Raw genomic sequence first — 72,089 nt, forward strand, 5'->3', positions numbered from 1 at the left:
ATTATTTTGCATTAATTTTAATAAATAAGAATTAAATTCAGATGTTAAAGCTTTTAGTTATCGTAAGCTTAAAATCTGCTGTGAATTCCTTCTTTCTTTTCCAAGTGCTCTGCCACCCAATGCCTAGTTTGGTGATAACTATACTGTACATATACTACAAACATGGGATGTTTCAAACAATCTGAGATAAGTCGTAACACTCCCACTCTTCTGAATTGTTGACTTAGCTTTTGTACCTCTGCCTTGCAGAGCAATGAGCTAGTGCTGTATATGCACTGATCTTGCTGACATCTCCATTTTCTTACAGGCCTTTCCTAGTGTCAGTAAAGCCTGAGCTTTAGCGAGAACAGTGGTGTTGACAATATGACAAGCATACAGTGATTAGTAAGTTAATTATTAAGTTGAAATGTAGCCGTGACTTTAGGATTTCATGTGATGATTTGTTATATTCCAACAATCACTAGCAAAATAGTTATTTAAAATCTGTGTCTTTGCTTTAGCCTTCTTTAGCAAAAATGAATCAAAAAACATGGGGCAAAGTAAACTATGGTACTGCGTGCTTTTAACTTATAAACTTGATCTACTTGGTGGTTATTAAATACACACTTGTTCTTATGCCAGTGCTGTTCTTCAGCTTAAATCAAAAATGCTGAGCCTGTTGGCAACATGTGATTACAATCAACCAGAAAAACCTTCCACCCCAAGATTTGTTTTTCATGATGGGGAATTGGCAGCGAGCCTGGTGGCCTGAGTCCCTGCTGATCTGTTCCACATGGGCTGCCTTCTCACGCCATCCTTGTCGTATTCCTAGTGACGTGTCTGTCGCTTAACAGAAATGACTCATATTGTCTTTTGCTTGAAATTGGATTCTGTCACATGGTAAAAGTACAGATGCATTCCAGATTACATGGCACTTGTGCCATGTGGCTGCAAATGCATCAGTCACGTGTTACCTCAATTTTGATCATAAAGGTTCTGGGAGTAGAGAACGGCATTCTGGGTTTGCCTCATTAAAATAGTTTCATGACCTGCACTTCTTAACTTTCTCTTTGTTGGAATAGAGGAAGGATATTTTTCAGATATATAATATATTTATGTATTTATTTTTACTTTATTAATAGACTAAAACAAGAAGAGACAATAAATAAGTGTAGGTACTATTTCAGGATTTTTAATAAAGTTTGGATTTCAGTAGTTCTTGTCTTCCTTCTTTTCACCCAGTATATCTATAGAGACTAATCCAACCTCTTAGCCTTTGGTTTATTGGCTTCATAAGCCAAACTTAGCTTTCTCTAAGGAAAAATAATTAACTGACCAGAACAAATCAGTGACCTTCTAGACACCTCTTCCTGTTCTGGTGCACTTTCCCTGAATCTGGCTCAACATTGTGTGAGGTCTCACCCATGCTGTGCACACTGGCATTAATGCTTCCGTATGTGTAATGGAAGTATTTTTATTTTTGCATTTTGGATTTTACCTACCCCCATGTTTTTTGTAGCTTGCTATCACTGCGACTGACATATGTCTCTAGATTCTTCTCCTTTCTTCCATCCAGCTTTCAGATGAGAATCATTGTTTTTATTGAAAATGCATGACTTTCATTTTTATATAGTATCCCATTTTTGTTGTCCATGATCATTATTCTCTTCTAGTATAATAACTTGATTTTTCTGAATTGACAATGCCTCTCATCACTGTCAGCAAAATAATCCACTGGAATTTTTGCATTGTGTGTTGTAAACACTCTCTTAGGCCAAGAATGATTTGTATTTCCTGCATTTGGCCAAGACTGAAGATCTGCATTCAGTTAAAACAGTGATTTTTTACATATTTTAGAGTTCAGATAAACCTATCGGATTCTCTTCTGCTTGTCACTTGTTGAAATAAACATGAGGCAGTTTGAGGAATACATTCCAAAACCTGCAACCTTTTGTACATATTATTTCAAGTTTTTGTCACCTGGGGAGCAAGGAAAGGAAAACACTTTGTTCTCACTTCATAAACACTGTAAAGAAAATAAGTGATTCCCTGTTTTCATTTTGTAAAGCATACCTTTAACTATTTTAAGTATTTCTTCCCAGATCTGTGTGTTGATGTTAGTTGAAGTTTATCGTGATTTGTTTAAATCTGTTGCATGCTTTCCCTTAAATTATTTAAATAAAAATATACTGAGTTTGTAAGTTCAGCATTTATTTAAATAAACAAAATGTTAACTGATTTTTTAATACCTTAGAGATTTTTAAGAAATACTATTGAAATACTATTGAAAGTAAAGTTAGATTTTTAAATTATTTTTTTACTCCACTGTTTGTTACTGATCTTATTAAACTTCCCATCTTAACTTTATCAGGTATGTCCATGTTCTTCTCATATTTAGCTTTTAAGAAGTACATGTCTGTGATGTAACTGGATGTGATGATTGTAAATTCCTTTCTGCCGTGGAATCATGTATTCTAAATCTGAACATCAGTAGGACTTAACCATAACATATCAAATGCTGTACCGAGCAACCTAGATAGCTTTCTGCCAGTACATGCAGTATGGTCATAATTAGAAACCAATTAAAAGGCGTTTTGTTCTAAGGTAAACTTTATTTGGCTTCATCTATTAATATTCAGAATCATTTTTATTCTCATTTGCAGTAATGGAACAACTGCAAGATCCAGTTATGCAAGAAGATGCAAATATTAAAGCTATTAATGAAGAGTACAGGAAAGCCTTTATTTTTATCAATAAAGGACTGAATACAGATGAACTGGGACAGAAGGAAGAGGCAAGAAGTTACTACAAGCAGGGGCTTGAGCACTTGCTCCGAGGTGTTAGCATTCCATCGCAGGGTCCTGCATGTGTAGGATCCCAGTGGGAGTCTGCCAGGCAAATGCAACAGAAGATGAGGGAGACCCTCCAAAATGTTCAGGCTCGACTTGGCATTCTAGATCAAAACACCCCACCTGTACAAGCAAGCCCTGCTGCCATGGATGCCCCTGCTGGGGTACCCAAGTTGTACCCATCCATTCCTCCCAAAGAAAAACCGGAAAGACCACCAGCCCCTAATTCTCTGTTGGTACCAAGTCAGCCGCCCGCAGCAGATGGAAGCATTGCAGCTGTGAGCCAGGGACAAATTCCAGCTATGAGTCCATCACCTGCAAAACCTCTTTGTCTGCCAAATGAAGCACCTCCTGCCTATACCCCTCGAGCTACCAATGGCCATTTTACTGTGTCTTATGGCACGGACTCTGGGGAGTTTTCTTCTGTAGGTGAGGACTACTACAGTAAGTGTACTCAGCCACCTCCCCTTGAAAACCTGGGAGTGGATGCAGATGAGCTGATCTTGATTCCTCGAGGAGTACAGCTGTTCTTTGTGACTCCTGATGGGCAGGTTAGTGCTCCTTCGTACCCTGGATATCTACGCATTGTGAAGTTCTTGGATGCAGATAGTGAGACAGCCCAGAATCGTCCACCTGCATTTCTTCAGGTAACAGCAAAATAATTTTCTTCTCTATTTAAATTTTAAGAACTGTCATAAAACTTTAAAAGACAATCTTCTTAAGTTCTGACTCTTCTGAGCCTAAATCTCTGTGGTCATACCAAGGATGTTATAGCTATTGGAAAAATGGTTTTCTGCACATACACCCTTTTATGACTTTTTCTGCAAAAATCACCTCTGTGTCTTCACAAGGTTGTTGAGTGCCGACTGTTCTGGTGAATTGCATTTTCTAAAGGAGTTGATTTAACGTATCTTTTCGTTTCTTAGAATTAACTTTCCTTTCCTTACATAGAGAAGACACGTTGATTCACATATTGTAACATGTCAGCATAAAATGGGCTTGTGCGCTACCCACTTCATTCTCAACTAGTGATAAAGTATTGCAGTTAGGACAACTGATAATTGGGAATGTGGAGGCCCATGTTAATCCAGACTCTGAACTACAAATGATGGGGTACTATTTGGATTTTTTCAGTCGGTGCTTGCTTCGTGTGGGCATGTTCTGTAATGTACATTGTGTTTCTGGACTGGTTTCTGACTTACGGTCTCCTCGTTGCTGCTAAGACTGGCTGTTGGAAGTCTCATCAGCAAAAGTGAAACTTAGAGGAACAAACAAAAAATGCTTCCTGGTTTTGGGTCAGCTGATTCGCCTCCACCTGTGTTAGCAGCCTTCAATAGTTTGCCAGCAACAGCTATATGTTCTCTTTATCCTACTATACAAATCTGTCCCGAGATCTACAGGAAGTTACAGGTGCTGTGAATGCTGAGTTGTTTGGTAGTGTGTTTCATCTGTTTCTACACCTGGGCCCAAGACTAGACCTCAGTTAAGAGTCTATCAGCTTGAATTTAAGTCCTGTGAAAATTAGTATTTTCTCTATATTAGACTGTCAGAACTAATCAAGAATATTTCCACAGTCAAGTGGATTTCTTTGTTTGAAGATGGCTTAAGGCATTTTAACTTTCTTACTATATGGAAAATCAAGTTTGTGGTGCTTATCATTACATTCTGCATGCCTTTCTTTTTAAAAAGATCCTTTAATTCCTTTATGTATTTCTCTTTTCTAGGTTTGTGACTGGTTGTATCCTCTAATGTGTAACCAGTCTCCTGTTCTGTGTTGCAATACTGGAGTCTACATGTTCCCTGACACGATGTCTCAGTTACCAGGATCCTACGTGGGAGTAGTGTTGTCTTCAGAACTCCCAGAAGCTGACAGAGAGCTGTTTGAGGATCTCTTAAAACAGATGTCCGACCTTCGCATCCAGGTAAATTCCTGGGCTGCGTTTTTGAAGCTAAAACGGAAAGGTGGAAATGGTAGTTATATTCTCCCGTTTATGTTTAATTGTGCAAAAATGCAAAGTTCTGTGTATTGCTTGGTAAGCTCACCAGTGAGAAATAGATAAAGTAGCCAAGATGAAGCAACCTATTAATGAAACTGTAGGCTCTGTGAGGTGGGAGCACAGAAATTTTAAAATACTAAATTGTAAGCACAGAGAGGAATTGGAGACCATTTTGTATATTTTCCCTATTTTTCCAGAAGAGAACATAGGACCCAGAATGAAATTTTATGTTCAGGAGAAAGCATGTTTTTTCCTGTGTGTGCACACACATGCACACCATCTCTGTGTAGTTTTGATGATGCCATTCTTGGAATATTTGGCCCAAATGTGTGAAAGACCTGTGAAAATAGCGTGTACCTCAAAAATCTACCTTCAAATGGAATTTCAAAATAATCTAGTTCCTTACTGCGGGAAGATATTAACAGATAGAGAAAAAAGAAAAAACCCATAGTCTGACAAAGGTGCAGTAAGACAATGGTGACTGAAACTGAAGTGAAAAATGTTACTGGAGCACCATTTCTGGAAGAATGGTAATCAGTAACTACTTAAAAACTTATAGGAAGATGATATCTTCATGAAAGATAAAGCTTGATGATTCAACAAGATTCTGAAGAGAGTCATGATGAAGGACGAATTTGGAGCATAGATGTGGGTGTTCTGCTACATTATAAATCCTCTTGAGTTCAGCAGGGAATTTCACTAGCACAGGAGACCAATAATTTTTACTTAAAAGTACTACAGAATTGTGATCTGTCAATGCAGGGCTTACTGGATAAAATTCTGTTATTTTTCCTGCATAGAAGTAGTTCAGATTGGATATCTCATTAGTTTCTTGTTGTCCTAAAATTCCATGTTTTTGTTAATGTTCCCTGCTGCAATGTCACAGGTGCCAGGATCCCATGAGAGAGTAGGGTTATCTTCAGAGCTCCCAGCAACTGAGAGAGCACATTTTGAAGATAAATTTAAACAGATGTCTGTCCACAAAGTCCAGGTAAATTCCAGGACAATGATTCCAAAATTTTATAGTAAAAACAAAAAAAAAAAGGAAAGAAGTCACTGAAGTACTTGTTAGAGCTGCTGAGATTCCAGACTTGGTTGAAAGCAGCAATGTATGCTGTGCCTTGTGGTTTTTAATTTTTTGTTTCTTTGTTGAGAGCTGGTTCAGTTAGTGCAGGCTACCACATTTTGCAAATTGGTAGCATATTTCTGGAGTTTTAAAAACTTTGTGATAAAGCACAAATATTTCAAAGCCTAGTCTGATGGCCTTTTACTGTGTCTGTTTTATATAGTACTCACGAGGATCAAATTAACAAGTATATTTAATGTAATTTTAGTACAGAGTCACGTGTCTTATTAGAGAACCCATTTCTGGTCCTTAGAAAAGGCTTTAGAAGTCTTGTTGAATGTTTTTCTGCATAATGATCCAAACTGTGGAGTAACTAAGTTATACCTGGAAGATACTTTAGTGGTTTGGTGTTTGTGGTGTTCTTTTGTTGGTTTTGTTTTGGTTTTAGTTTGTTTTTTGTTTACTTATAGCTGTGGTCATTTTTCCTGCCCAGCCCTCAAAGTGTTTTGGTCACATGCTAAAGATGTTTTTTAAACATGAAATTTCACAGTGCTGTCAAGCGGTAATTGATATAGTACAAGTCAGGCATACATTCTTAATCTGGCAACTTTCCAAGACTTAATCTACTCTTTTCTATTAATGTTGTTTGTGTTTTTGTTTTGTTTTGTTGTTCTCTTTTGTCTGCAACAGCCATCTTTGTGCAATACCCTACTTTTATTTCCAGTAAATATTTCAGAGGAATCTAATAATCCCATGCAATATCAAATATTATTCTATGTAGTGCATTTTATTCTGTTCATAGTTTTTGTTTATGAATGCTTTCATATAGACTTCTAGACTAAGCTAAAAGGTTTTTTGTACTGTCTCTCATTAGCTAGCAGTGTTTTCAATCATATGAAATGTTTATTTTTTTACTTAAAGTCTTAAAAATAGAATTCTAAAAAAACCCCTAAGTATGTTTTTTGCTTTCTCTAATTAAAATTTAATTACACATTGTCTGTGAACAGTGTAAAGTGATGTTACACTTTTCAGAAGCACTAACCAGACTCTGTTGGTGGTTGCTATGTTTGAATAATGTCTACTTCAGCAACTCTCATGTTTGACAAGAAATCACACGGAACCTGTCCACCCAACTTTAAATGGGGAGTGGCATCATGCACAGCTTGCTGTGTTCCTTGGCTGTGCCAGCCTGCAAAAGCATCGACAGCATACAGAATGAATACTCTGCTTTATTTTTGAATTTGGGAGGAAAGGATGGGGAGCAAAACAACCAGAACAGCTGCATTCTTTTAGTGCAGCTGGACTGCAGTTCCCATACTGAATAACAACAGAGTTGACTTCCCTCTGAGAAGATAAAAGTGATAGATGGACAAGTCTCTTACCTTTTTTTGCTAGTTAATTTGTACTGTTAAGTTTTCCCTACTTAGTTACTTGACTATATGGCCATGTTGGCATTCAAGTCTTTTCATTATATCTGGATGAAGAAAGCATACAGAAAATGCTGAGCAGTCTGATAAGCTTTTTTTGAATGCATAGCAGTTCTATACGAAAGTAACTGAATCACTAATTTCCACTGCATTTCTGTACACTTACCCAAGGTCTACATAGCATTACCATTTTCTGATAATAGATCTGTATGATCTAAAACATTTACAACAGAAATCCTGATGATATGTTGCAAAGTAGATTCTCAGATGTTTACTTTCACTCGTTAGCCTTCCGAAGCCTCCAGTGATGCCATTAACTTGCCTCAGACTGTACATATCCAACCAGAACCTGAAGGAGCAGAAAATCAGAAAGAGTTGCCAGAATGGAGTGAGAGAGTTGCCCATGGAATTTTGTCAGGTACTGTTGTAATAAGAGGAGTGTGTTGAATATAAACATCTGTGAGTACCATTTAAAACAGCATTTTCACCTAAATTCATGTGTGCTGGTAGAAGCTGAGTGGTTGGAAGTAGTTGTTCACTGGTTCGTTCCAGTCATAATCGTCTAAGGGATGCTTTGTTGGGCTCTATGAAAACAGTGCAGAATTTAAATCCATTGCCAACAGTCCTGTTCATTGCAAATGAGTTAGGCTCCTCACTTGACTGTATGGTAGGATATCAGCCCCTATGATCCAAACCACTGTGACAGAACAATTTACTCCTGTATGAGCAGTTACACTGAAGCAAGCATCTATTGTGATTTCTGCAGATGAACTTTTTTTTTTTCCCTCTGAGAACCTTTGGAACATACTAATGACCACCTGCTGATTGTAGTAAATATGAATCTGCCAGGAGGGCTAGAGGGTTGGGATGTACATTTTCAGAATATTAATAGCATTGAGATGTGCAGTTTTATCGCTTCTGGCCCAGCTGGGGCTTGGATATCTATTAAAAAACCAAGTGGCTGTATTAAGCTGACATTTGGATGAGGGCTGGCGGTATTAAACTTAAAGTGAATTGAAAAAATGTGGGTGGCGTAGGAGCAGAAATCACTGCAGGAATTCATGCTGGCCCATTCAGGGAAGAGAATAATTGCAGACAGTGTAGTCAGGGATGTTTCTAAAGTCAGTGTTGGAGAGACAGAGGAGGGAGGGCTATAGGAATCATTGTCTATAAAATTGTACATTCAAAGAAACAGAATTCTTGTCTTGAAGGTGCATCTTGGGTAAGCTGGGGCCTAATGAAAGGAGCAGAATATACTGGTAAAGCTATCCACAAAGGAGCTTCAAAACTGCGAGAACACATTCAACCAGAAGAAAAACCTCTGGAAGTCAACCCAACTGTAGCAAAGGGGCTTCATGTAGCAAAACAGGCTACTGGAGGAGCTGTGAAAGTCAGCCAGTTCTTAGGTAAAAATTTCCATCTCATAGTATATTTTATTTTGCCTTAAATAATATATTTGTAAAATGAGAGCTGGTTTCTCTTGCCAGTGAGCTAGGGAAGGGATTGACCTGATGAAATCCAGTGATCAGTAGTTTGTGCCTAGTTATCTCTTGTGAGAGAGATGCTTTAGGACTAACAGTTACTATATGGCCTTGAGGCATCTTTTTCTTTCCTAAAATCATAGTCTGTACAGTCTTAAGTTTGTCATGCTTTTCTAAGTTTCAGACAGAATGGTCTTTCTCTCTCTTTTTAAGTTGATAACCATGTATTTTCAAAGCTGTACTGTCACTGGTTGCTAACGTACAGATTGTACCACTAGAGAATGTGTATGTGCGCATGCCTATAAATACGCACACCTGCAACAAGTCTATTAGACTGTGTATGAACTTCCAGATAGAAATGGCTTGGTGCTTACAGGTGCATGGTAACCCTAGCAGCTCTCGGTAACTTCATTCTGTTATTTATTTGCATTAATGTTTATATTTAGTATCCAGTGACTCATACAAACTTAAAAGCAAATTGTGCTGAATATTATAAAAAAAAGCTTTGAAGAGCTGGAATGGTTGTGAGAAAGACTTCTCCAAAAGACAGGTCAGGAAAGAAACACATCCTGTTCCCTATCTGCGAGTTTGGGATAACAAAGCAATGAAAACAGTTTCTTGAAATTGGGAATGTATGCATTTATTTTAAAGTGCTTTTTAGCCATAAGGCCAACTTTATTTATTTCTTAGGGATTAGAGCTGTGCAGAATCTGAAAAATAAGATTGCTTTGCTATCACTTGGGTACTCGGGCATGGATTAAAATCTGTCTTTCAAATAAGCATATTTAAATAGACGCAACACTTAAGACTTCAGTGAAACTTACTTTTAATTAGGAGTAAGGACTTTTAAAGAAAGATGTTCTATTCTTACTAAATAATCTGTATACTGTTGTTTTATGGTAGTTGAGGGAGTGTGTTCTATAGCAAGCTGTGTTGGAAGGGAGCTGGCTCCACATGTGAAGAAGCACGGCAGCAAATTAGTTCCAGAATCCCTTAAGAAAGATAAAGATGGCAAATCCACTTTTGATGGTGCTCTGGTGGTAGCAGCAAGTGGAGTTCAAGGTAATGAAAATTCCTTATATGTGTTTAGTACTTTTCAATGCTATGAACTCAAATAAGCTATTTATTTTTACAGGATTTTCAACAGTGTGGCAAGGTTTAGAAAGTGCAGCTAAGTGCATTGCTAAAAGTGTTTCAACTGAGACTGTGAAAACTGTCAAATACAAGTAAGTTATGTTTTTGTTGGTTTCTTCTACAACACACTGTCATTGTGTTTGAATCCTAGAAAAAAAAAAGCTTATGACAATGCAGGGAAGCTAACATATACTGGAAGATGCTGTGGAGAGTAAGGGAATATTATTGAGATAACCTCAAAACATATGAAATGCGCCCCTCAAAAAAGGTGCAGTAGATATAATAAAGTGAAGGTTAAGCAAAAGCATGTAGGTTAAATGGAATTGGTGAGAAGTGCAGCAAAAAAAATGTTTGAAAAGGATTGCGGAAAGTGCTCTACAGGCTATTAGAAGAAGGAGACGAGGTAAATGTCAGCATACAGCACTAAGGGGATTGGCATTTGGGCTTGTGATGCATTTCAAATAGGCAGCTGATAGTGAAGTTCTAGTCAGTGGTGCTTTATTGTAATGTTTGTTTTCAGTGGGAATGTCAGGAGGTGTTATATGGGAACTCTTCTCGTAAATTCACATTAATGTTTTTCTTTTAGATATAAAAATAGGAGAGATGGAGATCAGCAGTCAACAGCCACTAAGACTGAAAAACAATAAGTAATTACGTGTTGCAGTTAATGACAATACCATGGAAAAAAATTTGATACTTGATCTTTAGAATCAATCTATATAAATATATGAAAATTTTACATAATCTCTCTCTCTTTTGGGAGCTGGTTTCTGTGTCAGTAACATAGATTTCTGCCACTCAAAATACTTCCATGAATGAGCTAAAGGAGTATCATCACAGTGTGTCTACATCAACAAAAAAAGTCTAAAACTTAGCTGCAGTGTCTTTGTGGATGGAAACAGAGAGAGATGTTCATCATATGTGTCTCTTGGTCAGAACTGGGGGAAAACAGAGCTTCAGAAGTGAAAGGTCTGCCAGAGTATGATACTATTACCTTAGTGGGTTTTTACGGTAATATAAATAACTGCACTATCTACACCTGCCAAACTTTTTTTTTTTTTTTTTAAAAAAAGGATGTTACAAATTATGTAATTGAGACAGGCGAACTGAAAAATCAATTATCAAATATTATTAACTTGTTAGTTTAACTCTATTGGATAAGATAGTCTCACTTTAAGTGAGGTTTCTTATTTTACTGATGTTATATAAAACTGGCTTATGATGTTCCTGGGGTGAAATAACTAATCAAATTGACAAATACTGAACTTTTGCTGTGAGATTAATTCTGTGATCTGCAAATTAGCTGTTGCTGATTCAAGGCTGTTACTCTATCAGAGAATTACAAGCAAACCAAAAAAGCACTAATTCTTTTTATTCAGTTTTGTTGTTGGTTCCAGCCATTATGCTATGGCTATTGCACCAATAATGTGGTAGATTTTTGGAATCTTTGATATTCTATGCTTCTCTCTGGCCTTATTTTGAGGCCAGATTCCTCAAAGAATCTCTGGTGATAAGCACAAGGAAAAAGTAACTCTTGTAACTTCTGAGATTGTGATGCTGCCAGAAATACTTCCCTTTGGCCTGGTTTGTCTGATGACAATGCTCTCTGGAGAAATGTCTGGATGCCCAGAACAGCTAGAGTTACTGCTCTCACTGTACTCTTGTCCTCCTTCAGTGTGTTCTCTCTCCTGGGGTAGAAGTGACCTTTCTTCACACTTGAGTAATTAATATAAAATTGCTGACTTGCCCCCTAAAGCATAAAGATTGTGGACCCACAGCCCAGTGGAGAGACCTGAGGTTTAATTTCATCATAACTTCAAGATAGCTTTGTTAAGGCTTTTGGGGTTGTATATGACTTCTTTCCCCCGCCCCCGCTACTTCCCCTTTGCCATTGTATTAATTCCACGTTACTTCAGAGAAGTTTTCACTGCACAATGACATGTTTTTTTGTAGGGACCTTGCTACCTCCAACTTATGAGCATAGCTGTGTCAATAATGCTCTGTACCCCAGAAACCTGTTAGATGGTCTGGATTGGTTTGCTTTAGCACCTCGGTGTGCCTGCTTTTGGAACTGGGAATTAACGTGCCAGTGTGTTACTGTTAGACCAGACATAGTATTATATTATGCCATGTAGACACAGGCAAAGGCGATATAGGACAAGTACTAACCAAGCACCATTCTGGCAGTGGTGGTACTAATTGAGAAAAAATATGCCTGAGGTGATTCCGGTTCCCTTTTCTGTTACAGCTGAGAAGACAAGACAGTGTTAGTCCTCCCTCCTCAGTGCTGTTGCTTATGGTACACACTAAGAAGGTTTAGCAGCTGCAAGGGTCTAGCTGTGAGGTCTTACATGGGGGAATAGAGGGTATTAGGAATTTTACCAAAGAATTTAGGTGAAAAAGGGTTATTGCACACAACTCCCTCTCCCACCTGCCACCATTCTTACGGTTCTATAGCTAAGTCTTCTACTCTTCTCTTGAAAACTAGAGGGGAAGAAGGGAGAAAGACTGGAAGGTTTTTTTGAGGAAAAAGGGCAGAAACATATTGGTATCTTTAAAGAGTAATTCATCTGATAGAGGAGCAGCCTTTACTCAAGTGGCTTGGTAATTTCTAATTTTATTTTTTACACGTTCATGCTGTGAGCTTACTATCTGTTCTTGCTAATGCCTAAAATTTTGCTTTCAAGAGAATTCTAGTGAAGATAAAAATGCTATGTATACTTATCTACAAAACTGTTATCTTTCTTAAGGTATGGAGAAGATGCTGGCCATGCTACAGACAATGCCATGAATTCTGCAATCAACGTTGGTGTGACAGCACTTAACATTGACAATCTTGGTATCAAAGCTGTTGTAAAGAGAACTGCAAAGGAAACCGGTCATGCTGTGTTAGATGAGTATAAAGTATTAGACAGTGAGAAGAAAGATAAAAAATGAAAGCAATGGAGTATTTCTCAAAGCCTTACATCAGAGATGAAACTTCCTATTTAGAAATAACTACATTGCTAATCTGCAATTTAACACAAATCACAGTGTACTTCTCAAGCAACCTTTATTTAGTTTGACAGGAAAATGTAAAAGCAGGGAAGGCGCTCATGGAAAGGAAAATGAAAAGTTGTCTTAATTCTTTGTTCCATGTTGAACAAGGCTATTAAACAACTGGATTAGAGCTTTAGATAACTGGAAAGATATGAGTTTGCAGTTAATAAACTTGCCTCTGTAAGTACTTTTTCAAAATATAAAATGGAATAATATATTAATAGAGAAATACTATAGTGGATATTTTTGTAATGCTTTGTATTTGTAAAGAAGGTGATGATATAGAACTACTTGGATTATTAATTCTGAAGCAAATTTGTTTTTTAACCATCTTTAATAATTTTACAATAAGTTTTGTGTTTCAGTGTTTTGTAGGAAATTTCTCTTTACAGCTACCAAACAGCTAATCTTATCCAAAGTTTATGTCAGAAGAAATGAAATATGAAACCTCAGGTAACTAGGTAGTTAGTCCCTTTAAAACTATTTTTTTTTTCCATCCAGCATATAAGCAAACCAAAGATAATGAAGCATTTTTTCTAAAAGAGCATATTTACAACTCTAGAAAAATGTATTCTCCAGCTGACTCCTAAGGAATACACAAAGATTTTTTTGAAATTGAGATTTTTGTGTAGAGAGGATAAGTATGTTTTTGCATAAATTATTTTTCTGTGAAAACATTCTGTAGAGGACACTAGGAACTTCTATGCATTCTGTACTTTTCAGCCAATCTAGAAGGATTCGGAGTATATATCATGGCCTCCAAATGGGAGACAATTATGTATTTGCTTCAACAAGTAGTTCTAACAGTCAGCATCTTTATTCCATTAAATTCATAGTTGCACAAGGTAAGTCTTTAAAGAGTATGAAGACAAGGCCTTTTAATGAAGAGATGGGTGTGAAATAGGCTAGATGTGACCATGTAGGTTTTTCATCCTGTTCCTAGTGAAGTGTGAAATAACTCCACATGTAGAACCCTTGAGATTATTAATTAATTAACTGCTACTTAATTAATAATTCATTATTGAGGTTTAAAGCTGATGCATGTTCTAATATTGGCTGTACCTGCAACAAAGGGAACACCATCAATTTACAGCTTCTCTCCATTTCATGTAAATGGAGAAAATAAATAAAAATGGTTGTTAAGAAAGGCTATTTGCATCAGATTGAAAAAATACAATAACAACTAATAGGTGCACATTTTGTGGTAGCCACTGTAGGTGTTTACTTTGGATGAACAATGTGAAACAAAGGATCTAACCACTTGAAGTGTAACTTTGATTTATGGAAATAAAGATAAAATTGGTTAATCTGTGCTTCACCTTTTTATGATTTGAAGCTACTGTATCGATCAGCAAGTGGAAAGGCTAGGACTTCTGAAGTAGAAAAAGAACAGTATTGGAGTCTTTCTATGATAGAAACAAGGTAATAAATTAGAGTTTGAAGTGTTTCAAACTAAAAGGTCCATTAAAATACACTACAACAATTTCTGTTACTTCAGTCAGTCACCAGTTTAAGACTGCAAAAGACTTCACGCTAGAAAAAGCATTTGTGGTGTTACGAACTGCATTTACAATAGGGATGTACGTATTTTTATCTTCTTTCTCCCATTTTTATTTTGCATATAGCTCATGCTCTTTAGTTCTATCTATCAGAACAGCAAGTTGTATTAAAACAACAGTTAAGATCAAAGTGTTCCAGGTTTCAAGAGAGCCAGTTGTAGCATACTGAGGAAAAAAAGATTTAAATGCCATTGGTATCAGGCAAGTTTTGTCCTGTTCAACTCACTGTTGTTCTCTTCACACATACTCATTTTTTCAAATTTGTTTCAAAGTAGATTAAAGCTATTTTTTTTTTTAATAATGCCTACCCCATTTTACAGTTTTTAGTGTGATACATCCATGATCTTATTTTCCAAAGCTTAGTTCTCACTGCTGAAAGTGCCATGCTGTTGAACTTGCCCTGGTTCAACTGTCACTACCTGGCCCTGGGCAGCAAATCCACATGCTTGTCCCCAGTTCCTCTAACATATACAACAGCCTCTACACGTTTACTGCCTTATCTCTGCTCTCCTTTTTATACACTATATACACTAAGCTCCCTATGCCTCATACCTTAGGTTCGTTTTCTATTCCCAGCTTGATTTTGTTTCTCCTCTAAATACTGAACATCTTTTGATGTGTGGCAGTCCTAGAAGTAGTCTTACTAATGCTGTTTATGGAGTGAACTGCTACTTGATTTCCTAACACATCGAGTATTTAATTTGGAAATGGCAAAGTCTTTTCTACTACAATATTGGTCTGAAAGCTCAAGATTATTTTTTAATGACCTCCAAGTCATTGTAAGCTACTGCTGTCTCTGACATCTTTGTCATTCTGTAGGTATAAACCAGTGTTCTTACCTCAAGTCTAAACCCCTGCATTTGAATGGATTTCTCTAGATTCCAAGTGTGGGTTGTTTACTTGGTTTGTTTAATGCTGATTTAAAAACACTTTCGGATAGCCTATTTCTTAATACTCCTTGACAAACTAAATCTGTAATCCTTTGAAAAGAATCGGTAAAACTACCTTCCACCAAAGCATGCAGACCACCTGTTATTCACTATAGAGTAGTGTAGGTTGGAAGGGACCTCAGGGTGTCCCAGACTAGAGAGATCTGTAGCCCACCATTTTTCTCAAAACAGGTCCAGATGAAGCAGAGTACTCAGTGCTAGTTCTGATAATGTTTTTATGATCTCCAATGATGAAGACTTTACAAACTCTCTGGACAACCTTTGCCAGGTTTGGCTCTGGTAAAGGTAAATATTTCTCCCTTACACTGGGACAAAATTTTTCATAAGCACTTGGGTGTATTGCTGCTTATCCTTCCATAGAGCACACTGGAGAAGAATCTCCCTTCTTCACCTTCACTACACCCTCCTCTTAAATGGCTGTTGACAGCACTAAGACCTTATGCCTTTTCCAGGCTGAACATAGGCCAGCCCCTGACCAGCCTGGCAGCCCTTAGGACTTCTTTAGGATCCTGAAGCCCTTGGGACTTGTTTGGGAGTCCAAAGCTAAGCCCTCCAGCATGTGGTTCCACAAGTGCTGACCAGAGGGGAAGAAACACCTTCCTCCCTGTCCTGCCTATGTTCTTGCTGATGCAGCCCCACAGGCCACTGGCCGCCCATTGCTGGATGCTCTGCTGGCTCCTGGGTGGCTTCTTCCCTGGGCCTTTCCATGTGAAGTTGTGTTCACATTACCACCCCCAGCCTGCACTGCTTTTCCCATCCCAAGTGTTGGACTATGCATTAGCTTTTTGTCGCATTTCATTAGGTTCCTTTTAGCAGCCTGTTTCTCCCTCAGAGGGGCAGCCCTGCCCTCCTGCATAGTGTCTGCTCCCCTCAATTCATCATCGTCTGCAAACTCTCTGAGAGTGTGCTCAGCCTTTTGGGTTGTTAATAAAGAATTAAGGGTATTGGCTCAGGTATTTATCCAAGAGTTGAGCAGTCATACTGCTGACCACCACACTTCAAGCCTGATGGCCCAGCTAATTTTCCAGCAACCTTATTTTCCAGTTATCCAATCTATAATTCACCAATGTGGCTATAAAGGTACTATGAGAGACTATATCAAAATCCTTGGTAAATTCAAAATATACAACATCCACCAGTTTCCCCATGTCCACACAGACAGTCAATCATACCCTAGGTACTGGTGCTAGAGAAATAGCTGCTACTTTGTCAAAATCAATTGATGTCATAATCCAAATGTTTGTCATCAGCAAACAGTCTACTTTGCTTTTGAGCAACTAGTTGTTTATTGCCTTCACATAATCCAAAGATACTTATTTGAGTATGAAATTCTGTTTTCAAACCATATTGTGTTGTGACCAAGCTTCCTAACCTTTCTTACTAAAAATGAAATTAAAAGCCTTAAAACAATGAAAGTACCTTTACAGGTATCCATATATCTAATTTTAACCAATTTATTTGGAATAAAGAAATGGAGAAAAATTCTCAGGTGTTGCAACTGTTGTTATGCTAGTGCCATGATTGTTAAAAATGCTAATGGTTTTAAGTTTTACACACAGAAGACCTCAGTCCACGAGACACTAAGATTCAGTACATTGAGTTAGTTATGAATAGTAATCTAGGTCCAAGTCATTACTTAAATTATTGGCTCGGTATGGAATGTGTTTTCAATATGTATCTTAAAAAGGAAGCATTCAGTAAATCCTGAAGGCAAAATGAGCAGCTAAATTTAAATGCAGTTACAGTGCAGTACTCTTCTAAATTTCTTTCTTGATTAAAGTATTTCAGACGATTTTGAGTTCAATCCACACTTCAAGTGATAATTCACTGATTAGATGATAGCATCAATTATAACTTGAGACTGTCAAAAATCACCTCCTGTCCTAATATACATCAGACAAGTGAAATTAAAATGACTTTTCCTTCTTACAGTCAAGCTTCTCACTCTCCATCCTACTGTTCTACCCGCAGACAGAATCACAGACTCACAGAATCAACTGGGTTGGAAAAGGCCTCAGAGATCATCGAGTCCAACCCTTGGTCCAACTCTAGTCCGTTTACTAGACCATGGCACTAAGTGCCATGTCCAATCTCAGTTTAAAAACCTCCAGGGACGGCGAGTCCACCACCTCCCTGGGCAGGCCATTCCAATGCCTGACCGCTCTCTCTGTAAAGAATTTATTTCTAATATCCAGCCTAAATTTCCCCTGGCAGAGTTTAAGCCCATGCCGCCTTGTCCTATTGCTAACTGCCTGGGAGAAGAGACCAATCCCCACCTGGCTATAACTTCCCTTCAGGTAGTTATAGAGAGTGATGAGGTCACCTCTAAGCCTCCATCCTGCTGGATTAGCGCTCCTACTGTTGCAGTAGCAGCGAGGAGTTAGGTCAGCCCATTTCAGTGTCACGAACCACCACCTTTGGACTGAAATTCACAAAAATTCAGGACTGACCTTTGGATGGCAATACTGATTTATGCTATGTTAAAGTAATGGTAATACATAACCCTTGTTTTAAACTTTGAAGGCAGTGCCTCTCTTGCTCAGCGAGTTGTAGGGCTATTGCATTTGGCTTCCTGTTCCTGCAACAGAGTGACATCCAAATAACTGAGAAACTATACTCTTTGTTTTTTTGCCTAGTATAGCAGTAAAGCAAAATGACAGTCCATCTCCTTCCTGAGAAAGTGAACAGACAGTTTCTCTAGTGAGCACTAGATCCCATGAAAAGGCAAGTTGATCTATGAGCACACTAATCACTTCCAGTTTCACCCTGTCCCTTGCATCAACTCTGGTGCTTTTCTGCACAGCTGGTGAGAGATTTCAGCTCACTAACCAGCAGAAACTGCAAGCATTTTCCCTGATATAAGTCTTCTAGGTTTCATGAGCTGTACTGGCTCATTGGACATTACACAAATGTCAGAGCTGGCACTGAGGCAGACAGAGAGGGTGACAGCAAGACCCTGACAGAAGAGATGCCACTCTTGGAAGCGCTGAATTGTTTGTTAGATTAATTCAGTCCAGCCCACAAATCTTTGCCTTGAGAAAGCCATGAACTGATCTGAAATTCCTTGTTTGAAAAACGCAACGTAAAACATTTTAAAGCATGAATCAAGATAATTAAAATATTAGCCAGTACATATTGACTAATTGACTCCATTGACTTGATCGGTGACTACCAACTATTCTAAGCTCTTCTGTCCCGACTCAGGTTAGATTCTTGCAAACTACTTTATGCAGAGCACAGATCCCATTGTCGAGGGTGCTAAAACACAGGCTAGGCACTCTTTAAAAGCAGGCCCTGTCGCACTGTGCCTCCCTCCACATATAGGTCAAAGCATCTATTTAAAACCATGCTACTTTGCATCCAAGACGTGTTTTAAAAAAATCTCTGCATATTTGTGTTTCTCGGGTCTTTAGAAGCTTAGCATACCAGCAGTCCACACTACATGCTCAAAACTCTTTAAATGGGCCACAGCTGTATCATAGAATCACAGAATGTTAGGGATTGGAAGGGACCTCAAGAGATCATCTAGTCCAATCCCCCTGCTGGAGCAGGAACACCCAGATGAGGCTACACATGAATGTGTCCAGGCGGGTTTTAAATGCCTCCAGAAAAGGAGACTCCACAACCCCCCTGGGCAGCCTGTTCCAGAGCTCTGGCACCCTCACTGAGAAGAAGTTTCTTCTCAAATTTAAACAGAACCTCCTGTGTTCCAGTTTGTATCCATTGTCCCTTGTCTTATCATAGGTTGACACTGAGAAGAGCCTGGCTCCATCCCTGTGACACTCTCCCTTTACATATTTATAAACACGAATGAGGTCACCTCTCAGTCTCCTCTTCTCTAAGCTAGAGACCCAGCTCCCTCAGCCTTTCCTCATAAGGGAGATGCTCCACTCCCTTCATCATCTTTGTTGCCCTACGCTGGACTCTCTCCAGCAGTTCCCTGTCCTTCTGGAACTGAGGGCCCAGATCTGGACACAATATTCCAGATGCGGTCTCAAGGTTGGAAGGATCATCTGGTCCAACCTTTGTTGGCGAAAGCACATTTTTCCCAGTAATTTCGGGTGCTGCTGAGCCACATGTGGGGGATTTGCCTGGACAGAGGGAAGAAAAAACCCCATCGAACGAGGGGCCGTTATAGCAGCTACCGGCACAGCGGGTACCAATGGGGGCAGACGGAACGACACGGCGAAGGTGATGCCGACTGCCACGTTTCCCCGGGCAGCGAGAGGCAGGGCGGCTGCGGAGACTGGGGTCGTCTGACGCGAGGGGTGAGGAGGCGGAGGGCCGGGACCAGCGCTGGTTCGCCCGCCTCCGGCCACACCGCGACCGCAGAAGGCCGGGCCGGGCGGCTCCCTGTTACCCCACGCAACAGCCGCCGACGCCAGGGCTGCGCTTGGGCCGGCGGCGCCATGGGGGAAAGCGGCGGTCGCCGGGCGGCACATCCCGACCGGCTGGCGCTGGAGCTGGGGCGGGAGAGGCGGAAGAAGTGAGTGCCCGGCGGGCGGCAGCTGCTCCGGGGAGCCGCGCCGGAGGACCAGCAGGCCGGGGCTCCTGCCGCCTCCCTGCGGCAAAATGGCGGCGGTTGTCTCGGGCGGGGGATGCGGCTGATGCGGTGGGTGGGGAGCGGCCATGGGGGTCGTGTGGCTGCCGGCGGGTCCCGCAGCTCGGCTGGGATGTGCTGGGAGCACGGTTGGTGCTGTGAGAGAGCCTGGGGCATGGAGGGCAAGAGGGACAGCTGGTCAAAGGGCTGGCACTGGCACAAGGAGCCTGAAGAATTTGGGTAAATAATTTTAGCCAGAAGTGGTACGGAACAGGCATGGCTGGAGAATGGGACGGCGTGTCACGGTTTAACCGCAGTAGGCAGCTACACCTGCTCGCTCCCTCCTTCCCTCCCTGTGGGATGGGGGAGAGGATCGGAAGGCTACAAGTGAGAAAATTTGTGTGTTGAGATAAAGACAGTTTAACACGGTTAAAAAAAAAAAAAAAAGGGAAATGGGTACAAAACCAAGTGATTAAAAAAAAACAAACCCACAAGCAAGGGCAGCCCTGGCAAACTGCAGCCCTCGGTTCTGTTGCTGAAGACAAAGTGGCTGTCCCTGCGCTGTCCCCGCCCAGCTCCTCCTGCACCCCCAGCCCACTCCCTGGTGCGGGGATCCGAACATGACTTGCCTGTGCAAGTGCTGCTCAGCAGTAATTAAAACATCCCTATGTTATCAACAGTTATTTAATCACAAATCCAAACAGCACCATATGAGCCTCTGTGAAGAAAATTAACTGTATCCTGGCCAAAACCAGTACACTGGGGTTGGAAACCATGATGGGGTAAGAACAGAAAAGACCTCTTTGGGGGAAGAAGATTGAAATGAACAAGGAGGTGCTCCTTAAACACACTTATTTGCACAATGTGGAATTAAACTGGAAGGATGGATTTCAATCTTCTCCACTATCAGTAAATATCTCTGAAGCCTATAGGGAAGGTATGATATCTCTCCAGTGCAGTTTGCAGAGAAGACGAGGACTTACTACTGCTACCAGTCAGTTCCCTTGCTTAAGCAGCAAATGTTGCAGCGCTCTGATTATTGTTCATGCTCACACAGTGGTGGCATTCTTGGTTGGTTTTTTTATCAATTTGCTTATGAAGTTACACATTTCCCCCCATGTTAAAGAATATGATTGCCTTTTGAATGTTAATAAATTAAAAGTTAGAAAATGTCAGAAGCTCCCATGCTGCCTTAAATCTGTTCCTTTATATGTACATTTCCATACCATTTTCAGACATTCTATTCCATACTGATTTTTCCTCTGGACAATGTTTCTTTTAGTGTCTATCTAGGCTGCTGATTCTTTTCAAACTAGTCCTGCAATTGTGGACTATATAAAATGTTTATTTACTAAAGGAAAGGGGGAAGCCGATATTAACAGAGTCAAAATGGCTAGGCAGATTTCTGCGTTCGAAATGCCACAAAAAGGAGCCTGGACATACTTGCACCAGCATGTAAGCAAATATCCTTTTACTAAGTCTGAACAGTAGTGTGTCAGTGTAATACATCAATTATCCTCTCTATGCACCAATTCTTTTACCTGATACATGATCCTGATATTATAGGTGTTCAGGTAAAAAGCAGAATGATATTGGCTTTGTTCACTGCTCTGATTTTTTTTTTTTTTAGTTAGTGAAAACCTGGATCCTTTATGTACCTTAAGTACTTGCTAATATCTCTAAGAATCTTCTGCAAGACTGGGCCCAAAGCCCAGAACATTGTGAAGTGGTGACTTATTTGCCAAGGAAAGGAAAGTACCTATTTAACAAATACTTTTATTTTGACGGTATGACAGCAAGACTTGCTGCTCCAGGTGGATTCTACACCTGTTTCCCTGTGTATGTTGTATTTACAAATAGACAAGAGCATTACTGCCGATTTCACAGAAGTTATTTATTCAACCTAACTGTTAATGACCAGGGTTGTTATACATATACATCTAAACCAGTGGCATGTATAGGTGATGAAAGCAGAAAGGCTCGTAGAAGGTGTGATTCATCTGCCCCACTTTGGCTGTTTTAGCATGAGATGACTCACAGTCCCGAGGAGCCTGTTTCTCTGCGTTGGGTACAAAGCAGGCTGAGGATGACTGGCTTGCAGATAGATGTCAGCGCTCCTTCACAGCTACCTCACCCTTGTCATCCTTTTACTGGCTTATTTGATTACCACGCCATTTAGGCAGTTTGCTGACAGCCCACCCACCACTCTCATTTTACGTTCATGAAGAAGAGATTTTTACTTCAAAGAGTAAATTCAATCATCCATGTCCGTAAGGGGGCTGTACCTATAGTACCTGCTGATTCTCAATGATTGTGGATGTAATACTGTGAAATCTTTCAAAGGCTTTAATGAAAGTCAGCTTAAATCTGACTCTGAATTACTGTAATCAAGATTCAGAACAGGTTTTGATTGGGAGATGGCATGGCAAATGTTTCTGAGAGAGCAAGCATATAATACTGCAGCATACTTCTTAATAGACAAAGAGATCTTAAAGCCATATATTTATGCCTGTCAACTACTTACTAATGTTGATGGAGTTGCATGTTAATTCAGCTTGAGAGATTTCAGCTTCTGTGGCTCTCCTGGCAAGGAAAGCTGCAGTGTTTTCCCAGCACGCTGCTGACTGCAAGTGTCAGGAGTCTGTAGCTTTCAGTACTCTACTCTGCCCTGCAGTGCCTTTTGCACTGCGCAGTATTGTTTCTGCTTTGTTCCTAGGTTCTGAAGGCATCTATACATTTTGACTTCCACAGGAATCAGTAAAGGTCTGCCATGTTAGAGAGCGCAGGCCCTAGAACTGGTGATTTGCCTTGAGCTTATCCTGTAATGTTTCGCTGCTTTTTCTCTCTGCTATAGAAAATGGCTTCAGGCAGTCTTGGGCCTGATATGTGCACCACATACTCAGACCTGGATAGCAAAATGTGCACGAAAATGGCTTTCATCCCAAGTGGCTGTCACTTTCAAGTAAAATAACACCTGTACGCTGTTTTAAAAAGAAACTTAGCAATTTTTTTCTTTTGTCATTTCAATCACAGCCTTCTTATCTGAACTGCACTTTTTTCTCCTTTTCTTCACAAGAGCTTTCTTGTTATGCTTAGTATGCAAAGATGTAGTTTAAGTTCCCCTCATGACTTAAATTTGAGCTTCCAGGATTTATGGGCTTTCTTCTGTGATGACTATAAATTGTCCATTGCCAAGGGAAAGATTTCTAGCCCTTGAATATGTCTAATTATGTTTAAAACATGTGAAATTGCAGGTAAAGTCATACCACGGTCCCTCTAAGTACAGACCAAGTCTCTCTTTGGGCAGGCGGCTATACACAGCTGCTTTAAATTCACAGTAACAGATACATGGTGTGACCATAACTTCCTGTCACAATTAGAAATAACTCCAGAAATGCAGAATAATCCGTTACATTGAAAAGCTGAAGTATTTACCAAGTTGGTCAAAGTTATTTGTTTCTACATCTCTTCTCAGTTAGTGCAGGATCTGTAATTTACTGCATATACACTGACTAAAATAGAGAGGTTCTACTCTGGCTACTTTCAGGATGCTATTGAATTATTCAGTGTTTAATAATAACTAGATTTTTTGTTTAAAATGGTTTCAATTGCCAAATGAAAATAAGACTTTCTGTCAGTGTAGCAATTACAGTTTGACACCTGACAATTTATCATTTCTGTACACACTTTCATCAGAACAAAATATAATTGGTAGCTGGCTGGCAGTTTTGCTAGCAGTGCAGAAAGAATTACAAAATTTAATTTCAGAAATGTTGTATATAGTCTTGGAATAGTAGCAAAAATGAAGAACTGAAAACATTGGATTTAAAGAACTCATTCTTCCTGTGTTTTCCCTCTGCACCCACCTAAGCACTTAGCCAGGATTTGTTTGAAAAGGAAAACAATTTCATTTTGATAGAGCTCAGCTCTAGTTACAGCTTTGACTATTTCTAATTTATAGTGTTATATCCTTCCAAAATCTCATTTTGACACTCACTGTTGTTATAATTTCCTCTTTTCCAAATACTGAGGGGTTGATAGAAATCTGCTTTATCTATTTGTATTGGAATGATACCAGCAACGTAGTAAGATTTTGTCTGTCTTCTTCCTCGCCATCTGCCTCTTTCATTTGGAGTGGGAGAAAGTATTCAGCAGGTTTCAGATTTCCTTTGGTTTTCCCGCATCTAGGATTTTGACTCCTGTGTTTCAAGTCTGTCATTTGCTGGGGCTTTCACCAGTTCTTTTTTGTCTCCAGCAAGTTACCAGAACTTCCATTATTTCTTTGGCTATGTCCCTGGATACCTGGTTTAATGTCAGTAGGGACAAAAAGCACATTGGAGCAAGGAGGATTGGAAGACCCAGCTCTTCAGCCCTCCCCATTCCAGACATACCCCTTTCGTTTATTAAAATCAGTTGGTTTGCTTCTGCAGCTTTCAGTTGAAATCTGGTGTTTTAAGCTGTGGAAAAGAAGTGTCACCAACTGAATGTGAACATGAGGAGTGCAAGCATTTCTTATTGATCAGCTCTGTCCTCAGACCTTTTATTTAACCATTGCTTGAAGAGCATTTCTTATTATGAACATATTCAGAAAAAGAAGATCCATGTTGACATGAAAGCCCCCTTTAAAAAAAAAAAAAAAAAAACCACCAAAAAATAGGACCACACAATGATTTTCTTGCATGTTTTAATGAACTAAGATAGGATTTTAAGGACATCTATTGTCATATTGGTATTGCAAAGCATTTTCCAAAGGGCCTTATTTGCAGAGTTGCTTTCTCAGTTCTTTTGAAATACCTCAATTTGGGCACTGAGAAATGGAGGCACCCAAGAACCATTGGTTGTTTTTTGAAATCTTGGCCTTCCAAGCTTAACTTTAAAGGACAAAACCACAAACCGCTCTTGCGTTGTGTTGCGCTGTGTTTTTCTTGCAGCTGTGCTGGTGTGGGCTCACCTCCTGGCATCTCACAGGCAGGAGCATTTCTCCATAGACATCTCCAAAAAGCACCAGGCTGTTGGCATAAATATAGTCAATAATTTAGTTAGCCGTAATTTCCTTCTGGCATGATTGAGATCATATGGATTTATTGTATCACACTAAGTTACCATCTTGCTACTTAAAAGGGTGAGAGTCATCAGCATGTTGTACGATGCACGCAGATATCTTGCGCACTCATCAGAGTAAGTCTTCTGCTACCTTCTACTTCTGGTCATACCTTCTAAGGCAGAAAGAGTCTGGTTCCCATGGTACTTTTCAGTTGTCTGGCTGCCCAACCAGAGTACAGAAGCAATAAATGGGCAAAAATATATTTTCCCATAAGATTAATGTACTGAAAAAACTGGTGGCTTTAGCTCCTGTATGTTTTGCTAACACTCATTTTAATCATTGGCTTTCTTTTCTGATAGCCATAATACATGGTATGGTTTGATTTGTTTTATTATGGGTACAATTTAGAAAATAGCTATTAATCATTGAGCAGTGACTCAAAATGAAGAATGAATTCAGAATTTCAAATAGTACGTCTGAGGCATATTCTTGTTTCAAAAAACATATTCCTTGGGCATCTTATTTTAGATGAAAAATTAAAGTCTGTGTCTTCTCTACATTTGCTTAATTCTGATGATATGCTAGACAGTTATTAAATTTTAGGTAATATTGGCCCTGTTTTTTTATGGAAGTAATCTTATTCACAAAGTAGAAGTGCTTCTGTTGTTTTTAAGGCACTGTAGTATCCATAGAGAAAAAATACATTAAAAAACATGGACAAGATGATGTAATTACATAGGAAAGACCAATAGATTCCTTAATCTGAAAATACATTCAATTTATTAGTTTTATTTTTAATAATGAGATTAATGTATTAACCAATTTATTGAATTCTCTAAATACCACAGGGAAATACTTGAAGCCTCAATATTTGAACTGAGAAACACAGTAACAGAACTGGAAAAAAGACTTAGCAGCGTTGAAGATGAAGGTAAGTGAATTGCAACAGTCTTATTAGTTAATTAGGAAACACAGAAAATTCTTTTGGGTAGGCCCTATAGAGATACAAGTATTTTTTTTTTTTTTTAATTTAAGTTTTCTCTTTTCAAACATGCCTACTATAGGTGTGATGATTCAAATATGACATTAAGGAATACTACATGCTCCATGTTAGCTTTAATTTTTAAGGAAACTATGAATAACATGAATTGATGGAGTTTGTTAATATTCTGCCCACAGTAAGCCCAGTGAAGAATTCCCTTGATTTATATTTTCAAACTGTTTTGTGTGCAAAAATCCTCGTTGTGAGGATTGCTAAGTGGAGACTTCCTCAGTCTCCAGACAAGAAGTAGGGACAGTTTGAAAAAATGCTGACTTTTACTTGAAATGGCACAAAATGATCTGGGAAACAGAATAACCCTGTATTTCTTTTTAAGGTAATGAATGGAAAACCAGATATGAGACACAAATTGAATTGAATAAACAGCTGGAAAGGCAAATTAATATTCTTCACGAGAAGATGGAGCTTATACGTGGCAATCCAGCAGGTAGAAATGGGTAGTCATAACTGGTTTTAAAGAGAATTAGTGATTATATGTTGAAATTGTATCGATGGGTCAAATTTTCTGCTTGTTTGTAGATAAATTGTCCATTGTTCGCACCTTTGATCAAATGCCTGTGGTGAGTACTATGGTGTTTAGTTGGTTAACAAAAAATCACGGTTTAATTGAAGAACTTGTATAATCTTTGGGTTTTTTTCATGACAGAAAATAGCAGCAGCCTGGTCTAGAAATCAAAACAATCAGTCTTCCTTACTTTTTTATTGTTTCAGATATGCAGTTGCTTATAAATTTATAGAGTAAAATCATTAAATAGGAGGTACGTAAGACCTTAATCATGGAATGACTGAGCAAAGGTTGTGTGGTTGGAGCTGCATTAAGGCATATAAGGTGGAGTAGTTGGACTAACTCCATGAATAAATGGAAAAATGTTACACCTTGATCGCAAAATCATGGCATCATTTAGGTTGGAAGGACCCCCTTTGAGATTTCCTAGTCCACCCCACATACTCAAGCAGGGCCAGCTACAGCAGGTTGCTCAGCATCATGTCCAGCTGGGTTTTTAATATCTCCACAGATGAAGACTCCACAACGTTTCTCGGTGATGTGTTCCTATGTTGGACAACTCTCACAGTAAGAAAAGTGCTTTCTTGTGATCAGGTGGAATTTCATGTGTTTCAGTTTGTGCCTGTTGCCTCTTGTCCTGTCACTGGGCATGACTGAGAAGAGCCTGGCTCCATCTTCTTCATTCCCTTCCATCACATATTTATACACATTGCTGAGATCCCCTTGGAACTTCTCTTCTTCAGGCTGAACTGTCCCAGCTCTCTCAGCCCCATCTCATCTGTCAGGTGTTCTGGTCCTTTAGTCATCTTCATAGACCTGTGCTGGACTTTGTCCAGAAAATCTGTATCTTTCTTGTACTGGGGAGCCCAGCACTGGACCCAGCTCTCTGGATCTATTTCAGCAGCACTAAAGAGAAAGGACAGATCACCTCCCTCAACCTGCTGACAACACACTTCCTAGTGGAGCCCAGGTTGGCCTTCTATGCAGCAAGAGTGCATTGCTGGCTCTTGGCCATCTTCTTGTCCACCAGCACTTCAGGGTCGTTCATTGCCAAGCTGCTTCCCAGCCAGTCGGCCCCCAGCATGTACTGGTGCCTGAGGTTATTTCTCCCCAGGGACAAGACTTTGCAGTTCTCCCTGTTGAACTGAACTTCATGTGATTCCTCTGCCTATTTGTGCAGCCCACTGAGGCCACTCTGAATGGCAAAATGATCCTCTGGTGTATTGGTCATGATTCTCAATTTTGTATTGGCTGTGATAACATAGATAAATGGTTGCGGTAACATTTTGTATAACACAGTAACAGGAAAATTCTTCATTGCACAGTAAATACACTGTTTTTGCAACACCAAAGGAAGCGTCTGTTTTTATTTTTAAAATTGTATTTCTTAATATGCTCATATTTCATGGCCTGTATTTCAACAAAGCGTAAAACATTTTTCTGTAATCTTAAGGAGAAAATGGCAAGAAAAAAAGCAGCAAATATTTTTGCCATTTCATTTTCTAAAGTAGTACATGAAGTGAAAGCAATTTCAGATTCAGGACTGCTTTTTCCATAGTCTGCCGTCTGCTGAAATATTTTACTTTGAGACCTTTTCTGCTTCTTACCCACTTTTAGAAATAAAGAAGGCAGATAAAAAGATTTGTTAATGCCTAGTAACATAAGCAGGAATAATGAGGATTATGAGGTAGGGCTCTGATGATTTTCATTCCAGTTGTTTATGCTTACAGACGTATTTCCATCTTACTTTTTTGTGCTTTAGATTCTGAAGATTAATGGGAGTTTACTGAGCCTGGAGGAGGCTGCGTGCCCTATTAGTGGGAGTGATTTTCTGTTGTAAGCAAGGTGTGAAAAACTGCCTGGTTTTTGTGATCTCATCCATGGATTTCATCCTCACCAGTTTTAGTACTGTCCTAGAGACCGTGGTGTTTTCTAAGTTGGCAGGTTTATTTTTTTAAAAAGAGTTAATTAAAAAGAGAACAAAATCTTTCCCATCTCACTTTTATGGAGTTGATTTTAAAATACAACTGGGATTACATCTGAAGAAAAGTCTTGAAGAAAGAACATTGATGTAGAAAATTTACAGTAGATTGTGCTTCAGACAATGTTATTCCTGTCAGTTTGTAGAGCACAGACTGGCATACACGCTCACAGTATCAGAAGTGTTTATTTCCATCCAATTGCTCGTACTTGTAACAAATCCAATTACACCTTGCCAAGCACTCCAAGAGTCATTACCAGTGAGATAATCTCCTTTACCAGCAGCTGGGCCACGCCAATCCAGTACATTTCTAATCCCTACTAAATACTGCCTTGCCTCCTCACCTATGAGCTGTGGTTCTCAGAGGTTTGGCTACTTTTCCTGCAAAGGAAAGAATGACAGCACAACAGGAAGATTCATACTGCTAGAAGGAGCCTAGAAGACAGTTTGGAGAGTCCTAGATGTACTCAGTGACACCTGGGGAAGTCTGGAGCCCATGTTGGAGTCTTTCCTTCAGCCTTCCAGCTTAGAGGGAATACACTCTGTTTGCTAGCCAGAGGGGAAAAAGAGTGCTTAGGGATTTGAAATATCATATGTTTCTTTTTTCCTTGTTTTGATTTTCGGGAGATGGAAAGAAGGGAAGAAAATTGATGTATTTTGTGGGCTTTGCTGTTTTTTTGTTTTTGTTTGTTTGTTTGCTTGGGTTCGTTTTTTGTTCGTTTGTTTTCATTTTTGTTTTTACTGAAGCTGTCAGAGAAGTCAGTGTATATTTACAGATACTCTTGGAGAATGCAGAGCTGCTTGCTTTTTTTTTCCTTTTAAATTTTAGGAGATAAAGTATTGGTAAGAAAATATACAGATCATTTTGCAGAGTTTAAGCAGATAGTCCTTTTATGTTTTTGAGAGTTGTTCAGGGAGTAGGGGGAATACTTAGCTTCTCCACAGATCAGAACAAAGAGCAGACGTAGTGAGTGGGTGTAGAAAAACAAAGAGCTTTGCAGCCAGTCATCAATCTACATTTGCTCAAAGTAAAAATGCTGAGAGTGGGTATCCATAAAATTCTGTGTGTGTGTGTGTGTGTGTGTGTGTGTGTGTGTGTGTGTGTGTGTGTTAAATCAAAAGTACACTATGATATTCAGCTTTCAGCTTACAGTTGCATATGAAAATCTGTGAAAATACAGCAAAGTTATTCTTCTGGCAAGATTATGCGACTTGTAGAATATGGCAACAGAAGACAGTAGATTTTGTTTTGAGCAACATATTTTGTAAACTAAGTAGTATTTGCAAGTCTTTTTAACCTGTGTTCCCAAGGGAGTTAGAATTATGCAGTTAGAGTAATTGGAAGTACCTCTAATAATTCTTAACTTCCTGAGCAATTTCAGCTCTACTTAACAGAGGAGATATCTCAAAGATACTAAAGAGATTTATCTCACTCAGCTAGTCATTTAAGGTCCTACCGTAGTCAATAGAAAGAGAAAAACATGTCCGTAGAGTAATTCATCCCATTTAGAGACAGATAGCATAAATTATTTTCTCAATATCAAGCACTACAGGGAAAGTAAAAAAAGATTAGTCATCAGGGACCCTGGCAGTCAGCAAGCTGTAAAAACCTGAATGAAAGAGAAGAATACAAATGCAAATTCTAGAGTGATGAACAAAGAAGCACAGAGGATTTTCTGTGTTGATAAATTGCAGTAATTGTTGCAGATGGCTTGCACTATTTTTGCTTTGGAATTAGAATCATAGTGATGAATGATTCCTTGCTATTAAAAACACCCCTAAACCATTTAAATGTACAGTTATAATTTTGGAGTCCTTATACTGACTTGAGATAATTCTTTTGTTTTGTTTGAAGGTGTCACATGACAGTAAATGAAGAACCAATATCTTGAACACCCAAATTTTTCCAGCCAGGGTTTAGAAAATCATATTTGTGTACTGAGGGTGGATTAAAAATAACCTAAACTGTGACAAGCACAAGGGAGTTCCAACAGTGCAAACTGTTTGATTCAATAATTTTCTTTGTGTCCCAATGAATAATACAAATGTCATAAAGTACTTCAGAAATAATTGCAGAAGGAATACCTTCTCTCTAAGGTGTTAAATGTTATGAATTTTACTTGGCCCTCCTAAGCACGCTGCATTCATTTGCTTTCTTCATTAAATGAGCTTTGGTGAAATACATGCTCTCTGCTAAGCATAATTTCCCGTATAAGCAGAAAGAAAAATATTCCTTTCTCACCATTTCTGCAAGAAAGAATCCCTAGATAGTGGCTTTAGTGTTCAGATACATAAGAGCATACTGCCAAATCAGTTCAGAAGAACACACTCCTGGTAGCATTGCCTTAGCAACGCTCTAGTTAAGATTAGCCAAGGAACCAAGGTTTCTGTGATAAATCACTATTTTTGGAAATGTCCGGCACCATAGCTGAGAAAGTTCTGACGTTAAGGGCCAGATGTTACTTGCTTTGCAAAGCTGCCTTTCTGAGAGCACAGAGGCCACAGAACTGAGCCCCTCACACAATCACCTCAGGGTTTTGCCATCAGTTTTAAATTATAAGCAGAATGTGTGGCAGTGTCACACTGGAGAAGGTGTTGGCAACATCACAGGAGGAGAATCTTGGGTTTATGAAAACACACAGCGAAGATTTTGTATTTCAGTAGATGTTGCTAACTGCCTATAGGGAACATCAGCACCTTATAATGGCACAGGAAATGTTTACAATTCTCCTAGCAAGCCACTGTTAAATGAATCTCATTGCTCTTGCTGGAGTAAGTCACGAGTAGCAAATGGTAGGAAGAAATCCGGTATCCTCTCTTTTTGTGAAACTCTGAAGTATTTTGGAGAAAGTTCAGCAGTCTGGTCTGACTGCCCTGACTGCCTCCTCACAGACTTCTCCTTCCTACTGCTTTCATCTGACCTCAGATAAGTATTTTGGATGCCTCCAAGAGACTTTTGCATTTTTTCCTTTCCTTGCCATGTTGGCATTACTTGTTCCTCCTTGGTGGCCTTGCACAAACCAACAGACTATTTGATTCAAATCACTTTGTGGTATTCCCAGAGGCAGAATACGCTTTTTATTTCAAAGAAAACAATCAGGGAAAAATCTTGCAGTCAAGTGGCAATATTAACTGGCTGTTCTCAAGAATTCCTTTGCAGTCGACTGCGACCCAGGATATCTCCCAGAGAAAACGTATAAGGATGTAGCCTCCAGCTTTTTTTCAGGCTTACCAGGAGAGATACTGAGTGAAGCATTTCAGAGTCAGCAACAACTTGTTCTGTCAATTGAACCAAAGGGATGGAGCTCTCCATTTTAACTTCCTCCTCTCCAAGTCAGCAGATAACCAATATAAGCAATGCTGTGAGACCATTGACATAAGGACTGGTGGTAGCAGTGTCCCACACCTATTACACTGAAGGAGCCTGAACTTTCCAGCAAGTCTCCAGGCTGATGTCTTTACCCTGGCCGTTGCCAGCATCTGGTGCATTTGTATAGTTCAACTCTCTATCTGGTTTTGAACATGAAGGTGATGGTAACCACAAGAGGGCACCTGGCATTCAGACAAGTACAGGGAGCCTTGCTTCACTGGTACTGAAGTCCTTACAGTATCTGGTACATATATACTAAGTGCATATTGCATGTAGGAATATACTATGCTAAATAATTTTTATGTTTATTTTTTTCAGTGATATACGACTAGTGAGCTTATTGATATCAACATAAAATCAAGTTCCTTTACAGTAAAACTAAAGACGTAGTATTGCTTTTTGCTCTTTATGAGTTTAAAATGATATGTTAAAAGATTCAGCTAAATCAGCTGATGAACATCAGCTCCTAGTGTTGAAGGGAAGGGAGTTTATTTTCCAAACAAAACTGCATTTGATTTAAAATGTCAAGTAGAATGGATTGCAAAGGATTCTTGTGTTGTGTTTTTTTTTTTCTACACAACTGACAGATGTATTGTTTCTGTTCTAACTTGTGGAGGAAAGTTAAAGAGGATTAGAGCTGAAGCAAATTGCCATGAAGATGAGCTGAGCTCTTATGAAAGCAAGTTTGAGCCTCTTGATGATGTCATGAATTTGTCACCTTGTCTATTGTGAAACGATTGATAGAAATTGTCACCTCTGTTGCCACTGGTAGCAGGGCAAGGAAAAATCCAGAATGAGAGCAACTTATGTGGGTGGCCTTAAAATTCAGCTGCAGTTTCATTCTGTATAATTTCATTTTCTGGCAAGTTTTAAGCCAAATGTGGAACTGCAGTCGAATAAAAAAGAAATTGTGTGCAAAAACGAACTGGAGAATTGGTGTTCCTTTTGTGAAACTCTGGGCTTTGGTCACTGTTGGGCACAAGACTTAATTTATCATTGCTCTGGGAGTGAATCTTGCTAAGCCCTGCAAAATTATGTTGCATAAAGAAAGTATTCTTTTAAAATCTCAGTGTGTCTTTTAGTTTACCAGCTTGCTCCAAGTAGTTTGACACGGATGACTTATTGAAAACTAAGGATCTTAAATTCAGCTTAAATCCCTTAGTCAGCTTATGTCTTCTTTTCAAGAATACATTGTCCAGCTATTCAAGACTTAGTAGAAGAATCTGTAATAAATCTAACTTAAACCCAACATTTCAATATTCAGTTAAGCCACTTCTAAAAAGCTTTTTTTTCGGAATTTTTCTTCCTGGTTCATCCTGGAATTTTGTTGGCAATTTCTCCTTCTGGGTGAGTTCTGCATACCTGGGAGGCTTCTTCTGCTTCTCTCAAGCTCTCACTGGTCCTCGATTTGTACTGAGGCTTTTCTGTGCTCCAAGAACTCTGCTACAAGTCTGTGTTACTGCATGCTTTAAACTCTGTTTTCTGTGAGTTTTTGCTTTTGTGTTGTTTTACTGAATTAAGCACTAAGCTGATTGTACAACCGTAAGCATCAAGAATTGAATCTGTTTGTGTGACATTTCTTTCTGCTTACTTCCCACAGAATTCAGGAAAGGCAAATCCAGTCCTGAATGACTTGGCTGAGTTCATATGCTGGTGTTTCTCACTTCTTGATTTGTATTCTTGTGCAGCTTCAGATATATAAGGTTTCAGCTAATTCTTCAATTACTGCCTTGAAAGAAGGGCTGGGTTGTAATTTACAACCAATCCTGGCTGAAGTGGGTTTCTAGAACCTCTTTGAAGATTTACGATTTAAAATATTCTTGTGTCTGTTTTTGAAATTGCATTTTGTAGTGTTTAGTGACTTGGAGAGATCTTTTAGTTGAGTAGGAACATCTGTGTCGCTAGATTCCCGCAAGAACTTCAGTATTGCCCTACTGAGCTCTTCATCATCAGTTAGTTGCTTGGACACAGGAACTGAAGTCAGAAAGCTGACTTAACTGCCTAAGTTTCCTAGGTATTAACTGGGAGAAAGGCAGCTAGACTGGGATTCACAACAGAGTGTATATTAGAGATGGAAAATCAATGGGAAGTTGGTAGGAAACACCCAACAATGGTGTCCAGAAGTAGGCATGACCTTGCAGCGTTTCTCACTTATTCCTTCTCTATCCATGTAAATTTTGCATTTCTGACTGACTAACAGCCTGGCTTCAAAAAGTATCTCAGTGCTAGTTAAGTATGATGGCAAGGGCACTCTCAAGATACCAGTATACAAGCTCTTAGGGTGGCAGGGGACTAAAATGTAACTCATCTAATTTCTTTGTGGGTTATTCTTTAGGCTGTTCAACAGAAGTGGATCCCTTCCTCTGGGTGGAGAGTGCTTCTCAGGTTATGCCTCATTGGGGGGATGACCACCAGGGATCTTTGCTTTGAGACTCCATACAGGCTTTCAGAGCAGACTAAGCAGCTTGATTAAGCTTGCGCTTATGGGCAACTGAAATAGCAACAGCTCAGATGCCTACCTGAGTTATATGTCAAAAACAGATGTGAAGAGTGTAAGACATTGCATAGACTGCTTTACTAGCATTAGGATATTAAATTCTGCCTGAAGTGCAATTTAGACTCTGATGCCCTTTTGATTTTGAGCTTCACTTCACAATCTGTAAATTGCGAGTAATTTATAACTTTCTTATTTCACAGGAGAATTGTAAGCACAGGTACATTACGAATTATGAGGCACCCAAATACTGTAAGGATGGTAACTGCATACTTTAGTCACATTATCAACCTCTTTCCATCTGCTTGCTCATCAGAAGCAGTGTAATGCACCGTTTGTTTCCTTGCCATTGGATAGCATCCTTGCTCCAGAGCTGAATGAAAGCCCAGGCATCTGCGCTGGACCAGCTACATTGGCAGCAAGAAATAGACAGCGCTTCTGAAAAAGATGAAATGAAAAAAAAGATCTAAAAGTAGTTTACTTCATAGGTGAAAGAACTCAAATAAATTAGATGAGTACCATCACTGAGGAGATACCACATTGCTGTGTTGTAATTAATGGCTGCAACAGCAAGTCTTGTTGTTTTACGTAACACTGATGGACAATCGAGTGAGGAAATAAATAGTGGGCTGTGGATTTACATAGAGCAAATCTGGAGAGCAGCATGAGCTTCTGTATTTACTGTATTTAAGCTTACTGTGGTTGTACCAAAATATGTTGTAGGTGGTACAAAATGTGTTGTACAAAATATGGTGTCACATGGTTATAATCTTTAATGTGAAGTCAGGTCAAGAAGGCAAAAATTAGTTTCCTAGCTTGACAGTGTTGAGACCTTCTCTGTCGTGTTTAACTCTGTACAGACACTGATGTTATAGTGAAATAGCACATGATCCTAGTGGAGTTTAGCCAAATCTTCTCTTTAATCTGCAGTTTACTTTTTCTCCTTGAATTGACCAATGTTGACTGTATTGACTGCAAGAACCTTCTGTATTAGGACAAAGATTTCAACTGCATCCAAGGTACTTCTGCCTTAATTAGGAAAAACAACCCAAACCAACAAACAAAAAACCCTATTTTTTTTCACATCTCCAGTGTGTCTGTTGTAACAGATTAAAGTTAATAACAGTTCAGTTATGTGTGAAACATTAGTGAAAGATACAGCTCTTCTGTGTCTCTTTTTTGTTTGTTTGTTTTTTGTTGTTTGTTGTTGTTGATTTTTAACAGTGAAAGGGGTTATTCTCTCTTGGCAGCGTATTTTAAAAGTATTGTGCCTCTAGCTATGCTTCTTCAAATTCTCGACCTTAATGGAAGTCATTCCTAGGGAAGTCTCAGTAACAGTCAGAATTGGTTTTGTGAAAAATAAGATTTGGAACCAAATTTGTAACGTGTAGTACAGAAAATTATGAAAAAGAATAAAAGATGCAATCATCTGCAGGTGCTAGAAAGGAGAAGACCGGAGATCACAAAGAGGCAGATGTAAGAAGCAGGGGTATGATTGTAGAAGTCATTGGTAGGACTATCACTTTACACATCCAGAAAACAGAACAGCTTGATAATATCCAACGTCAAGGAAATTAGTTATGGACTTGAGATGAAGATGCTCTTATAAGACTGACATAATCTTTTGTGTAATGACAAATGACATTTTCAAGTTCACTCTGGAAGAGACCAAATAAGATTATGCTAGGTTGGATGGATGCCCAAAAATGTAGAAGCTGAACTGGTCTGACCAAGGTACTGACTGAGAGATGGAAGGCACAGTTGTAACCATAAAATGAAGGTCATAGAATGACAGAATTGTTGAGGTTGGCAGGGACCTCTGGTGTTTGTCTTGTCCAAACCCAATGCTCAAGCAGGGCCACCTAGAGCCAGTTGCCCAGGATCATGTCTAGACTTTTTTTTTAATATTTCTAAGGAAGGAGACTCCACAAACTCTCTGGGCAACCTGTTCCAGTGCTTGGTCACTCTCAACAGTAAAAAAAGTGTTTCCTGATGTTCAGAGGGAACCTCCTGTGTTTCAGCTTAAGCTCGTTGCCTCTGGTCCTGTCACTGGGCACCACTGAAAAGAGCCTGGATCTGTCCTCTTTGCACCCTCCCTCCAGGTAATTATATATGTTAATAAGATCCCCCCTCAGCCTTCTCTTTTCCAGTATGCCCATGTGTGTTTTGCGTTGGGGAGCTCAGAACTGGAAACAACACTCCTGGTGTGGCCTCACCAGTGCTGAATCATAGAATGTCCTGAGTTGGAAGGGACCCACAAGGATCATTGAGTCCAGCTCCTGTCCCTGCACATGACAACCCCACAGTTCACACCATGTGTCTGAGGGTGTTGTTCAGTCTCTTCTTGAACACTGTCAGGTTTGGGGCTGTGACACCTCCCTGGGGAGCCTGTTCCAGTGCTCCACCACCCTCTGGGTGAAGAACCTTTTCCTAATGTCCAACATGAACCTCCCCTGGCACATCTTCCTGCCGTTCCCTCAGGTTCTGTAGAGGGGAAGGATCACCTCCCTTAAAATACTTTGTCTAATGCAGCCCAGGGTAATGTTGGCTTTCTTTGAAACTTGAACATTGCTGGCTTATGTTCAACTTGTTGTTCACCAGGACCCCCAGGACATCAAGGGTATTGATCCCTTAAGGCTTAAATTAGGTTTGGGATTTTTTTACTATTAGCAAGCATTTATAAGTTCTCTGATAAAGAATATGACATGAATACTGGCCTTCCAGATCTGAAGTTTGGATGATAAATAGGGAAAAATTTCCACACAAAAAGAAGGGGAGAATATTTTGAGAGAGTCATGTTATATTCTTTAATGTTATATTCCTTTCAATGTTTACCATGAAAATCTGGTAAATAAAGGCATAGCAAAGCATTAGGTCATGAGAAGAAAAAACTGATTGTTAAGGCAATGATCAAGTAGTCAGTAAAAAGAATTCTGAAACAGATACATATTTTACATGGGGGGCCTAAGCAGGGAAATGGAAGAACCTGGCTAGCCTGAAATATAATAACATTGGTAATGAAAACATGACAGGATAACAAGTACTAAAGGTATGCATTTGGCAGGAAAGATCAAAACAGAAATAGATGTGATATGTAGCAGATGTGAGAGACTTTTACATTAATGTTGTTCTTCATCATCTGTTTGGATTAAGTCATCTTGAGGATGGATTGGAAAACAATTTTTAATCACAGTAATATTGGGAAATAATATTGAAATATATATGGAAACAATATGAATCACTTAAATATTAGGACACAAATGTTTTCTTTTCTTTTCTATATGTAGATATCTGGCTCTTGGCTCGATTTTTATTTCCTACTACAGGCAGTGCAGGTCTAATTAATACAGTCAGCTGAGTATAGAGAGTTGTATCTAGATTTATCTAAGTAGGCATCTTCAGTGAAACAGTTGTGTAGTCAGAGACTTGCAGATGTTTCCACGCAAGGTAGCCCATTGATGCTCCAGAACTGTCTTCTGTAACCCACGTCATATCTACCACATGTGAATGTCTTGGACGCTCTAGAACATGTGAGATGGCAACTGAGATGAGCTCTTTAGCTGCTCAGCTGAATGAATCACTGCACATCCTTGATTGTATTGACTGTGACTCTTAGTAGGAGCTTAGTTCACATATGGACTCTTAAATGTAGACTTCCTCACCTCAGACTGAATCCCATCCATACAGTCAAATACAGATATAAATATAAAATTTGGATGGATTAATTTGGGTATAATATTATTAGATTGCTTCCAGAAATTGTTTCATATGCGATACTTGTAAATAAAGACAGAAAACCAAGTGCTAGTAGTAATGATGAGGCACAGATCTCAGTGGATGTTGTAGTTAACACTTTTTATCAGAAAATACTGGATAAAAGGAGGGAATGCTGGTTTAGATTTTGAAAATGTAGAATATTGTAGAAAAGCCAGTCATAAAAATTGTCAGATAAAGTGATCCTAAGTTCATTCATTTTAAATTTAACATGTATATGTTGCCTAAGTTTTCAGTAAAGGCAGAAACAGTGAAATAAAGGGCAAAGGAAGAAATAGCTAATGTCAGCAAATGAGTGGAAGAGCAAATGGCAGTAACCAGATCTTAAGGAAAACTCAAGGAGCTGGATGTGCTTGAATTGAGGGAAAAGGGTAATCAGTACCTTACGATTCTGAAAGAACTGGCTTGCTACATCACTGGTTTGACAGCAAGTGGTTTTAATAAAGCCGTGGATGATTGTATTGTGTGCATTGGAGAAAAGCAAATATTTTTTTTAGTTTTAAGGCAGAGAAAGAGAGGAATCATTGTTGCAAAACCAGTCTGAAGTATGGATTTATAAAAGTGACTCATGGTGGGCAAACATGTTGACATTCTGTGATGAGACAATAGATTTATTGTCACAATAAATATAGTAATCTTGTTCATTGTGACCTCTGATAAAGATACTGTGTCACATGGGAAGTGACTGATTAATTTGGAGAAAATGAAAATTAGTAGATTTGTTGAAGGGGTAAGCAGCTGGCAAATAAGAGATAATAGCCATGACTAGTAAAGGACAGTACAAGCAGTGTTTTTCCAGGATCAGATTTAGGAATAATCTTAACAGTTAATGCATGACCTTGATACACAAAGTAAAAATACATTATATTATCTTTCTCCTGATACCAAGGATGTCGTGTAATAGGGATCTGGACGTTAAGAAAAAGGATGACACTGAAGACCTAGATTATTAAAAATGGGTTTAAAATGTAATAGTGTAGACCAAAGAATTTAGGAAATTGTTGTGAATTGAAAGCTGATCATCTGGATGTAGCTGCAGAGGAGAATCTGGGTATTCTAGCTGATCCCATGTTGCCTGTGAGCTCTCACAATGCAGCTGTGAAAAATGACAATACAGTCCTAAAATTTCTCTGTACAGATAAAGAAGTGTTACTGGCATTGTTCAAGGCAGTGAGATGGCTTCTGGAGTTCTGCATACTCCCGTATGGTTCTGTTCTCCAACCATAAGAAGGTTGAGCTGCAGCCTGGTGTACAAATGACAGTTAGATGAAATGACATTGTACTACATGAGAGACTATTTTTAAAAGCTCAGCTTATTTATTCTAGTAAAATGAATGTTACAAAAAGATGTTCCTGTTTTCTGTATGTGTATGCTGGGAGCAAACAGCTAGGAGGAAGAAGGGCAGGTATCTTATAGATCATTTCAATGCAAGAACCAACAGGTATAAACTGACCTTGAATAATCTGAGGCAAGGAATTAAAAAAGCCGCCTGCTATTAGAACCTCCCAATAAAAATGTCTCTACTGGTTGGAGTGGATCAGTTAATGAAGGGGATTATGAGAAGCAGTTTGCTGTGTTAGAAATGGAGATGGACCTGCTTGGGTGAGCATTTGACTGCCACTACACAGCAAACAATAAACTGGCCAGTGCCAGTAACCAAATCTGGACTCTGCCACTGTTATTCTGGCTCATCTCAGTTGTAAATAAGGTATATGGCTACACACCTAAGACAGGCTACACACAAAATACTGCTTTCTGGCCAAGTTGTTGTGGGTTACCTTTGACATCCCACATGCCTCTTCGGCCAGTCCAGCAGCTCTCTCAGCAAGTGGTTTGAGAATGGATGTGCAGATGAGATCTGAAACCTTCCTCCTACTAAAAAGGAGCCATCAGGCTGAACTTTCGTTGGGGAGCAATTCTAGCTAGTCACCACAAGCTGACTTTGCTCACCTATCAAGGAGGACCAGTGTGGAAAACCATATCTGTATCATTTTAACACAGTGGGAATGTGTACTGCACAACTGATAATTGTAGCATATGGTTAATTGCTTTTGCCTCTGCAGTGTGCCAGCCAGAACCATGTAAACAAAAAGTGCACAAGAAACAAACAGAATGACAAACATCATAATGCTTGAAGAATAAAGGCTACTTTGATGGGATCTTTATACAGGATGGAAATATTTGTAAAACATAATTTTATTTACTATAACCACAGGGTTCTTTAAAGGAGGTTCTTAAACAACTACAAGAAGAGAAGAAAAGTCTCCAGAATCAACTAAAAGACTATGAACTTAGACTGGAACAAGAAGCAAAGGTTGGTAATCACTGTTTGCCTCTAAACTGCAAAAGCCATTATGTTGTCTGACAAACAGACAATGTGTGTGGAACACAGGATAGAATAGTTCCACAAAATATGTCACTGGAAAAAAGCTCTGCTGTATATTTGTTTCTTCCTGTATGATTCAATTTTTAAACTATTTTGCTTAATGGTAGCCTATATCCTTTATTTTACATGTAGGCTTACCACAAAGCTAATGATGAGCGGCGCATGTACCTCTCAGAGATCTTACAGGTAAGAAGAAAACTGTGTGACTTAATAATTTTTAAAAATCATTATGGTTTCTTAATGTAGCAACAGCATCTGTTAATGCCATGAGGTCGAAGTCTTTAATCACTTCATTCATCTACCAAATCCATTATAAAAGCTGCTTTTTAAAAATTTTAAGAGCTAGAAATTGAAAGATGGCTAGAGTTTGTTGTTTTTCAAACTTTTTTTCTTCTGTATCAATTGGATAGTGTGATACTCAGGAATGACTGTCACTGAATCCCTGTCATAACTAATGGGGGTGAAAGGCTGTAATTAGCAGCGTTTCCCTGTGTTTGCACAGTGGACAGCTGTTTCCCTCACGTGGTTCATTGCTGCTTTGGGAAATCTGAAATAATTGCTCAAAACTTTCCAGCATGAAACAAACAGTGAGCCCAGGAAATGGCCATGATAACTGTTAATATTGCTGCATTAACAGTGAAACTGGGATCTGCTGGAGGAAGAAGGTAGGAAATAAAAGATAATTTTATTACTGAACATGCTAGCAAGAGGAGTGTCCATGTTCAGCTGCCTAGAAAAACACATAAACATGCATAAAATAGTATTTGAAGTGAGGTACGTGCACTGGCATGTTGCTTAAATGGGGCATTAGGGACAAGGATTTTGTGACAGACACTCAAGGTACTTAATGCATTATTATTTTCAGTAAGCAGTTATTTGCCCCCAAGATTGCAGAATCAGGTGAGAGCAAAATAATCATGTTCAGATTAATCTCCCTGTCTTTAGTTCTCTGAATGTTAAACAGCCAATCTAAAGTAGTTGTAGAGGAATCCTCTGTAATCTGTGGAGAGAGAAGCAGGTTTAAGGTGCAAACCGACACACATTTTTTAGATCAAGATGAAATAAATTTCCCAGTGATTCATCTGTTTCTCTTCCTGAGCTATAAGCAGAGCCTAGGTGAGTAGTTTAGATTAGACATCTACCTTTTATGTTGCTAATCTGAACAAGGCAGTCCAGCTAATACAGTTGATGGTTGGTTGCAAGAGAATCAGTGGCTCGTCTGGTCCCTTCAGGTCCTCTTCTGCTGTGACTTTGATTTTATTTTTGCTTTTTCATTCTTTTAAAATCTACCTATGTGTGCCTTCCCTTTTAGCAGCTCATTTTAACAACAGAGATAGAAGGAAACTTACATTCAGTCCAGATGTATTAAAATTTAATTGGTTTAAGGTCTACACAGTAATGATGGCAGTAGTTGAGTTAGAAAGATTTACCCATAGACTAACATTTTCCATACATTCCAGAGTAAATACACTACAGGATATTGTTATCTCGTGACAACAATACATTCCGGTGACACTCTCTTAGTTACAGAGAATGGGTATAATGTTTTTTAGGCCTTTTTTTCCTCATTATGTTTGTGCTTTTCTATAGCTCACAGTAAAAATAATAATTGAATGGAAGTTTTTATTGGCAGGTGTTAAAAAATACCATGAGTTTTGCATTTTTTCCTGCTTTGTTTGGATTCCTTCTGAGCCTGCAGCAGAAGCAAAAGAGAAAGGTGCTTCTGAGCCGTACTTATTTTATTTACCTTTTTTATTATCAAGTGCTTTTCTGCTTTTTTTTTACAAAATATGTGTACCTTCTGAGTGCTTTTGTTGTTTGTCTTGTCGAGATCCATAAAGATATAGTCAAATTTAAATCATAGTCTTAAGATTCACAAACTTGAGAACTCACGCTAGAGGCACTGGTGGTTTATGGTGTATTCTCGTTTGCCTTTTTTGTTTTGTTTTGTTTTCAACCTGAAAAAAAAAAAGTTGATTTGTGATCAGGAATCCACAAATCTCAAGGCACTTTCTGGTGGTATTCAGAAATCGGTTTGAGAAGCAGGCAAAGAAGAACAATAGCAGATCTTTAAAAGAGCCATTCTTTTAGCCCAGATTTTTACCACAAACTTTTACTAGCATAGTAGAGTCTGACTTGTGGTTGGGATTTCTTTGCAGAAAAAAACCCACAATTTTAGATAGGTACAGCTGGAAAGCTGCTTGTGCAACCATGGCTCATTTTACTTGGGGCAGGCCTGGAGTAAACTACCAGCAAAAACATTGCTGTGGATAATAATGGAACTCTGTATACATATAAATTTTTGAAAAGTGAAGGCCGTTGTAGCCTAAGTTTTGCTTCATGTGTCACAGAATCACATCTGCTCAAATTATACTAGCCATCTTTTTTAATAGTAGAGATCCTTAAATGCAAAAACTTTATTTCCTTCACAGAAGCAAATCCATGCACATCCTATTCCATTTTTACACTTGCGCTCTGATAAGACTGTGTCTAGTTCCAGCTGACTTTGCTGTGACTGGGCCAGGAATACTTGCCTGGTGCATCATATACATGGAAGCCCGGTAGAAACCATTTTCTTATAAGCAGAGAGACATGCTGCTTTTTAGTCCCAGAATTTTTTCTCACAAATGCAAGATGTTTTCACACATACTATAAAATGTAGTGTTATAATGTAATGTGTAATGTATAATGTAATATGTAATCTAAACCTTGAGCCTTGTTTAGGTAGCCCCAAAATCTAGCTTTTGGCTTTCAAAAGGATTTCACTGGCTTTGTATAGCCAATACGTTGTATATTGTGATCATCATATATTTTATTACGTATTCCTGATGGGTTTGTTTAAAGGGGCTTAGAAATTTCCGTTCACTTACATGAGATACCCAAATGTGCACAGTAGTCAGGCAAGCCCTAAACCTTCTCAGTCTTCTGTTTTTCTGTCCATGGTGTGTCTGTCCCTCTGAGGGGCACTTTTAGAGAAGGTAGCTGGATGAGGAGGGAACCCTGTGAGCAAAGGAAAAGGAGAACCAACCAATTTAATCCTGGTCAAATTCTGATAAATGCAGTACCAAGAATAACAACTGTTTTGTTTTGTTTTGTGTTTGGTTTTGTTTTCAGTATGACCAGTAATGTAGACTTCCAGAGTATGCAAACTCTTTTTTAAAAGTAGTTCCTGTTCTTAATTAGTGGTTTATCATTCAGAAGTACAGATAGGTCACGGTAACTTGTTTTGATTCCCATTCAGGGAAGTATGTTAGAAATATAATGCTTCTTCATTGAAAATGTGGACTTTACAGGCAGTATGACCAAAAATATGCTGATTATCTGATCATCCAGCTTAATAAATAATGGCATTTTTGCACAGCAAGGGATTTTGGAAAGTCTTCAATTACCCAAATCAAAAAGACAATATGTGCTGAAAGTATTTTATGGTAGTAAGACCATGTTGGGTCAAAATTAGTTTGGAAAAATTTTACTTCTTTAACTGTGATTGACTCTTCCATGAACCCGCTTACCTATATTATTAAAGTGAGCATACACTATACATATTGGGAACATCTGAAAATGTAATGAGCAAATTATAAGCATGAAATTGTGTAGACATATTTGCTTACCAACTTTATCCCTTAATTCTGTGTAAGCACAGGTTTAACTTTTCTCTTTTTTTTGGTAAAAATTTGACTATTGCAGACCTCAGCTACAGTTAAAATTGTTGAAAGGCAAAAAACAGATGCTCTGACGAGCAAGGGAGAAAACCAGAAATTGAGGTAAATTTCCTTTATATTCCTTTTGTTTTCTGGTTTATTATTTTTTGCTAGGAACTATGTTTTGAATATTGCAACTCTTGTGTTCATGGTAAATATCACTGATCATAATCCTACTGAAAAAGTATTATCTTTGCATCACTTTTGATAATGCTTTTCAGTCAGTTTTATTTAATACTAAGTATGTTGCAATAATGAATATATAGATGTGTGTATATATATATATATTTCTATTTAAGTGGCCTTTTTGAAATTTTACAATCCCTCTGATGTTCTTCCCTTTCAAATTGTGTTTAAAATAGATCATTGTTTTCTATATTACTGCAGCAGTGGTAGGAACAAGTATACCCTTTAGTGCATTAGGAACAATTAAATTAAATAAAACATTGCTTGGTTATTTTTAGCCAATAGAGATTGTAAAGATTTTTGTGGATTATAATGTGAGTGATTTTAGCTTACAACATATAAAGGCGTCATCGTTTAACAGATTTCTGTTCAGTTATATGGGTTAGAAATTTAAATTTGAAAAGAACCCACCTGCTCTGAGCTATATAGAAATAAAATGAGTTTCTGATTGTAGTGCTTGTGAGAAAGCTTGAAATTGGAGGAGATTTGTTTTCTTAACTGAACATGTTAAGAATATCAAGTACAAAGCATATAGGGAATCACACCAAACGTGTATCAGACCCAGTATCCTGCCTCCAGTGGCCATAAGGAGATGCCTACAAAAGTGTGTAAGCAGTCAGGTATAATATTTGCTTTTGGAACTCTCCCAAATATTTTATATTTGAAGACTTCCTGAGCTAGTATGGTCTTTATGTATTTAGTATCTCACAATCAATATTCTTCCATGAACCCACTTACCTATATCATTAAAATGAGCATACAACTTACGTATTGGTAACATCTGAAAATGTAATGAGTAAATTATAAGCGTGAAATTGTGTACTTACCAACTTTATGCTTTCATTCTGTGTAAGCACAAAATTGCAGGATTTCGTAAACTGGAATAGTGGATCTTCATGCTCCAGGAGAGAATATTAGTAGAATATGAATTAATTTAGTACAATATGAATTAAAGTTTATAGCTGCAGTTTCTCAATATGTTGCTTCTGGCCCCAGTGATGTTTAACATAACTCATGTGGAGAAGGTCAGGAAGCCAGAACTAGGAGAATTCACTGTCTCTGCCAAGAGATTAAATATCATCAGCCAGATCCTGAGACTTGCTGAGGGTCAGCACTGAACTCAGATTATGTTGGGGGTTTTTAATAATTTATTTTCATAGACTTATTACTTACCCTGAAATTCTATGACAGTGTGTTTCTGTAATTTTCTTTATATCAAATAAAAGAAAATAAAATGTAAAAGAAAATAAAGTGTCCTGTAATTGCTGGTCTCAGAAGATGCATATGATAACAAAATATCTCCTTTCAACCCATTTTCCCTCAGGGAATTTTTTTTTTTAACTTTTCAAAAACCTTTACACACATGAAGGGAATTGTTCGTCTTTTAAATTGTCCTTAGTGGTGAAGGACCCACTTTGCAAAGCATTGGCTTTTATAACCAGTGAGTTAGAACTTCCGGGTCAAACTTGGGTCTTAGCTGTCAACATGGAGATAAGAATGGAGATTTGGTATAATTTATATTTTAAGAAAATACTAGAATATAAGTAAGCACCTTTTATCATCACAAGGTTAACACAGCCATTGTTATATTCTTTTTTTGTTTTGACTTACAGCCTGAAGGTCTTTCATTCAAGCTGACATTAATGCAAAATTTCATTTAAATAAGGGAAGACCTGCATGATTGAAAATAAACATGTTATTGAGAATAATTTGAAACTTTTCTGTCCAGAGTTCTCATTTCATATCTGTTGGCCTTTCAGAAAATGCTTGGCCTCCTTGGATTTCAAACTATACTAAGAAACCGTGTTTCATATTTGTTTTAACTATGGGTACAGGTTCAGAAAACCCAACCTATATATTAAAGCAGCGCTGAAACATTTTTGAGTAGTAATTGTGAACACTAATTGTTGATGTATTGTTTCCTGGCCATTCCAACATAGAAGCCAAGTTCAGTGGAGGTCCTTTTTATGGTATTTCATGGGATGAGAAGAAGATAGGCAAGCTTAAAATTGGGAAAAAACAAAGATGTCTTGTTGACTCATGTCTCTGATGCAATCTGAGCAGCCAATTTAATGTAATTCTGAGGCATATCGTGGGGCTTAATAGCTCAGTTTCAACACTGCATTGGCTGCGACTACTTGGCTTCTAAGTCCATAAGTTTTGAATGGAAAGAGGTTTTGCTGCTTGCAGAATTCCACGCAGACATATGATGCCTGCTTGGTCCAGCTCTACAGTGATCTACAGATTAATCAACTGATTTTTAGTAATCAACTGATTTGAATTTGGATGATCAATTGATTATTGAGAAAACTGAGGCCTTGGGTTCTGATCTTCAGGCTCTAAGTAGAAGCAGCTCCATAACTCTATGGGGGCAGCTGTCCCTTCAAGATCATGACTGCTCATAAGAGCTGGAAAAAAAGCATGTGTCAGTCTCAAGAAGACAAGCCAACCCCAGGGAAAACTTTTTTGGCTGTTTGCCCTGAAATTTGTAACTTGATTATGTCAGCACAGCTTCTACCTCGTAACAAAATATTTTTCTGGCTACCATCATGAATACAATGATGTGATGATGTGATATATTTTCCTTCAGAATGCCTATTACTTGAGAAAGACATTGAAACCCCGTATATTGTCATTAGAGTATTTAAAGTGCTGTCTCTCCACTGTAGTAATGAACAGGGAGAGAAACAAATGTATGTTGCATAAGAGTAAAGATGCATGCTGCTTGACCATGAGATCATGACCCTTCTGGCTGGTGGAATCACCATTTTCCCCCCTGAGATTTGTTTACATTCCCACTTGTTTCTCTTAGAAGACCAAGATGAAAACAGCTCCGGCAGGGTTCATGTAGGCAGTGGGTGTATATATCATGAGTACCATTTCAGAAGTCTGCTGGCAGCATTTCCTCTGTAAGACCATGGATCTCCTGCATGGAAAACCCACAGAGAACTGTGACTACATCTATGTGAAGTTTTTTCCATTTCCTAATGGAGATTATGCTACTGATGAAAATGTCTCCTTCACCAGTTATCTTTCTATTTGTGCAGGTGTTTAGTATTCTGTTCATCTTCTTCAAATGCCATCATTTAGGTAACGGGAGGTAGTCAGGAACCATGAGATGGGGATTGAGTTTGTATGCAGTATAATTAGACACTCTGCTAGCCTGCAAACCCAGAAATATACTCCTTTTTTTTTTCCTCTCTCAAGTTTATTATTAACAATAGCAATCAGTTATTCAAATAGAAAAAGTATTCATATCTATAGCACTTAAAGCTTACAGGGAATGTGACACTTGATGACTAACTTCACCCATTTTATTTCAGAGGGAGATACAGTGTTGCAGGAAACCCAAAGATGGTTAATCCCCCAAAGGAATCGATCAAAAAGACTGCAGGAATGAAGCACCTTCCAAAACTAAAGCACTGATTTTAAATGAATGCCAAGAACTTCCAATCACTTAAAAAAAAAAATAATTTAACTGAAAGTTTCTAAATTAGAAATGAATGTATTTGTGCCATATTGTAATACCAAACACAGATCGGCATGTCTTCTTGGCAGCCTTAATGTAAATGTTCCTCTGCCTGACAGAACTGGTCTTCTAGTTGCCATCTTCATTCAGGTGATCTCTGACCCTTTCCATTCTGGTTCTTATCAGTGATTCTGAGTACCAGGGCATCGGAAGCCTTGGAAAACATTTAATTTCTTTATACACTAGGTAGATCCTTGAACTCTTGGACTGCACAGCAACTACTGAAAACAAATGAACCTCTAACATTTTTCAAGAAGAAGAAGAAGGCAGACTGATGGAACCTGAAGTATTATCACACCACCCAAACCAGTGAATCTCAGATAAAATTCCATCCGAGGGCATCCCCATTCAGTATAGGCACCAAAGAGAGACTCTCAAGTAGTCTGATGTTGCTACAGTTCAACGAGCCTTTTGTTTCGATTTTTGAAAGACCGCCAGCATATTTTACTGGCCAGTCTGATTTCTTACATGATACCGTACCACAGAGTCCCTTTACAGTATAAAGTTGTTTCATATTCCATGAGCTTTCTTACTCTACCAGAGAAGACAATACACCTCAAGTTTATCTTTTTTAAAAGCTGACTTGCAAGAGATGACCACTATCTGTTTGCTTGGTTCAGAAGGCAAGCACCATTTCCAGCCACTTTAGACACTAATAATAGGAAGAAATGAAAGAAAAACTGAGCAGCTTTTATTAAGGATTCTTCAGAGCCTGTCTTGTGGAGGGACTGTTTCTTTTACACACTACAAACACATTATGATTCCAGATATTGGTATGTTGTTGTTTGAAGTTTAAACTCTAAAATGAATCTTTGTATCCACAGTCTGGGTTCCATAAAAATCCCTACGTAGTCTTCTGTGGCACTGATCCATGTATTTTTAGGGTCCTAAGTAGTGTCAGTCTTTAAAGTCATCTCTTCAATGAAAGCAGAACTACTTTGTATTTTCACTCTTAAGCATGCAATTATTGTTGCAGTTTCATCACGTACATTTCAGTCATTAAACTTCAGCAGAATTTTTGTAAGTGGCAACAGGAAAAATGTTTTGGTAATGAAGCTTCAAGCCTCTGGGTTACATCTTAAAAGCTCCTCAAAGAGCAAATGTGATTGATTGACTGCCCTTTATTATTTTTAAGAGCATCCCTAGCTCTTTGCAGCGTCTAATAAAGCTTTTTGCCTCTTTAAGAGCAGTACTAATAGTTCCTTATTACTGGCAGCATGGAAGTGATGCTGTAATTAGACTCATACAAAAAGATCAATGATGTCATTCTAAAATGCAGAGAAAGAAGACCTGCAGTATTGTTCAGCATATTCAGTATGGAACCCCCTTTTTTTTCTCTTGCATAGTATGAGATTTATTACAGATATTTCTAATGTTGCCATGATGCACCTGGTATCATTCCTTTACAAGCAGGGTTGTCTGCCTGGCCAGTTTTTTCCCCACAGTCACAGCTGAAAGCACAGCACAGCTGATTAGGTTAGCACTCTTCTGTTCCTGTTTTTCACATGGAAAGTTTCCAGATTTTGATTGTGCTGGCATTTTTTATTGTGGAGAAGGAGAGGGGAAAAAAAAAATCACCATAATGGTCCTATTGGCATAAAAGACAAGGGCCATCTGCAGTAGTGGAGAATATCCAGTTCTTGGATTCATGCAGCAGACATTTACTACTGCTGTCTCTGAATCAAATGTTAATCAGTGCATCAAGTCTGGTCCCTGTAGCACCTCAACATAACTGGAAACATTGCACAGTTTGGGACAGTAATGGCCTGAGAAGAGGAGCAGACTGTCCTTCTTAGTCCTGTTTTGGCTTCCAGGAACAAGCTCAGGGTTTGAAACTCAGTTGTATGGCAATTAAGCCCTAAAACGTGTTTGACCGTTCTAATTGTGTGTCAAGCTGTAATGTTTGCTGAGCAAAGTGGCTACAGTTCTGTACTTTACTTTTTAGATTACTTGGTCTTTCCTTTTCCTCCCACCTTTCTGGAAATAAAGGTACCTTAATGATTAAGTTTGATGACTCAAATTTCTTTGCAACAGCAAAAAGGTGGTTTTTGGTTTCGAAAATGTTGTGTTATTTCTTTGGACCCAAATGAAACTTTTACTCTGCTAGCTTTCCCAAACCACGTTGGAATTTTTTGTTTGGTTTGTTGGTTTGGCTGGGTGATTGTTTTGAAAGTCCTGGATTTATCTTGTGTGGACTTTTCTCACTACTATTATGCTGCGCTACGAAGTGGGTTTTGTTTACATTTGCAGCAATGAACAATTACATGTCTTTATACAATATCTTCTACAGGGAAATTCTGTCACCTCTAAAGTCTCTGTGAATCCTGTTGTGAACAGTAGAAAAATCTGAAGACAAAAATGGGAAATTGAATTGCTGATAGTTGTGGTCAGTAGGTGAATGGAGCTAAACATCAGAGGCAGCTGGGATTAGAGCTGAAGGTTTGAATCTGGCCAAACTTCCTCCAGCACAGAATGCAATTGGGATTCCAGAGGTACTGGCTGTAGTGTGTAAGTGCCTTTAATTGATGGGCTGAGAAATTTGATCTCCTAACTCTTGGGACTTGAGAGTATGTTTCACTTATGTGGTAACTCATATAACTCCACTGATTTCTGATGAGTCATGATTTTGAGGTAACTATGGCATTTTAAGTATTTACCCATATTGTTGCTGAAAAATATGATTTTAAAACTCAAATGCTAGTAAGGAAACATTTCTTATTTCCCAAAATACCTTTTTCTTTTTTATTTTTTAAGTCACATGATCTCAGAGGGTATTGAGTTGTGAATTTTCTTTTTAATATATCAGTATAGCACCACTGTGTTCCTCTATGATAGGATAAAGTTAAAATGTTCGGACTAGTTAAAATGTTTGGGTATTAGACTAGATTCTGTAATTTACTGGATAGGCATTGACCATGTAATTGAGTATTATGTAATTATGCAGCATAATCACAGCTCAAAAAAACTTGGGTGATGAGCTTCCTCATGTTCAGATATTATTAACAATGAGCAAGATATTTCATCTCTTAAATACTTTATTTAATGTGTTCTCTGTATAAATGGCTGACTAGGTGGTACGGTTCACAGGTTCCCTGATTCTTATGATATTCTGTCTCCACTGGTAAAGATGAGACATATAATTTAGTCTTAATACATTTCCAGTAGTGGAAGATGCTGCACAGGCACTTTTATAAAAGTGATTTAGACACAGTAGCAAGCAAATAAATAAATAAATAAATAGATGAACGTCTATATTATTAAGCCTCTGCTGTTACTGCCAGTCTGGTGTCAAACATAAAGAGGAATTTGAACCAACTCTGGTTGGAAGCAGAAGTGTGTGGATGAAAATCACAGCTAATTGCAACAGTTTTGTCTCTTTACACACAAGTGTCACAGTAATGGCAGACATTTTGAGACTGAATAATGAGGCTTTTCAAAGGTGTCAGTATGTCATTTAACTTGGCAGATCAGTTTAATCCTCTCTTCCAAAGATACAAATGTTGTATGTAGTTCCTTGTAGGTGACAGCTTGGAAACCAGTCCTCCTGAACTTCACTAGTCTGTCCCATAAATTACTGATTAAGAACCATGTAGAGCCCAATGAGTATCTTGTGTCTCCAGGAGCAGCATGCAGATCACACAGAATCACAGAATGTTAGGGACTGGAAGGGACCTTGAAAGATATCTAGTCCAATCCCCCCGCTGGAGCAGGAACACCCAGATGAGGTTACACAGGAAGGCATCCAGGTGGGTTTTCAAGGTCTCCAGAGTAGGAGACTCCACAACCTCCCTGGACAGCCTGTTCGATGGCTCTGACACCCTCACTGAGAAGAAGTTTCTTCTCAAATTTAAGTGGAACCTCCTGTGTTCCAGTTTGAACCCATTACCCCATGTTTTACCATTGGTTGTCACTGAGAAGAGCCTGGCTCCATCCTCGTGACACTCACCCTTTATAAACATTAATGAGGTCACCCCTCAGTCTCCTCTTCTCCAAGCTAAAGAGCCCCAGCTCCCTCAGCCTTTCCTCATAAGGGAGATGCTTCACTCCCTTCATCATCTTTGTTGCCCTGCACTGGACTCTCTCCAGCAGTTCCCTGTCCTTCTTGAACTGAGGGGCCTGGAACTGGACACAGTATTCCAGATGGGACCGGCTTTCCCTCTGCACAAACCTACGCACTGCTCCACAGAAAGGAGGCTGTGCCCTCCTTTCATCAAGAACCAACAACAGCTGAGCTGTTGGAATGGCTTTAACCTCTGAGCCCATCGTGGGCACTGCCTGTCACAAAGGTGGCTTCCACCACAGACCTGTCCTCCATGTGGCATGCTCTGCAGAGCTGGCAGCATCCTCTTAAAAAGACTGTCAAGACTCCACAAGTTTTCTCATGAAGGATAATCAAAATGCGTTTTGTGTCCTCTGGCTGGCAGGGTGGGTAACAGCTAGTTGGCTTACCTGTGCCCTTACTATTACTTTATAGAAATTTCCCATGGTAGTAACACAGTAACAGGAGTTGCACTCTGTCCACACACAGTAGGGAGCTGAGGTCTGAGAAGGACAGTTGTCTGTTCCCCTTAGCATAGGACCATTTTGAGCATCTCCAGTTTTCCCTCTAGAAAGGCAGATTATTTGAGGGGGGTGACCCCCAGCTGAAATTCCTTTGCCCGTTATAAGCAGGGACAAAAGAGGGCTGAGAAAACAGTACTGACTTGTTCCAGATGCTTTAGTGCACCCAGGTAGGAGAGACTGATCAGATGCTTGTGCTCATGACCAGGGGTACCTAGGCAGTTGATAAGTTGGAGCTGGACTTCCAGGTGTAGGCAATGCAGTTTCTTCAAATTTGGCAGCTAGGAGTGCTCTGTTGCCACAGTCTGGCCTGTATTTGGAGATCACCACTACTCCATTGGGACTTCATCTCAAAGATGTCCCTGGTCCTGTCATCCCTGATGTAAGCAGCAGATCTTAATTTCCAGGCTGGTAAAGTTCCTACTCTCTGGTTCCCCACCCATCCTTTTTGTTGCCTGAGAGAAGATGAACTCTGCTTTGGGAACCCATCATCTGTAAAGTGAGGAGAGTAGTATGTTTCTGGTACTGAAAAGCAATATGATGATAAATACACCAGCACTGGAAGGCATCTAGCTGGTGAAGACACAATGAGCCTAAGTAAGCCTGACCTAAATCAAGTGGGGTTTTTTTTGTCTTACAATGAAAATGGATAACTTTGGAGCTATGTTAGTGCAGAAACTTAACAGTTGTGGCTACTGAATCTTACTGAAAAGAATTACCATTAAAATTAATGTTGTGGTATTTCCCAATGAACACAACCCAGCAGTGTCACCCGTTGCTGTGCAAATCTTGTCAAAGGAAAAAAATGTCAGCCATGAAAAGAGAAGGAGCCCTTGTGAGGTGTGGCTGAGGACATGCCTTGCTCCCTCACTGCTCTCTACAGCAGGCATGTCCTCCTGCAGCTGTCAGATCCCTCCTCACAACCAGCAAGTATCCTGTGGGGAATCTGCTAAGGAATGATGTGGTGTAAGGGAGTGATGCAGGCTGGGGGGCAGAGGAATCCCATGCAGCTGAAGGGTTATTTGGGAGAAGGATGATGCAGCAAGGGTGTGGCCCCTGTGCTGATCAGGAATAGGATATTGAGACATCTTACAAAAAGTGCAGAAGCGGAAAAGAATGAAATATGAGCGTGGGAATCATCTGCCCCAACTTGGGGCTTAGAAGGCAGACATCCAAGTCTGAGCTAATCACCGTATACTCCATGTGTAGTCAATGGGAAAACAGACATGTTCAGAGAGCAGCTCCTCTCATTTTGTAAAGATACTTAAAATGCATCAGATGAAACATCTACAAGGTGTCTCTCCACTAGAAAGAAAAGATAGGATGACAAATTCAGAATAACCTGTCCAACATGTAGCTAGGTAGGTTGAACTTTGTTTTTGAAAAAGTCTTTAGTTTTCTTAGGCCGGCTATAGAGAGTGGCACCCAAGATCAGTGAGAGTCTGAGCCAAGAAGAAATACTGAGCTGCAATTTGACTTTCCTTTTCCTCTTGCAACAGGCTGGCACACAATGGAGGGCCTGTTCTTTAAGCACCATATTTACAAGGCCCATGGATCTATTCTCATGTTGCATCAGCACTTACAAGGACAAATTACCATTTTTTCTTCCCCTTTCCTTTGAAGAGATTTGGCAAGCTCCATGCTCTTTTGTAATCAAAGCAACAAGCTTCTTCATATTCTAAAAAGCCCTCTATAAAGCTTATGGACCTCCTATATACAGGTGGGAAAATATAGCTTACAGATCAATTTGCTGCAGACCATAGAAGAAATCTGATGCAATCGTGATAGGAATCAATAACCTAGAGATCGATACTTTTTTGTGCATTCCTGTATCTTAAAGAGCTGAGCTAAGAATTTACTAATGACAAGTCAAATTATTGGCTGGGCAAATGCGTTCTTGGAGGATTAAAATAGTTTGCAAGTCCTGCCAGGCCTGCAGTGCCTGACAGCGTAACTTCATTAGTGTAATATATTTCTAGGGCAAGGATAATTTGTCCAAATATACTTAAAATGCTTGGATGAAATCATCTGCTGTGCTTAAGACTGCCATCAGAAATCACCTCTCAGGCCAAGCCATTGGTCTCTTATCAGCACCTGAACAGTGGGGATGGATGCTGCTCCTGTGCCACTGCAGCCGTCCTGGCTCAGAGGGGTTTGAGAACCATGTGTTCCTTGCGTGGATGGTCAGCAGATAAGTGGAAGACTATCCGCCTGTGCTGTGTCTTCCACTCTGGACATCTGCAGTGAAGCCCCAAATCTGAAAACTTAACTGTGTGATGCTGTGCTCATTGCTGCCTTGGCTTATGTTTCTAAATTTGTATGAATTCCTCTCCTGTGGCTGGTATTTCTGAGTGCACCCACAGACTTGCTGGAACTGGAGGAGTAATGGGAATTCCTAACAATTCAAATCAACAAAATGCTTGCCCGTGACAGGAGAAGTACCCCTTTCCAACTCAATCAAAATTAGAAGACCAAAAACCTGTCCCCAGCTGCCCTGTTCCTGGCTGGGGTGGTGGGACTGGCCCTGCCTGCCTGGGGATCCCCTGCAGCTCCCAGCCCTCCATAGGTCACTAGCTGCTGCCAGTCCTGTCAGATTTGCACTTGTTGATAGCAATGACATAAATAACAACTTGCTAAAATGCAAGAGTGATTTACTCTAAGCACTTTAGCACCTGCTGTTGCTCATTAAGGGATTATCATGCCCCAGATTGTTACTGGCAGCCCGGGGTTTACAGTTTTAGCACATGGCACATGTGTGCGAGTTACCTTACAGTGGTGGGTTCATGCACTTACTCTGTCCTTCCCCGAACTCCCACCAGCCTTTGAGATAAAATCTCACATGTAACTTGAAGCCACATATTTTGGAGATTATTAGGAGAAAATTCAACAAGTATAGCAACACACATGCTTTTAATACTAGATATCAGCAGTTGACAGCATGTCATGATTCAGAATAGCAGAGCATTCTTCATTGTTGGCTTATTTTATCACTATGTGCACATCATTGCAATTAGCATTTCCTGGAAAGACTGAGGGAGAATACAGAGACAGAAGAGATGTGGACTCGTGCTAAAGCCTCTGCAGAGATCTGGCATTTCACACTGTCCCCTTGAGCTGGCATTCAATGGGGGGACTTACAGCAGTTTTCATGGCAGATATTCCAAAAACCTTGGCAAAAATAGCTGTCTTGCTACTCCTAGTAGTCTCCACTGCCTACTTAATTGCTTTAATTCCTTGTTCTTCTGGTCTCTGTAGCACATGCTTTCTCACCATAGAAAGTAGAAATTTCACCATAGAAATTTCACAGCACTGCAAACATATTTCTTCATCTCATTTTATTAAAGCTGGTCACCTGCAAGTCTAAGCCATAGAAGAGTTCAGTTATGATTTTCTGGCCTGGTAATCTCCCAGCATCATTTGTTTCCTGATGCCAGTGCCGGCTGCAGCTCTGCCTGCTATGCCCTTTTTGAACTATCTGCCCTCTCTCTTCTCACCATCAAAACTTTAACTGGAAATTACTTGAATTTTACTGCATAGTATGGCTCCATGGATTATTTGTCTAGTCTCAGGAAACTATCATTTAAGAGCAGTGTCCATGGAATTTACCAAGGAGGAAAGAAGGAATGGTCTGTGCCCAGAGATCAAGAAAATGGAAAAACGAACATGCTAACACTACAGAGGACAAACAGCACCCTGCTGCTTTCCCAGCCATAGCTTTGATGATGTGCAAAAAGAAAAACCTGAAATAACCAATCAAAAATTCTAAATAATAGATTTATGCAGCAGAAGGCAAATCTGGTCCATACAAGCTTCAGCTTAAGTTATTTTGAGGGCAAGTTCAGAATTTCTATAAAACATTGTAGTATCAAACTTCATAGAAAATTAAATTTAAAGCAAGCATTGGCACAAAGCAGGGGGAGAGAAGGAAGGTTACTCGTTAAAAGCCTTGGAAAGATTTACTTAAGAAATACTTTTGTGGGACTATTTTAAATCTAAAAATGTGCTCAGAGGCAAGGAAGATACTTCTGCTACAGAAGAAAAGCAGCTTGCTGAGGGTATAATTTATTTACTTGCAAAGATAAAGCTCAACAAGTTTACTTGACTGCTTAAATTGTCCTATACAGAAAAAAGAGATAGAAGATGTAAAGTAAGCTTGTATGCTCTTGGTGTTCCTTTTGAGCTGTGGAGTGTAAGCATAGCTGAGGTACTTGCCCAAGACTGTTCAGCAGTACGAAGACTGACGGTATCCAGTGGACTCTTAAAAAAAGGGTGAAGCAGAAAATAATGTGGAATGCTTTGTTAAGGTTTACCTTGAGACCCAGATTTTCAAAGGAATTTACAGAGTAGGTTCAAAGAGCATCCAAATTAAATAAGGTTTGAAAGTGAGGTCCCAGAAAGGGAATCTGTCACTGATGCTCCCTGCACATTAAATGGGGAAAGTTAGAAGTCAAACGATGAGATTTGCAGCAGTCAGATGCTGAATGTGGGGAAAGCCTAAGCCAGCCGGGAGTCCGTTTATCAGGATGATGAACAGGATTGGTGGAGAGCTCCTGTCAACTCTGCTTGATCTTAGCCAAACCAAGTAAGGAAGCTTTTCCTGGAGAGAATTTCCGCTTCAGTCATTGTCCACTTCATGATGAAATGCAACCTAACCAGAAAATTCTGTGTTGTGCTCCATTTCAGATCCCCCAAATGTCTTTGGAAAAGTTTACCCTTTTGAGATGGTTTCTTGTTAATGGAGTTCTCTACAGTGCAGAAATAAATGTATCGCTAATGTCATTGCATGTACATTGCAACATACATGTTGGGAGTGATGTACTTACCTGTTCAGTTCTTCCTCTTTGTTGTTGCCCACGAAGCATTACTTTAAATATATCAGGTCATAGAATCATACAATGTCCTGAGTTGGAAGGTACCCACAAAGACCATCGAGTCCAACTCTTGTCCCTGCATAGGACAACCCCACACTTCACACCATGTGTCTGAGGGCATTGTCCAGTCTCTTCTTGAACAGTGTCAGGCTTGGGGCCGTGACACCTCCCTGGGGAGCCTGTTCCAGTGCTCCACCACCCTCTGGGGGAAGAACTTTTTCCTAATGTCCAACCTCAACCTCCCCTGGCACATCTTCCTGCCGTTCCCTTGGGTTCTGCCATTGGTTGCCAAAGAAATCGGTGCCTGTCCCTCCTCCTCCCCTGTAGACCATGATGAGGTCTCCTCTTAGTCTCTTCTTCTCCAGGCTGAACAAACCAAGTGGCTCCTCCTACAGCTTCCTCTCCAAACCCTTCACCAACTTCGTAGCCCTCTTCTGGACACTCTCCAGTAGCTTTATATCCTTTTTATCCTGTGGTGCCCAGACCTGCACACAGTGCTCCAGGTGAGGCCGCACCAGTGCAGAGCAGAGCGGGACAATCACCTCCCTGCCCGGCTGGCAATGCTGTGCTGGATGCACCCAGGACACAGTTGCCCCTCTTGGCTGCCAGGGACACTGTTGGCTCATATTCAACTTGCTGTCAACCAGAACCCCCAGATCCCTCTTCACAGAGCTGCTTTCCAGCATCTCCTTCCCCACTCTGTATGTACAGCCAGGGTTGCTGTGTCCCAGGTGCAAAATCTGGCACTTGCCCTTGTTGAACTTCATGCGGTTGGTCATTGCCCAGTTCTCCAGTTTGTCCAGATCCCTCTGCAGGGCCTCTCTACCCTCGAGAGTGTCGACTGCTCCTCCCAATTTTCTGTTATTGGCAAACTTACTAAGTAATCCCTCAAGTCCCAAGTCTAAGTCATTTATAAAGACATTGAAGAGCACTGGCCCTAAGATGGGTCCATGTGGAACCCCACTAGTGACTGGTTGCCAGCCCAACATTACCCCATTTACTAGAACCCTTTGAGCCCAGCCATCAGCCAATTGCATTGTGTGTCTATTTCTCTCTTCTTCTTTTTCACTGTCCTTAGACACAACTGATGTTAAAGAGCCTGAAGTTGCAAATTTGGCAATTTTAACAAAGCAGTGATATCAAAAATATTCTGCTTATGAGCTGATTGGTCAACCTGGTGACTCTCAGGAAGGATAAGTTTAGGCTTATTCAGTGGTGCAGAAATACCGTTAGGTTTTCTCTCCAACGTATAACTTTTTTATTAAGTAAGCCATTTTTTTCTGTTCACATCTTGTCCTGAGGTTCTAAATAAAGACTGTGGCAAAAGCATTAAAGGTGCCAATATCATAGTTGAATGCTAAAATCACTTTGAGGCACCTGGCTCTTAACTGCTGCTTGAGGTTTTTGATAGAAAAGGTAGGAAATCAAAGTCAGCCTAGAGGATGTGCACTGTGTCTAGGATTGCAGCTTCCACACAACAAGGACATTATTTGTTATGGAAAAAAATGAGAACACAGCATCAAATATTCTAAAATATGTATTTTATTTTCAATAAAAAACATTGGAAAAAATCTGTGGGGAATACTTAATTCTGAAGGGTTTGAATGATTATTAATGACTCATATGCTACTTATGAGTCTTGTTTTTGTTTTTGTTTTTGATTTTTCAGGTTGAAGACACCATTTCAGCTGCTGAAAACACTGTTTTCAGCATGGAGGAATATGGGTTTTGCTTTCTGTGAGTACCTATCACCATCATTGTGACCAGTGTTCCCAGTACAATAGTGTTTGGTGGGGAGCACACATTCTGTATGCCTCACCACCTGGGGGAGATTTGCATTGTGTGAGAAAACTTGAGGCTAATATATGACAAAACCACAAAAATCTGCAATACATGTAGTTTTGTTCTCAGGTGACAGTTATCTAATTGAAAGAGGATTTTCTTGCATTTGCAATATGAAGATTTTCTTTCTTTTTTGCTCTGTTGTACCTTTAACTGTCAGGTATCTTTTTCAGGACGGTGAGTGGAAATGGTGGGCAAGCCGCACAGCTATACAGACAACATCCCGTACACCCGAGCTGAGCTCTTGGGAAAACATTCTTGAAAGGAGAAGTGGTTCAGCTAAGAAGAGGTGATTACTTCTAAATTTGCTTTCTGAAAGCCATCAAGTTACCTCAATAAACCTATGTAGTGCTGGGACAGTCTGTGTACTGGTGAGCACAGAGGAGGGAGCTCTGCATGGCTGGGTGGAGGGTTCCCAGGGACGCCCATGCCCCGTTTACTTCAGAATAAGGCACTTAAGAGGGGACTATTGAACAGCCTTTGCTTTGGCCTACAGTCCCTCCTGAGGTCATCCTGCAGGTCGTCATCTAGCCTAGAGGTCTGTAATTCAAATGTGAGACTGCTGCTTGTGCCAGAAAGGCTCCGCACTACCACTGGGGTACTTACCTTTAAGGCTTCATTTTACTTAGATAGTACTGAATAGGGAATGGTGTTATAATTAGGACATTTGACTGGGCTGTAGGAGATGATGATGATGTGGTGACTCAATTTCTCACTTGTCTGTGGGATAATGTTTCCTGTGGGTGTTGTAAGCACTATAATTCTGTCATGTTCTAGAGGTGTCTCCATCTCAACGTGACAGGCATCACCAGTAAAAACTCATAAATGAGTCTGTGCCTTCTTACTCAGAAAGATGAAACAAGAAAATTGAATGAATGGTGGAAATTGTGCATGATGGCATTAAAAAAGAAAAAAAAAAAAAAAAAAAAAAAAAAGTGGGATTATTTGAGTTTATTGGCTGGTCACCCAGCAAGATGTTAAGCCCGGATTTCTATAATGACCAGTTTCCTGCAGGCTGTTCAGGCCGTGGACTGCTTCTGTGGCATGGCAGAGCCCTGATCTTGTTTCTTTGTGACAGACATTTCCAGCAGTCTAGACCAAGTGAGTGGGAGAAATAGTGGTGAGTTAATCAGTATTTTTTATTCTCTCTTCCTGAAGGCCAAACCTCATCTCTGTAGCAGAATGACCTTCCAATGGGTAAAATAGGCCAGTCCACCCTCACAAGCAAAAGGACAGCCACAAGTGGAAATCCATACTCTCTTCTGCAGCATGCCACAGGCATAAATTTGAATAAACATCTTTGAAATCTGTCACATCCTGCTTCAGTAATTGATGGAGGAAGAGGACATTTTATCTTCTTTGTGTTACTGGCATGAGGACTGGACAAACTCTGCTATTTTGTCCTAGCTGAAATGGGTACAGAACATCTATTATAACTGAATCATTGCCAAATAGCTTTGGATTAGAAAGATGAGCCTGAATGAAACTGTTGACTACTGGGAATATTTTCAGTTCCTTCCCCATGAGTTGCTGCCCTGACCTGCATTTCTTCATAACTTTTCAAGGAAAAATATGGGATATCTCATTCATCATTCAGATTTCTACCAGATAGATGGAGTGATGGAAACCTCTTCTTACTGTCTAATGTGATACAAACAATTTAAAGTGCAGAGAATATTTGTATGTTAAAACTGATTTGGAGCAAAGGGAAAGTGGTAATAGTAATAATATGCAAAGTGACTTCACTTTGTAAGTGGTTCTCCACTTAAAGAACATTTAAAGTAAGAGTTTATGCATTATATCAGCTACAGCTGATTTCAGTTTAAATTCTGCAGGCTTCTCAATCTAAGCACAGAGATCCACCCACAAGAAACAGCTTGCCGACTCAGACCTCTAGCTGAAGGAGTTAGCTGACTTATGTCAATCAGCTTGCCTGTATATACTCTCCCTATCCTCTTCTTAAAATAGAGGTACCTAGTTGAAAAATTATTTTCATGGGGGTGGAGAGGTGATAGGAATAATAAATGAATTCATAAACCTAATTGTGCATGATGAAATATATCTCTTGATTCTTATGTATATTAGCCATTCACATATGGTTGCAGAGTTCACATTACATTCCATTGAAATGGATTTTGACATTTAAAGGTCAAGTAGCACCAACATTCATTGAGAGAGCATGATCAAAATAAAAAGATATAAAAGTGGGTCTCAGAAAGAGAAATTAAAAGAACGATAGTATGATAGCTTGCCATTTTGCTTGCAAGTTGTTCTGAAGATCAGTAGGAAAAGTTTTTCTTGCCATTCACTGTGAAATATAATTCTAAAAGTGGCATATAAAGAGAAACCTTTTGCTGAAAAATGGCTACAGCACCTATCTGCAAGAGGTCAAATAGCCAAGGCACTTTGAAAAGCAGAGGAAACAACAAAAAAATCATACAGCACAGCTTTGCCTTTGCTGCCTTCTGCTTCCTTCTTCAAAGAGCTGGCAAGTGAACTAACCTTCCTATGGTCCATGCTTTCCTACGTCACTTCTCTTTTTACTTTTTTCTTTTTCTTTTTTTTTTTTCATCAGGCAGGAAACTGGTAGTTTTAGGAGATTGTGGTTATTTAGCAAAGAGAACCAAGTGAGTTGTAAAGGGCTTCTGATTCAGCTTAAAACTCACCGAGTTGTGCTGGCAGAGGGCAGTGGAAATGCACACAGTGTCGACATTTGCACAACATAAGGGAATTGAAACGTTTTTTTCCTAAGCTCTTGTTATTATAGCACTTTCATAATAGCCATAGTCAGAGCAAAAACCTCCAGAAGAAATGTAAACATTTTTCTAAATTTGTTCTGTTGCATAAGAACTGAAAAGTGAAACCAACTTTTCCCTCATTCCAGAACAAAAATAGACCAAAAGTACAAAGAGGAGATTAAACTCTCAATTTTTCTTGAAGTCCATTTGTGGTTAACACACAAGTGTGGTTTCTCAGCTTCACACTCTCCATGTTTTTATGTCTGTAAATCACTATTTGACATCTGCTTTTCCACGCCATCCAGCTCACCTGAGAGTCTGTCTTTGACATGTGTTGTTACAACAAATCTTTAAACTGGAGTTTTTAAAGGCCGATATTTAGCTAGATGGGAAGAACTGCATGACTGTAATGACAGCACACACTCTTTCTCTCCCAGCTTTTAGAAGGACAAGAGAGGCCTATCTTCTTTCAAGGCATTTTCAGACTTTCTGTAATGAGTTAGCAGGAAATGTATCCCCATGAAAAAACACCATGACTGGCACTGCAAAGCTCCTCACATAGCTAACGTGTAAATCAGCAGGGCTGGTTTGAAACTTCACGACGTGTTGGCAGGGAAAAGAAGCAATGCACCTGAAATAACTTCCAATATGTAAGACTTCTAGGGAAAAAAAAAATCACAGTGAACTGTCTCTGGTTATGATTTGTCACTGCATCATGGAGCACATCAAATTAAGTATTTTCAAACTCATAATTGATATGTTTAATATTTTTAATGAAGTTTCTAAATGCCAGGTTTACAATCCCATATTCAGTGCAGAATAATGAGAAGAGTAAAGAGCAAATATGACAGATGACTGTTCCAGTGTTGGTGTCTGCTTTTTAAAAGACATAGAAGAGGAAGCAATACATTTAAGTTAATCTAACTTGAAAAATTTGAATCATGCTGAGTAGAGGAAAAAAGAGTAAAATACATGGAAACAAAGTAAAGAAGGAGCAACAAGCAATTCTAGAAGGTGAATGTTTACTTTTTTTTTTTTTTAAACACTGGTCTCACTTTGCTTTCTGATGCACCTTCTTGATTTTAAGACTTATGCCTGTATAAATTAAAGAAAATATTACCAATAACTAATTAACCCAAATGTGGCAACATACAACTTCTATGGACACTACATTTCAAGGAGCATAACACTTCTGTCTATGAGCTTCTCCACTGTGGTACAAAGCTAGGCCATGTGAAGTGAAGTGGGACTGTGTACCTTGGGAAGAGCTTATGCTGCTTTCCTTCTACCCGAAGAAGCCAAGATGGTGAATGTTGTTGTTACTGCATTAAGCAACTACTGTAATACAGCTTGCTTTCAGGGGAATATACATTATCTTAATTATTTTAACTAGAAAACACATTAAGTTATTACCATGAACAGCTGTTTGATCTCCTGCAGTAAATGAAGGGGAAAAAATGTTATAATTGTTCTTCAGGCACTATCTTTTTATACAAGGTATATCCAAGATAGGATTTCTCAGGCACTCTGAACTCCTTGGATGCTTTACAGTACTATACTCCCTCCCTAAAAACATTTCCCTGTGCTTAACTGATTTTTTTTCCTCATATTTACACTGCAAAAACACTTCAAATCAATGAAAGGACTCGTAAGAGGCATCTAATGCCTGGACACCCATCACCACCAGCCTGCATCATGGCACAGGGGTATTCCTGACAGATGTGGGTCCTTCAGGACCTGCATCTCAGTTGTTCATCTTCACCACAGAGTGTCAATATACCGAGTGTATGTAACATGCACAAGAAAAAGATTTTGGCAAGTATATAACCCACCCGTTGTCAGGAGCGGTTTTTCTTAGTCTTCACCTTCTCTAACAAGCAAGAACACATAGTGGAATATGATTCTTGGAAATTTATCAGAAATGACCATGCAAAAGCCACTGAGGGAGAATTTACACTCATCACAGCTGCCAAGGGAGCTACGTGCCAACAAGAGAGGCAGAGTGAGACTGCAGCAAGTCACTAACAATATCCTCGTCAAAGAAATGTTGATAGTTTGCAATGCTACTTCATGAGACTCAAACCAGATTTGACTTAAGTGACCTTTTGTTTTCTTTCCATGAACAAGCAGGAATAATTAAATTTAAAGATGCTTTGAGCACTGGTGTGGGCTGTCAGTTTTCCTGAGGATCTTGCTGGGGACCTTGGCTGGTTTATGGGCAGTGTGTTTTTCTTTACACAGGTGCCTATCTTCAACGTTCCCCCCAGCCTGCAGCTGAGCAATGTGGCAATACATAAAGAGGAGTAAAGCAGTTGCAGTTAAAAATACTGTAAGTTACCCTTACCTCTGGTGGTGAGTGAGTGCAGGTGGTGCTGACCTGGTTCTTCATGCCAGAATCCTATTTTCCTCAAAGACTGTCTTAACTTCAGCCCGCACCTCTGCCTCTCAAAGACAGTTTTTAAAGCATGCAGAAGTACAAGGCAGAATCTTCTCCTTTCTCCATATTCCTAAGTTGAGTTTTACTAAACCAGAGGTTTTCACGAGTGAAGGCTGTGACTACAGCATGACACAATTGTCAGGGATATCCCAGAATCTGGCTTGTCAGGATTTGGGTTTTTTGAGATTGTAAGCAGAGATGCACCATACTCATCATTCAGGCTGGAGGAAGGATCAATGTGTGGTTCAGAATACAGAGGGAACACTACTTCACACTAATGCAAGTTCTGTGCATCACCCAGAGACAAATATCTTGCTAGTCTGAACCTAGTGGTTCGCAACTGTTGCAAAAGTGAGCAAAGAAGAAGAAAGACTACTCGGGACACACATCTGGAAAGACTGAAGAACAAGAAAGTAGGGAAAAAAACCCTGTTTGTGCATGTACAAGAAGAGTGGAGGGACTCTGGATCAACTACATTAATATGCTGCCAGATTTCCAGCTATCAGGCCATAGTGACCTCTGCTATGAACACTGAACAAGGAAGGTAACTATTCTGTTATGGTCTAGACTTTTCTTGACTAAATCGTGTCACATGAAATCATGCTTCATTTCTTATTTTATGAATTCCAGAAGTCTTGGAGTTAGAAAATGTTGGTTGTGGGGGTTTTGTTTGTTTGTGTGTTTGTTTGTTTTAAGTTTTCTCATGTTCAGGAAATTGTCAAGTTTATCAGCCTATAAGAGACATGATCCCTCCTCAAGTTAGGAGAATAGTCTTAAGATTCTCTCTCAAGACAAGAAAGAGAGTTGCTCTTAGAAACTGATTCAGTTTTGAGGCAATTGCATTTTTCACTGAAATTTCGATTATAGAAAAAACTCAGTTGAGTGCCTAAAGTTAATGGACATAGTTCTGTGTAAGGATGTGTGGAAGGAAAGGGTATGGAAAGGTAAAAGTTATGGGTAAAGTAAAGACTGTATAGCTGCCTGGCACAGAAGGACATCTATTTTGTGGGGATATCTGGTTAATGGTTATTCAGCATAAAAAATGATGGTGAGAGACAGGAGATGTAATAAACCACACCCAGATACACAAACCCTAAAAAACAGTAGATAACAGAGATAATCCCAAAGACTGAGTGCTCAGATCACTGATGGATGGGTCACTGAAGGAGCTACTCAAGGTCTTGAGGAAGTTCAACCAGGACTTTGTAACTGATAGGAAGGGGTGGGGAAAAGGTTTACCATGGGTCTCATGGGAAAGAGCAAATTTATTTTGGTATATCTGCAAGGGCTTGTGGCATTGTGTAAAACTTTTAATGGGATGTTTGAAGGGAGTTGTGAAAAAGTGTGAAAATTTTTACAGCATGTTTAAGTGAAGGGACAAAGGTGAGGAAAGGAGGAGCCAAGATGGACGTTGAACGAAAAAGTATGTGAAAAAGGAGAGGAGGGGGGGATAATGGATATAGGGGTGGATTTATACATAAGGCCAACTGTGTATAAAGAAGTTGTTGGTCAGGCCTTGTTTGGCCAAGCCCTGCAGCTGATCACTGCAGTCTGTCCTATTTTCTTATTTAACACTACTAGAAACTATTTTCCTGGCTAAGGGTACTCTCTTTGCCAGCTCTGCTGGCAAAGTTTGAGCCTAAGCCTAGTTAGCTGGCAGGTAAGAGCAGTCTCAGACTACTTGTGTTGTTCATGTGTATGTGAGAGCTGTTTGTGGTGGGACGCTGCCCAGCCTGGTTGTGGGCTGCCCCAAGGTTGGGGGCTGTAACAGAAGGGCTGTATGGGACAGGGACCGGGACAGGCAGAATCTTCAGTCCTGAAACCATCAGATTCAGCTTCCATATAACAACCAGACCCCAGATGTCTACAGACAGGCATGCCACAGAAATGGACTCGTGCAACACAAGGGTTCTCGGGAGAAGGTGGGATAATGTTCTGCATAGGTTAGACTGTCTCCACCACAGTTCGTGCTGTGTTAGGGTATGCACGGAAAGAACTCCAGGCATATGTTCTAGCGTACTGTATAGTTTGCTCTGAATTATTTAGCAACATGAAATCAGTAAAAGTAAAATACTAAACAAAAGGTAACAAAAACACGCAGTCTCTCTCCTGAGGCTTGAGCTGGGCACAAAAATATGAGCATTAGTAAGAGGTTACAAGATCACTTAATCCTGCTTCTTCTGGTGCTGCCAGCAGTAATTGTCATTTGAAAATGCTCCACTAGTGTCTCTCAAGGACCTTCTTTCTCCCTTTGTTCTCCTCAGGGAATATCTCTTCTCATTAACCTTTGAAGAGCCTTACATCTTTCCCCAGTCAATGTTTTGAAGCACTGTAGAACACAGTTTGAAATATATGCACATACCTAGAGTTTATCAGGCTAAAGCAAATTTTGCAATTTGCTAAATTAATTTCCAAGACATTGTCATATAAATGTGTTATGTTAAATGTCTGGCTATCTGTGCAGGGTAAAATACTATGTTTTTTATTTTATGCAGTTTATATATGGTATTACCAACATAAATATAAACTGAGAGCAAGATTTTAAAATGCATTGCACTTTCATTAAAGTAATGGCAAATATATACCTAGGTTAATCTTAAATGTAAATTACTGTTCAGGTAACCTTTTTTTTCAGTTGAGGTTTATCTAAGTTAAGGAGCTCAGGGCTTGTCTCTTGACATCTTTTAATATAGCGAGTGAGAATTAAGTGTGTGGGTTTCCATCACCTTGATTACCCTTGCCATCAGCAGGAGAAACTATGCTGCAAGTAATAATAGCAATAATAAGACCAGTTCTTTTTTTTTTTTTTTTTAATTCAGGCAGGATAATGCCATTTTGCAGAGGAGTAAAATTCATGCCAATAAGAAGATTAAAGGCTGTTTAGGCTGCTTTCGTTTGTGGTCCATGGAGAACCTGAAAGCAATATATTTTACTGGTGATACCTGCATAGCTGGGATAAAAATGCTAGTAACATCTTGTTTTCCTGAAATGGTTGTAGCTACCCATGCCTACAGGCAGTAAATAAAGCTAAGTATCACAAAGCAGAACAGACATCAGGCTCACAAATAAGAATGTCTGCTTTCAGAGTGAAAATGCCTGATCTAAGAAGCTTGGAGTTTCGAAAAATAATTGAGGAGGTTTGTTCAGCCCTATATTTCCTCCTAAAATGAAATAACTTTACACAGCTGCCTTCTCAAAGCAAAATGGTGTATTTGAAGCTAAATTAAAGTATCTGAAATACTGATCTTCTATTACATGAAAATACTTACTGCATGGGGAGCCACAAGGGGTTTTTGACTATTTATTAGACTCCCCAGTTTCATCCAGACATTACTCAGTGGCAAGTAGAATGCAGCCTCGCAGGTTTGCAATGCTTCCAAGAACCATCTGAATGAAAATCTGTTTTCATTGCTTTGTTTTGCTTCTTCCCCCCCGCCTTTTTTTTTTTTTTTTTTTAATGTATGAAAAATTCAGTTCATTTAGGATTTAATGTAATTAGTCCTAGGGATTTAAAAGAACCTCAGAAACTTCATGAAGTTCAAAAAAAAGCCAATGCAAACTCCAGCCTCTGCAACAGAAAAATCCCAAGCACCAACACAGGCAGGGAACCAACATCTGGAGAGCAGCTTTGCAGGGAGGACATGGGGGCTCCAGCCGGCAAGTTGACCAAAATCCAGCAAGGCACCCCTGTGTCCAGTTTGGGGCTCCCCAGTACGAGAAGGACATGTACATGCTGGACTTGGAGAAAAGAAGAATACTGTAGGATGGAATTCATCTCACTTTCCCTATCCTAATAGTCAGTGTGGAATACAGGTTCTTACCATGATTTTGTGTGAAGCTTACCCAGTTCTCTTTAAGGGAGGTCTTCTAGCTGTCAGGGTTGAAGCTTTTTGAAGGAAACCTAGTGATCTACATGCTTTGATTTATCTTGAAGAAGTAATCCTACTGGAAACAACATTCATCATCAATGTGCCAGCTCGTACTGATGTTCAGAATTTCTTGCCTTCATCACTCTTTCGTGTTCTTCATTTTTGCCAATTCACTGCATGCTGGCCACCTATTTACTGTCACAGAATCTTCCTTCAGTTCTAACAGCTGAAGTCCTGTTTCTTCAATTAACTATTTTTTTTGGACTTAACTCTTCAACTTCCCTAAATCGGGATTCTACCATTTGAATACAAATGCCATGTGATTACAGCAAAGGCAGACTATCTAGGCTTTTTTCCGCCCTTTCACTGTTGAAGACTTTCACATACCAGTTACATGTGCAAAGACTCTGACATTTCCATGAGCTAATCAGAATATGCATAAGGAGACTCAGAGGATTTTCTTCCCTGTACAAATGTTTAAGTGACACAGTCACATTGAGGTGTTTTATTCTAGGAGACTGAAAAGAGTATCTGAAAAAGTAGTTTTTCTCATACTCTGAAACGTTGTAATAATTATTTTCTATTTAAAAATAATCAGGATATATTCTTCCTGTTGTAGGGTGAAGTCTGGCATTAATTATTCACATTTACTCCTTTATTCAACTCTTCTTTCTAGATAATTAAAAATTCCTTCCCGTCCAACAAGAAGTTTGTGTTCCAGCTGAGTTTGAGTCTGCTAGAGGGAAAGGGTTTTTTTGTTATTGCTGGTTTTTAGTCAACCCCTGCTGTTATCCTGTCGTCCAGTCAAAACAGAAAGAATTTGCAAGAGGCTTCGAGCAGCGGAAAGGTCTCTGAAGCTTTGCTGTAAAATACTGCATACAATGTCCTGGAAAACAATTGAAATCACAGTGTTGGCATATAAAATCATAGTAACAAACTACTAATCATTTCAACACAGTAAGTCCAATATTGGTTTGAAACAATTTCATGTAGTTCTTGTGCATTTTCAAAGTGAGAAGTGGATATAATAAAAAAAGCTAACATAATTAACTTATAAAAGTGTATAGAGTGAAGCAAATAATCACACAGAAGTTTTAAATGACTGATAAATATTTGGTCAGGTTTCATCTTACTGTGGTGAACGCCTTGTCTGTTTTATCTGAGAATATTGTGAAATGCCTAAGAGAAATAAGGTATCTAAAATTACTTAGTATCCACATGAAGAATTTTTGAGAAAAATATGTTTCCTAATTAGTTTGACTCACTAGATTGCCTGTGGCCTGTCAGTGCTGAGGTGAGGAATTGTCAGTTTCATGCACAGGATTCTTCTAGATTCTTCTAGAAGTCACTGAAATGGAATCTGAAAATAGTCTAGAGACACGTACAGCGTTGTCGCTACTGAATCCTGTGGAAGTCATCATGTAGGCTGGAAAAGCACAGAAGACAATCTAGATTCTGGCTGGAATGCAGGGTGGAAGGCTAATCTGAACATCACCTGCATTTTAAATTCAGTTTAATTAAATTCATGAACACGGTTGAATGGACACACTTTTCTATTTTTTTTCAGTATATAAATAAGGCAGTACGGCAACACCAGTCAGAAAACTAATGTGGGAGTCTCATATATACAGCAGGCTTATGCATCTGTCATGTTTCAGGAAATGTGAATCCAATGCCATTGAGCAAATCTATTCCTTGTGAGATTTTGGGTTTTTTTTAATCTCTTTTTTGCTGCAATGTTGTAGACCACAGTCAGAGATACCGAGATTTATGTTTATGTCTCCTACATGGTGTCCCTATCAGGAAACAGCATTAGCAGGATGCTCTCAAAGAGCTGCTGCTTAATGGGCTGCCAATCTGAGATAGCAGAAAGAACTTGTTACTCAAATGAAAAGTTTGTTTTACAGTTTATTATGTATTATCTTTGTGTATTACTGTCTTTTTCCTGCTTTACAAAGCTTTTTACATAATTCTTGTCCTTTTTAAAGATTTGTATGAAGAATATGTGCTGAAAATGTCACTAAAAAATTAAGATTTGTCTGGTTTATGGACAATTCAGACAACTATCTTGTTACACTACATATTAATTTTAAATAGTTTTATACAACCAGAACATTTGGAATACACAAATGTTTTTGAAATATTAATTCGTTATCAAGTTATTTTTCTGTTCCTGTTACACTGTAAGCTTGAAAGTGTGTCTTACAGAGCCAAACATGTTTAGGATATTAGACAAAAGCAGCAGGCCAAATCCAGGCAGATGATGCTTAGCCAGATTGTTATGTATGGTTCAGAATGCTTTTGCTGTCTACTACTTCAAATCATAGAATGTCCTGAGTTGGAAGGGACCCACAAGGATTATCGAGTCCAACTCCTGTCCCTCCTTATGACAACCGCAAAATTCACACCGTGTGTCTGAGAGTGTTGTCCAATAATTTCTTGAATACTGTCAGGCATATCATTTAACAATGCCACTCTATTAAGTTTTTAATAAATCTTCATTTTCGAATGTGAAATTGCTCTTTTCTCTGTGGGACCACCCAAGCATACATCTGAGTTACTGGGAAACAAAGCTGAGCTTTTGTTAAGGCTAACTGGAATGGAGCAATGCATGTTAATGATTAAGAAATGTAGGGCTTCTGCTAATCTAAATGACAGCCTGTTACCCAAACCTGATATCAGTTCCATGAGAAGCTGTATCTTGAGCCACCTATAATTTACTCCACTCTTTTTCAATGCTGAATTAATCTAAAATAGAGATAGTTTGCTCGTATCACAGCTGGTCACAAAGTTGGAGGTTGAATACTATCATATACATCTTAAATCCTCATTACCCTCTTTTATTCCTGAACCATTCCTGATTTTGGGACTGCAGTAGCCCCTGAAACTGTTGAGTAACCCAGGAAAGAAACACTTATTTACCTATTTATTTAGCTAAATTATTCAAGCACAGCTTAATTTATCTGAGATTTAATCTATGGAAACCACAATTTTCAAACAGTTCATAATAGCATGGAAGTTTACAAGCTTCTACATAATATATCATCATTTTTGCATTAAAACCAATTTCTTTCAATGTTTTTTTCCAGAAATATTCCTTGATCTAATGGAACTCATTTTAGAGCTCTACTGGAACAAATCAGTTACCTCTTGAAACTTTTTAGCATATCAAAACCACCAATTTAGTTTCTAAAACAGATCATTTTGCAAAGTGCTCTCATAGTTTCTGAGATTTCTGGAGTAACTATAGTAGAACATCCCTTTATAAATCAAATAATTTTTACTCTCTGATGGGGTCTTGTTCTGCTAAAACAGTCAATTTGATAATAAGACCTTCTACTAGGAAGTAAATTCTCAGTAACTTTGAGATATGTTAATTAAATTTGCTATTAAATTTTATATAACTGTGAAATACAGTATCAAAGAACACAGTTGTGTTTCTGCACCTGTGGTATGCAGTTAAAAGCATCTTGGTATTTTTTTTTTTCTGTAATCTGCCCCGTCTCTATGAGTTCTGACGGCTCACAATGGTTTTTTCTTTAATCAATTTTCTCCTCTCATTGAGTAGGTGGAAGAGAGCAAAAAAATCTGATCCCAGCATCCCCCTCTTCAGCTGCCTTTGAAACAGAGCTGACTGACATCCTCGCTCTTTGACGTATCCATCACACCCTGTGTCACTGCATGGCTGGAAGTATCAACCTTCACAGGGTGAAGTGCCCC

General features: G+C 39.2%; 2 protein-coding genes across 6 annotated transcripts in view; both read left to right on the plus strand.

The window, feature by feature from the left end:
- The window catches only part of SPART (spartin), a 16,369-nt gene extending 2,096 nt beyond the window's left edge, over positions 1–14,273 (plus strand). For 2 of the 5 annotated variants that reach the window (XM_082070154.1, XM_082070155.1), the window contains exons 2-9: positions 2,643–3,475; positions 4,553–4,750; positions 5,712–5,816; positions 7,607–7,736; positions 8,530–8,724; positions 9,703–9,861; positions 9,935–10,025; positions 12,684–14,273. In XM_082070154.1, the coding sequence (XP_081926280.1) occupies positions 2,645–3,475; positions 4,553–4,750; positions 5,712–5,816; positions 7,607–7,736; positions 8,530–8,724; positions 9,703–9,861; positions 9,935–10,025; positions 12,684–12,870 (1,896 nt within the window). In that variant the 5' untranslated portion in view covers positions 2,643–2,644 and the 3' untranslated portion in view covers positions 12,871–14,273. Of the gene's footprint in view, positions 1–315; positions 385–2,642; positions 3,476–4,552; positions 4,751–5,711; positions 5,817–7,606; positions 7,737–8,529; positions 8,725–9,702; positions 9,862–9,934; positions 10,026–10,519; positions 10,581–12,683 lie in introns of those variants that run through there. The other 3 variants (XM_082070158.1, XM_082070156.1, XM_082070157.1) reach the window with 3 other exon arrangements.
- A 5,579-nt stretch (positions 14,274–19,852) lies between these two features.
- Positions 19,853–50,040, plus strand: LOC309446900 (coiled-coil domain-containing protein 169-like). The gene is made up of 8 exons (XM_082067097.1): positions 19,853–19,967; positions 25,914–25,996; positions 26,442–26,552; positions 26,645–26,685; positions 40,466–40,564; positions 40,769–40,822; positions 44,324–44,400; positions 47,847–50,040. The coding sequence occupies exons 1-8, from the start codon at positions 19,891–19,893 to the stop codon at positions 47,947–47,949; spliced, it is 645 nt and encodes a 214-aa protein (XP_081923223.1). The 5' UTR covers positions 19,853–19,890; the 3' UTR covers positions 47,950–50,040.
- Positions 50,041–72,089: the final 22,049 nt, after the last annotated feature.

This window comes from Streptopelia decaocto, assembly GCF_964273445.1.
Source record: "Streptopelia decaocto genome assembly, chromosome: 1".
NCBI lineage: Eukaryota > Metazoa > Chordata > Aves > Columbiformes > Columbidae > Streptopelia > Streptopelia decaocto.

What these genes read in the sequence shown, in the direction of transcription:
- LOC309446900 (XM_082067097.1), top strand. Translation starts at nt 19,891, where the DNA reads ATGGGGGAAAGCGGCGGTCGCCGGGCGGCACATCCCGACCGGCTGGCG. An exon ending in GGGCGGGAGAGGCGGAAGAA is followed by an intron (nt 19,968 to 25,913) that starts GTGAGTGCCCGG and finishes TAAATACCACAG; the next exon opens with GGAAATACTTGAAGCCTCAA. An exon ending in TATACGTGGCAATCCAGCAG is followed by an intron (nt 26,553 to 26,644) that starts GTAGAAATGGGT and finishes GCTTGTTTGTAG; the next exon opens with ATAAATTGTCCATTGTTCGC.